The following is a 72,089-nucleotide window of genomic DNA, read 5'->3' on the forward strand; positions in this document are numbered from 1 at the left end:
TAAATCCCTTGTTTCTCCTTACCAAGAACCACTGGCCTCTTCATTGAAGGGGCATGTAAAATTGCACCAATAGAGTGAAAAATGAGTAGACAATTAACATGCTGACAAAGTTTGTGAACTGATAGAAGGTTATACTTAAAAGTAGGAACAAAAAGAACATTAATCAGACTGAGATCAGGAAGAACTTGTACATTTCCTGCCTGAGTGACCCTAACCCTTTGTAAGTTAGGAAGATTAACAAAGACTGGCTTGACTAAGGTTCTAACATTGAATAGAAGATTAAGATCGCATGTCATGTGTTCAGATGCTCCTGAGTCTAAGATCCAAATAACAGTATTAGCTATTTTTGAAAAAGAGTATTTAGGTATACCAGCACAATTTGCAGTCATATTCACTTCTGAGTTGATGTCTCCTTGTGGTGTAAACTTAGCTTGTTGAAGTACCTGATATAGATTGTGATACTGCTCTTGAGTGAGTCCTTTCTCCAAACCATAGCTTGACTGATCAGAATTAGGATCTGTTGTGGTTGCTGCATGTTCCTGAACACCTCCTTGAGACCTTTTGTTAGTAAATTTAAAATCTGCAGGAAACCCAATGATTCTGAAGCATTTCTCAACTGAATGTCCAGGCTTCTTACAATAAGAACATACCACTCTGTTTCTCTTTCCCTCAAAATTTCCTCTCTTATCTGCTTGAGCATACTTCTGACCTCCATATTGTTGTTTTGTGGCCAAGAAAGCAGAGTCAAGAGGATGCTGTGCAACCTGGATTTCTTTCTGTCTCTCTTCCTGGATCAAGAGTGAGTAAGCATGATTGATGCTAGGAAAAGGTATGGTCATGAGAATATTGCTTTTCACTCATGAATAAGTATCGTTCAGCCCCATCAGGAACTGAATAATCCTTCCATCATGCTAAGATCTCAGAGATCTACTCTTTCCTCCACAAGAGCACTCACAACTACAGTGAGTACAGGTATCAAAACTTTCCAACTCATCCCAGATTTTCTTAAACTTTGTGTAATACCCAGCAATATCAGAACTTCCCTGAACTAAATTGCTAAGTTCCTTCTGCAGCTAATAAAGCAAAGCTCCATTGCTTTGACCAAATCTATCTTCTAATTCCTTCCAGATTTCTTTAGCAGTCTTAGAATAAAGGACACTCTCAGCAATCTGCTTTGAAAGAGAGTTCAACAACCATGATATTACCATATCATTGCATCGACTCTATGCCTTAAAAGAGGGTGAATCTGCAGGTGGCTCTATGATCGTCGCATCTATGAAGCCAACCTTATTTTTAGCTGAGAGAGCTATGAGGACTGCTCTATGCTATCCTCCATATCCCTTTCCATCAAAGATGGAATTGACAAGAATCATTCCAGGTGAATCTGAAGGATGAAGGTGAAAGGGATGAGAGCTATCATTTGTGATAGTGATTTGAGGGGATTGGATTGTGGAAGGACTTCCAGCAGGCAGTGTAACAGAGGGATCGTCAGTGACCGCCATTGAAGAAGTCCAAGAGAAAACTTGAGCAAGAAGATAGGATCTAGACCTTTTGCTGTGATACCATAACCGAAACGAAAGTTGTAATGGAGAACTTTTTGTTGTCTATTTCATTCAACTGTGTACAAGTATTTATACAAAGCAAAAGGAATAAAAATCTGTTATGCTAGGTACAGGTGTCCTATCACTATTTGTCTATGTGTAACTACCTAAAAGAATCTTAAGAAAGAATATAGAGAAATTAATATGTACATATTTTAACTACACACTACACACGGTAAAAGAAGCTTCTAGATTTCTAATACTCTATTTCATTCTTTTACTCAAATGGACGGCCAAGATATGTTCTCTTTTAAAGCAAACAAACGGACGTGATTAGCTTTGGATCTCTGAAGACAAAATGATCCTGTCTTTGGACATATCGTCATTTGAGTTTAAGCCATCTCCTTTACCAAAAATTTTCTGTGGACTGAGTTTGGGAAATTCTGACGCCAATAATAAGTAACTTTTATCTTTTTACAGCTGTTCTACAGCATACTGATCTGTTATTCAGCAACTTGACAGGTGCTTTGGTGTTGTAAATTGAGTCATGAAATGATGAATTGTGCTCTGTTGATAGTATACAATGTCAAAAATCAAGACGGGAACAAGATCATCGGCGAACCAATCTTGGACTATATCATGAAGGCCAACTGTAGTCTGTGCAATTTGGAAACTTTTCTATTTGCATCTATAAGGACCGATCTACTTTTTCTGGCTGTTCCATTTCCACGCTCTTGGTCTCTGTTGCCAACCAAGAGGTTGTGAGTTCGAGTCACCCCAGGAATAAATGTGGGGAGTTCTTAGAGGGAGGGAGCCGAGGGTCTATCGGAAACAGCCTCTCTACCTCAGGGTAGCAGTAAGGTCTGCATACAAACTACCCTCTCAGACCCCACTAGTGAAATTATACTGGGTTGTTGTTGTTGTTGTCGTCTCTTGGTCTGTTGTGTTGCCTCTTCTATGGGAAGATTAGTTGGGATTACTACAAGGATGAGCCACAGCTTAATTGAGTTAACTGAAAGTGATAGGCTATGTCTACTATCTGAAGTAAGTGATGCCCTCACCAATCTTAGATGCAATCCAGTGACTATTGAAGTGTGGAACTACAACACCCGAGTAGAAAATGGGGTTACAATTGCTGACCTAGAAAGTTGTCTATGATCAACAACTTTTATGCAATGCTCTTAGAGGCAAGTATAAAATCAAGAGATGCTATGATATTGGTATATCATGTTACCACTCACACTGAAAGAAGGCTTAGTAACAGTTCTCTAAATATCCTAATTGATTCCATAACATGTAAAATAATACTATTATATTTTCTATATATCAATAGCTGTTTTGCAGGTAAAGGTAGTCCCTATTGCAGCTTGCTTTTAATATTTTATCATGTGTATGTATACATGTTTTGTTGACCTCTATACTCATGGAACAAAAGGTAATTAAAATCACAGCTTGAAGTTTTTCCTCCTTTGCATTTCTCTCAAGATTAGTAATTACAATGAATAACAACTTCGTCTCCTCTTCTGTCATCTCCAAATTGGAGAACTTCTTTTGTAGTCTTGAGTTCTCAAATTTTCTCTGGAAACTCTTGGATACAAACTGCACCTGTGTAGGAACTGTTGCTTCTAATCAATTCACCTTCCTTGAGTTAAAAGCCTGTATTATATTATATGTAATACTGATATGTGCCTATACTTTAACATTTAGAGATCCTGCTTATAGGTGCTAACATCCTCCTGATTAGTTTGAATGATATTTAAATGCACATAATGTGTTTTATGTGCGCACATGTTATCTTAGAAAATTTGATTTAGAATAAGATTGAGAAAATCATTGAAAACATGATTATAGGATACAATTATTACCTTGTCAGTTGAAATGGTTTACAGTAGCACTTCAGAACCTTATTTGATCACTTTTTGCATCATATAAAGGTTATCCAATGAAAAATGAGGATATCATTTTGATTGAGAACTTAGGTTCCTATGTTATTTTAAAATCTGGATACAATTTTATATTCTTTTAGTGTTTTCCGCAGCTTGGTACGTGCGAAATGTGGTTCGGAACTCTGATAATTCATTACCAGGTATTGATATCTTTTTGGATTGAGAATTTTAGTCTATACATGAATCTAAATTCTGAACTAAGTTTTGTACTCTTGCAACTGTTTATGCGCTTTTTTGGTGTATATTTCTGTAATTTCCGCGTACTTTTCTGCAGTTTGACTAAAATTCTGGACTAAGCTTGTTTGAGGAGTATTTCAAGTGCTATAATGGCGTTCACTTACAACTTCAACTTCCATATACTGTGTTTGAACTTCAACTATAAATCTTTTCTTTTTGTGAACTTTCACCAAATATGTGTGTACACAGTAGAGTTATGGAGATTAAAATCTAAAGATTTTGATAAAAGGAGAATAAATAACATTTGATATTACATTATAGGGTTCACATTTGTCATCTTTCTTGAGCCAAGGGTCTACCGGAAACAGCTTCTCTACCTTCCTAGAGTAGGGGTAAAATCTATGTACACACTACACTCGCTAGACCCCACGTGTGGGATTCCATTGGATTTGCTGTTGTTGTTGTTGTTATAGGGTTCGCATTTGGTTGGTTGTGTTAAAATACAACTTTATAGGAATGACTATTAAAGAACACGAGTCTTTCTGCTACCTGTCGCTCTATGAGGATGCTCGCCTATCCAAAATGGCAAAGTAAAATAGGATTAGAATTACAGGCATGAATCGCTACATTAACATTAATCTTTCAATCCTGTCATTGTTCATTCCCATTGTAAGCTGCCTTTGTGATTATGTAGTGCTAATGGCAACACTTTTTGACAATCCAAATTCCATTTTGTATGTACCTGTATAGCAAATTCCTATTTAAATGAATGTCTAAACATCATTACCTTCAATTAAATGGAGAGAGTCGTTCAAAGTTCAAACATAAAAGAAGTCATAAAGGTGAAACTCGTCGATATTGGAATTTTTGTAGATATTTATTACGTTACAAGGTGAAACATATGGTATTGGAATAGTGTTTGGATGATACTTTTAAATATTTTATGGATTAAAATTTTTATACAAGTGTTTGATCGAAACACGTGAATACCACCCTTAACCGGAGTTCTCGGGTTCAAGGTCTGGGTATAAAAAATCATGTCATGGAACTTAAATGAGCCTTACGCAGTGCGAATCCAGATCTAATCGGGCTCTAATACGGATATCGGACACCGAGTGGGTCCAAAAAAGAAAAGGAAAATAACTTTCAGTTTAAGTTATGCAAGTCTTTAAAATGCAAACATTTTTAAAAATTCAAGATAAACAAATATTGAGTAATTAGCTCATCGAACATGTATATTTCACCTACTAAATATGAATGATTAAAAGGAAAAACAGAAAGAAAAAAAAAAGATGGAAAAGTTTGGTCCTTTTTTCTTACTATCATATTTTGGGATGAAATTAGAAAAGAACGAGAACCGAGTATGAGGAATCCAGAAGAGAAGGCCAATTCAATTGGGCTATATTCAAACCCATTTAAAACTTGCATCAGACCTATAAAATAATAAAACCGTAGAAATGACACCAGTAGCCATTCTAAAAGACTATTATTTAGGAATTATGCAGTGTATTCTGAATTTTAATTTTTCAATTCAATTCAATTTTTCAGGAAAAAAATGTCCTGAGTTGTCCTCAAATTAAAATTTTTAATTTAAAATTTTAGGATAAAATAAGTAGTGGTTAATTTCTAAATAGCATCACTAAGAGTGCACTTGCCCCTAGTTTAAGATCAAGCTCAAAGATATGTGGTGTTATGGTGTATACGACAACTTTTTGATACATTATAGGTTCGTTCACATGAAATAGATGAATTTTTTCTTATCTTATTTCTTGATAATAAAACTTAGGAATTCTCAAAAATTACACAAGGTCTTGAATATTTTTAAGGTATGGTAAAACTTTTTCTCTCGAGCCTAAAAAACAAACAAAGAAATGCTTAAACCTATATGAGTTCTTTTATTAACTAAAAATAAAGAATATTATTTTAATTATATAGTATTCGAGGCTTACTAGTCCGACCATTCAGAATTTACGTAATACTCACTCCGGTCCACAATAAGTGATTTTTTGATCTTTTTTTTGTGGTCCAAAATAAGTGATTTTTCCAAATTTCAAGAATGAATTAATTGTTTTTTTCCTACATTGCCCTTGGAGTAAATAGTACTGGAGTATGTGCTAGAAGTGTTTTTGTGAAGAGATAGTAAAGGTTAATATGGTCAATTTCATTGTTAATTAATGTTAAAAAGTGAATTTTTTAATTTGTGTGAAAACAACCAAAAAAATCACTTATTTTGGACCGGAGGAGCAGAGAATGAAACCGTAACTAGAGGGACTCTTTTGTTCATTTAATACAACATTTATTTTCGTTAAATCCAAAGTTATATTCAAAATCTAGAGTAATCAGATACTTTAAATCTGCCATTAATGTGGAATAAATATCTGGCAAATTGCAATAAATTGTGTAGGCATAGTAAATGGGAAAAAGTGATTATAATTTACCTGAAAAAGAAATTCAAAACAGCGTTCAGTTCTTTCCCCAACTAGTTTTAGGATACGCGCGCGTGTACCCCATCTCAACAAATACAAAATTTTAGAAAATTACATAAAGATTATATTAGAATTTGTGTTTGAGGCATAAAATAAAAATTAACAAAAGTTTAAGTTTCTTAAAAATATTGATCAGAATTATCTAACTTCAACGAAGGAAGAAACTCTCAAGACAAAAAGACAATTGAATAATGTCTACGGTCAATAAGAAATATCATATCAATTGTTCTCAACATATTAGAAAAGACTAAATTACTATTGCAAAAGGTATTCTTTAACTGATGCATTTTGATTAATCTACTATTTCTTCATTTTGGTGTGAGCTTTCTTTCTTTGTCCAAAAACCGAATATTTTCTTTTATGGAAGTAAGAGTCTAAGATTGGAATGAAATAATTACCGTTAATGGATTCTAAAAGGACCATGTTAATCTATGAGCCAAAAATATGGAGCTTATGTTAAAAAAATCCTCTAAATTTTGCACCGAAGCTAAAATAATAAAGTACCAATTATGTATTATTTGTTATTTTTTAGATGCAAATAACTATCTAGAATAATTATGTATTTTTATTTTGGGGTCATATCAATAAAAATCGGCTAGAGCGTTATTATTTTCTTGCTTAATTAAAAAGGTACAACCAAAATAACAGAGTCGTAATTATTTTCAAAAATTCACAATATTTTTGAAATGCTACCTATTATGTTGTTTAAGTAAATAGAATAACTATTTTATATATATATATATATATATATTTCTTTGACAGGCCCATGCGTCTTGTTTCTCATTCAGAAAAAAATCTCAAAACTTGGATAACTACTTCCAAAGTATTAGCAAAAAATAGAGACTTCTAAAGTCATTTAGTTACTATTATTTTAGAAGATATCGATAAACTCAACTACTAATTCTTTTTAAAAAAAGGTAATTTAAATAAGGAAAGAATCTTATATATAATTCCTACTTAGTATTAGGAGTTTTTACCTAACTCAAATAAGGAAAGATTTAATAGTCAAACTTTAAATTAATTCGAAAAGCCTAAATGTTAGGAAAATAATTTAAATGACTATTTTGTCTAGTGTGAAACTTATTTTTCAAGGGTAAAAAAGGCGAACGACATTTCTCTAAGGGCCTTAGTGCTTTTAATATAATATGCCAAGCCTTTATTGAAAGATAAAAGTTAATCTATACAATTAGGATACATTACGTGTTTTACTATTTCAAACTGAGATGACTGCGGACTTTTCGGTAAAATTATTTAATTAAAAAAAAAATTCCGTCAAGTGCCAAATTATGAGGTTGTTTAGACTATTAAAAACTTGTTTCCAGTGTTAAATAAATTAAAACTTGCACGTGTAAATATCATAATTAGATACTATTTGTATGCCCACGAGTTGTTTACATTCGTCCCTTTCTAGGGAAAATTTCTTGTGTCTTTTTTTTTAATTTTTTTTTTTTATTGTACTCTTTGTTTTGAATTATAGATACAGCACTATGTAGAAGGTGAATTAAATCTCATTTCTTAAATAGCATAGTTTCCTTCTAACTTTTAAATGTCTATGAAATATTATCAGGGTATTTGTGTGTTCATGAATAGTTTTTGGTATGATTTGTTGCATAGTAAGTGCGAACTGCGATAAGGCGATAATGATTTGATACACATGAATTTGCTTGCAGCAACATTTAGTTTATTATATATCAATCTTGTTTATTTTTTCTTTTGGTTGCTAATAGACCAAAAGCACGTAGCAGAAACTGAGGAAATTTTAGGACCTTCGTTTTGACATGTATATTTTGATGGCTTAACATCTATATAAATTAAACTCAATTATTGCCTTCTTTTAATAGGCACTGGTCATAAGTGTAACCCTACTTGAATAACATAGAAGTGAAGAACTTGAATAATTATAAATTTTTCAATCGTCACTCATGAGAGTCGAGATATATTATTTATTATTTTTAATGACTTATACTTTTTAAATTTTTATTTTATAATTCAAATATATTATTTAATAATATTTATGTGCCTCTTTAACATTGTGTAATTATTGTTATGAGGTAGCATAATGGGATTCATTCGTAAAAATCAATTAATTTCCTCATATAAAACTTAGAAAAAGTATTAAATAATTAATTAATGAGTCCCATAGAAATATATTTTCTTTACATAACTTGATTTTACTTCGTTAGACAACTATTAGGAGTAGGAGATTTGACTTCCATAAAAATCAATTAATTTTCTTGTATAAAACTTAGAAGTATAAATTAATTAATATAAGGAAATAATAATAAAGCTTTTATAAATTAAAGATACAATGTATGTGCAAATTAGGACTCGTACAAGTTAAAGTTGGAAAATATTTAGTAGTCAATATTTTAGTTGATTTCAAACACTTAAATATTAGAAAAAGAACTAAATTACTATTTTGCCTAGTGCGAAACCTATTTTGAAAAGGTAAAAAAGACGAATGATATTTCGTTAAGGGCTTCAAGTTTTTAATATAGTATATAGATATAGATATAGATAAGTGTCAAGTTTGTACGGATGCCAAATTATTTGCTTCCGAAAAGGGTTAATTTCTTGTAAAACAAAGTTTATATTTACAGCCTAGATAGAAAGCAGAATGTTAGCCAAACTATTTTAATTATTTACACTACTACTAGAATAAGTATCGGGTAAATGTGTCCGGCAAGTTTGGACAAATAAGAAAAAACCACCTAGTGTATTTGTCCCGAACTTGAACGTGAGACTTAATTTATGATTCTCCACACGTTTCATTGACCACTGAACCATACCCTTAAGTGATTTTTTTTTTCTAAACACATTTGGTTTTAAACATGTAAGAAAAGAATTGAAGGGGAGCCTTGGAACGACAATAAAGTTGTCTCTATGTGACCTAAGGTCACGAGTTCGAGCTATGGAGACAGCTATTAATACTTGCATTATGATAGGTTGTCTATATCGCATCCGTTAATGTGTGTCCCTTTCACGGAAGGGGGCGGAGGTAGTGTACTGTTTATGAATTCGGATGAATCCAATAACTTTTGCATTAAACCCTAATATTTTATTTATACTTGAAAATTTATATATAAATATTTAATTGCGAATCCAATAACTAAAACGAATTATAAATTTTATGACTTATTCAGAACCAATAAACTTTAAATTTTGATGGACTTGCGTAAATACAAGATAATTTCTACATCGAGCTGCTTATGGATTATAAGAAAATAATAAAATTTGCTAAATAAGAAATAAAATATGAAACCCTTGTGCGACCAAACCCCACAAATTCCAATCCCATCAAAATAGAAAAGTCAGTCACCGTGCGTTTTTCATGTTGACGACTCAACATTACTTTGTGTTATCTCCTCATCGGTAAGTGTTGTGCGAAAACCAACACTACCATCTTCTTCAGAAAAGTAAGACGACAAAACCCCAGTCAATCTCTCAGGCAGAAAGTCACGCGCCTCCACGCGCCGCTAGAACTAGGGTTCCGACGAGCTACAGTAACTTTTCCGGCGCGTGTGAGCCATTCCAGCTATTTTTGACAAAACTTCTCCAGGACAACTTACAGCTAATTTGGATGATTGTTACGCATCGTTTCATAATGTATCGTATTATATTGTACTGTATCATTTGATGAATACAATGTTTGGATAGATTGTATCGTTTGTTGTTGTTTCATGATATCACACACCAGCAATATAAAGAATAAACTTGCAATATTATAAAGAAAAATTATGTTTATTATATAAAAAGGTAGGGTAAATGATAAAATTATTTAATAATAATGAAGGGTGAGATGAGAGAAAAAGACAGGATAACGATGCAACCACACCAAATCGATCGTTACATAAAGTGGCACATTTCATCGTTACATAACGACGGATTTAACAATACAATACAATAAAATTTAAGTAACAACCAAAACAAACATCGTATTTAAAGTAACAATACGATACAATACAACAGGTAACAATCATCCAAACAAGTTGTTACTCGTCCAGTGATTCCGAGCCTACCTATCAGACTGCTTTTTATTTTTATTTTTATTTTTTATATATAAGAAAATAATTTTTTTTTTCTAAATCAGTAATAAAATATTTGAGATTAGAGGAATCAAACAACTTGCCAAATTAGATAAGTGTTACATAATACTAAAATAATTCCACGAAATTTTCATTTCCTTTTAACTTATGTGTGGAGGAGACAAATCCAAAGAGAAGATACTTAGCTGGAGACAAAATATTCTAACTAATATTCAAACTCTTTTCTCAGTGCTTCACATATTACAAGGCAGTCAGGTGGACACTTCTTTCCCACTAATGGCCATTTTCATCCCCAAATAACTTTTGGCCTTTTCTTACTCACATGCAAACTCTCTTTGTCACACACTACATTTCTTTTTCCATCTAAAAGTCTGAATTAGTTGCTTTTGTACCCCCTTAACTTATGGAAATTTGCTCAATTTGTGACCTTATTGTTTTAAATCTTAGGATTGTGACTTGTACCTTGATCTTTTTAATTCCAAAACAATTACGATTGTTATCTACATATGATGTGGTGAAACGACAATGATATCTTCATCACTATGGATTCAATTGAACCAATAACTTTCGACGATAACATAAATTTATGTAAATAAAAATTTATTATAATTATAACAAACTGTAGATTAAACTCATAGCTTTACAAATATAACTATGCTTCCTTCCATGTTGCTATATATTCGTGCAACAAGATTTTCGGATTAACTTGTCCTACCAAATATTTGCTATCAAAAAGTTAAGAGCAAGGAGGAATTCATTTCATAATAAAGAGATATTCAAATGATGTGGTTATACATGGTCATATTTTATTTCTTCATTTTATGACATTATTACTATTCGAGAGTTTGAATATTTCTTATTATATGTTTTCATATATTTTTAGTCATTTTAAGTCGTAACTTATGGAGTAATGCTTTTTATGTAATAAATATGTAAAATTAATTTTAAAAATTGATGCTTGAATTAAGCTAGAAAATTAGGTAATTTAACTTTCATAGTCCGAACTCCTTTCTTTTTGCAATGATTTGCGAAAGAATAAAAGGGGTTTTACGTAACGCAAATATGATTTAATCGGGTCAATTAATTCATATTGTAAAAAAAATAGAACTAATATTGAGAAAAATTAGGGGGCTAATTAATAACAAGACAAAACGATGTGAGTCGAAGTGCAATAGTTGAATATATATAAGGGTATCAAGAACAAATAAAAAAATCAGATCTCCAAATATGCCATCTTTGTTGTACTTAAAAGACCAAGATATCGAATGACGTGTCAAACTACCAATGAAATAATGACACGTAGACACCTCGAGAGCTTGTTACGTTTAAGCATGCATGTAAGGAAGAAGGACCGTCGCAGGATCCTCCCCTTATATCGCCTACTATATATATACACAACTCCCTTTTTGTGAATCCCATTTTTTCTCAAATACCCAAAAAAAAATTAGCCTCTTCTCTTTCACTGAGAGAAAAAGAGAGAGAGAGAGAGAGTGGGGGTGGGTGAAGGCTAAAGAGGTAATTTTTTCCTCCAATTATCTCCATTGTTTTCACCTGCATTCTTTCTTCCTTTTTTAAATTTGATGATTCTTGATTTGTTATGAGTTTTTTGATTGATTTTAGCTGCATTGAGTTTTTCTTGGCCAGATCTGTAATGGGTTTCTCTTTAGTTTTCCCTTGATTTCCCATGTTTGGTACCTGCCTGGACTCTGATTAATCTGTATTCGAGCTAAATCTGGATTCCTCTAATTAATTTAGATTTGCGCTACGTAAGGCTTGTTAAAGGAGAGACTTTTGAACCCGAGACTTCTAATTAAGAGTTGAGGTTTCTTTTTAGACTTTACAGGTACAGAGTCACATATTTAAATTTGTCACAAAAGCCTTTGATTTCTGTTTTTGTGGGTGAATTTTTGCATGCATGAGCCATCTTTAGAGAATATATATATATTTTTTTAAAACCTTTTTGTGGTAGGTAATTTTCTGGGTTTATTTTAGTTTTTTTAATCCAGAACTATAGAATTTGCATGCATGATTTTTGGATGATTTGTATTTTTATGGGTTTTGTTTTTGCTTGAGAGCGGTAAGTAGAGATTTTTCTCAAATTTTGATATTTCGGAGCATGTTTAATGTGAGAATTTGAAAAGTGGTGTAAAAAGATGAATTTTTTAATCTTTTTAGGTGGCGGCTACCGGCCAAATCAATCTTTGTTTATATCAGTCTTTTTTTATTGTTGTGTTTGTCATTTTTTTTTAATTTCGATTTGATTTGTTCAAATCATTATGTGGGGCTTTCTGATTTTGACAATTCTACTTTTCCATCATGACCAAAAAAAGTGATTCTTATAACAGGAGAAAATGACTTATTTTGAAAAAAATACATTTGGAGAGGAAGTAGTTTGTGTTTCGCTATTTACTTTAAAAAAATACTTTTGAGCAATAATTTGTGTTTGACCAAGCTTTTCATAAATTGCTTTTAAGTATTAAATTACAAATAAAAACGTGAATAGATTTGCTTAATACTTAATATTATAAGTAAATAAATAGTCTTAAAAATTTGTTACTACATGCAATAATTAAATCTTTTCATTTTATTTAAGTAAAATATAAAAATAAAATTTAAAAGTACTTAATTCTTTTAATATAAGTTAAATATATTAAAAATCATTCAACAAATATAAAAGCATTCACCTCTAAAGTCACTATAATTAGAAAGCTATCTTAAAAATAATAAGAAATATTTATACATTAATATCCTAAGTATTAGGTTTAACGGTTATTTTGGTATATACTATATTTTGTTAAAGATATTTTTGGTAAGAAGAAATATCAAAACTGCTTCTGCTTTTGGAAAAAAACTATTTTTTTCTGCTTCTACTTTTCCAAAAATATTTTTTTTTTTTCAAAAAAACTTGGTCAAACACCTCAAGTTAGGGAAAAAAAGTATTTTTTTTTTCTCGTGAGAAGCTTGGCCAAACGGGCTATACTTTTGCTGACCTCACAAGTCTTTTCCTTTAAGATTTTGAATTTCTTTTTCTAAAGAGGATTGAAAAATGGTTTTGATTTTCTACTTTGGATTATCAATTTTTCTAAAAACATTACTTCCTATGTTTTAATGTAGATGACACGCTTTCCTAATTCGTCCGTTCAAAAAAAATATACATTTCTATAATTGAAAATAATTTAACTTTAAGTTCTTCATTTTACCCATTTTACCCTTAGCGTGAAGCTTTTATAGCCACACAAATGTCATGGCCTCACAAAGCTTTCAACCATTAAACTTTTAAAATCACAAGTTTCAAAAGCCCTTTTTTTTTCCCTTAAATTTCGTGTCGTGTCAAACTAACTAATTGAAATTGAAATAGAGGGAGTAACTTTTATGAAAATCATTGTTATTATTAATGCGTATAATCTGGAAAATAATTATACATTTAAAAAAAAAATTGAGAAATAAAATTGTACTTGATTAGATTCAATGTACCCATTTTCAGTAATCAGTTCACATGATTGCCTAACATAGATGTACAGCCACCCAAAGTTTTTAGAGATTCTGTACTGATCTTATATGTCAGATGGGGACATGACTATTGAGAGTAAATAGGAATTGTCAAGTACTACTCCGTTGAATAGTCAAGATCTACTATTGAGTGGTTCTCTAAGTGGGCGGTTGTACATAAGAATTGTAAAATTTTCGGAAAAAAAAAAGAACAAAAATTCCAAGTGAAAATGGTGTTTGAAAATTAGAATTGTGTTTGGACATGAATACAATTTTGAGCTGTTTTTGAATTTTTGTGAGTGAACTGAATTGAAAGTTTTGAAAAACAGTTTTTTGGAGTTTTTTTATAATTTCAAAAAATTTCAAAAATTCATCTTCAAGTGAAAAAATTAAAAATTTTATGGCCAAATACTGAATTTTTCGAAAAAAGTGAAGTGAATTTTTCGAGAAAAGTGAATTTTTTTTGTGGCCAAACGGCCCCTAAGTTGAATGGTTGGGAGATTTTTTTTGCTAGTTAGTTTTTTTTTTCCTTCACTTTTTATTCAAGGTGGGGGTTGGGTTAGCTTGCATGGACCTATACTATTCCACTTGGTACTGCTATCTCCCGGTGTCGCGGCGCAGATGCTCCGGTACAGTGTATTTTGTCTCTCCTCGGATTTGTGAGTTGGCAATTTTACATTCTCTCTTTGAAAAAGAAGAAGGAATTCTAGGCTAGATAGTACCATTTTTGGTTAATTGGTATAAAGGTATTTGTTCATTGAGCCGAGGATCTATCGAAAACAGTTTCTCAACTTTTCTAAGATAGGGGTGGGGTAAGTATATGTGCACATAGGTACTTTCCTAAGGTAGGGGTGGGATAAGGTATGTGTGCACACCGGGACTATCGGAAATAACTTCTCTACTTTCCTAAAGTAAGGGGTAAGGTCTGCGTGCACACTACACTCAAACAAACGAGAGACACGGAATAAAAATGTTAATTTTGTACTCTTTGAGATCTTCTTTGAGTAACTCTATTTCTACTTGCCACAAAAGACTTATCTATTCTCTCTCTTCAGCTCTGTAAAGGCATATACACGAGTGTATAACAACCATATGTGGCACAGATTTTAATAAAATCTTCTGTGATATGATTTACTCCTGAGCCGAGTTTCTATTGGAAACAGCCTCTCTATCGATATTACTGGATATGTTGTTTTTGTGGTGGTCTGTGATATGATTTCCTCTAGAGGTGGATGTGAGAAGTGATTTATAACTAGAAAATTAATGCTCTGCAGTAGTGCTGTACTTTTTAATTGCTGTTGCTGTCTAGTTTAATTGGCTGGTTGGCGGATGTTATTAATGGTTTACCTTTTAATTAATAGAATGAAGGTCCAATGGTCCTAGCTTAAAGTCAATAACCGTCATTATTGTTGAGTTGCACCAGCCTATTTTTTCTTCTTTAATTAGTTGTATAGTAGATGTTATCACATCACTGTTGCATTGTTTTGAATTTGAAGGAACTGGAATGAGTACAATAACGTGTAGTAATGGAAGTTACATATAGAAGTTATTTCAGAAAAAGCAAACTCTAATTGTAATTATAGAAACTTAATCAAGTTACTAAATAGTCTTAAAATAGTCGCTAGTTGTTGTATTTTGACTGGTTGAGAGATCTGAGTATGTTTTAGAAATTGCTTAATCTAATGATATGTTGAATTTGATAAAAATAGCAATTATTGGCCTACAGCTAGTGTGAAAGTTTGGTGAGATGTCAACTGAGTTTATGCATGTGTTTTTTTTTTTTTTTTTTTGGAGGAAACTCTTACTAATCTACTTCTTGTCAAGTTGTTTAGATGTGGACACTGGTCTAATATCCTTTAGGCATTAGGTACAATCTACTTCTAGTTCAAGTGATGAAAAATGAATGGTTGACTCCATCTTTTTGTTGTCAATTTTCTTGTGTATGTGTGTATATGCAAACACATTACCTAATATACAAATGATGAAACATTCCTTTCCCATGAAAAAGTTTCAATTCATTCAGGTTTTCCCCATCCGGTATAAGTGGTTTGCTGTCTGATTATCAGTTATTCAATATTTTGTTGTACCTTCGTGTTCGAGCAGTGGTGCGTCTACATCACTCCCCTTGGATCCCGCATGAATGCGGGATGACTTGTGCACCGGGCTGCCCTTTGGTTTAGGCACTCTGCACTTGGCTATAATCTACATATTTGCTGATCTTTGCAACCTTAGTTATATGGTCCATGAAAATTTGTGGTGATAATGACTTTGATTTGGGCATTTATTAGGAATAGCTGTAATGTGCTGTATTAGGATTGTGTGTCTGTGCATAATGTGACTCTTTTGATGTATTAGCCTTCTTTATATTTCTGTATTTGAGTTATAATGAGTGGCAATTTCTGGCCTCACATTTCTGTTTTGGAATTTTATGTGGACCCTAGCTGCTATAGACCTCATGTTTCTGTCAGAAGATTGAATTGTTGATTTGGTACTTCTTCTCTGCCAATGATAGTTTGATCTCTAAATTAAGACCTTTCATGTCTGATTTGGTTCTTGACTTTATTGATTGTGGGGTGGATAGATTAAGGGACCACACTTCTTTTGGTCAGTGATGTTTTAGTCTAGTTTTTTCAGATGTTTAATTATTCTTTGATTCATTTTTCTGTTTACTTATTGATTTTCTTATATCAAGATAATAGTCGACGAACTCTCAAGTGAAGCAAGAGTAATGTACATTTTTACAGGTTTGGGATTGACGAGGCAAGGAAGCGAAAATGGGAGCTGGTGGTAATATGTCTGTTGTAACCGGCAAGACTGGCGAAAAGAAGAATCCTCTTGAAAAGGTACCAACCTCAAAGCCACCTTTCACAGTTGGTGATATCAAGAAGGCCATCCCACCTCACTGCTTTCAGCGGTCTCTCGTTCGTTCATTCTCCTATGTTGTGTATGACCTTATACTGGTGTCCGTCTTCTACTACATTGCCATCACTTACTTCCACCTCCTCCCGTCCCCGTATTGCTACCTTGCATGGCCTATTTACTGGATTTGTCAGGGATGCGTTTGCACTGGTATTTGGGTCATTGCGCACGAATGTGGCCACCATGCCTTTAGTGACTACCAGTGGGTCGATGACACTGTCGGGCTTATCCTCCACTCTGCTCTGATGGTGCCTTACTTCTCTTGGAAATATAGTCATCGTCGCCACCACTCCAACACTGGCTCGCTCGAGCGTGATGAGGTCTTTGTGCCTAAGCCGAAATCACAACTCGGATGGTATTCGAAGTACTTGAACAATCCACCAGGCCGGGTTATGTCACTTACAGTCACCCTCACTCTTGGCTGGCCATTGTACTTGGCTTTCAATGTCTCTGGCCGACATTATGATCGCTTCGCATGTCATTATGACCCTTACGGCCCAATCTACAATGACCGCGAGAGGCTACAGATCTTCCTTTCTGATGCTGGAGTTCTTGGAGCAGGTTATCTGCTATATCGTATTGCTTTGGTAAAAGGGCTAGCTTGGCTTGTGTGTATGTATGGTGTACCCCTCCTAATCGTGAACGGCTTCCTTGTCTTGATCACTTACTTGCAGCACACTCACCCGTCATTGCCTCACTACGATTCATCCGAGTGGGATTGGCTAAGGGGAGCTTTGGCAACCGTCGACAGAGACTATGGCATTCTAAACAAGGTCTTCCACAACATCACCGATACTCACGTCGTGCACCATCTGTTCTCGACAATGCCACACTACAACGCGATGGAGGCAACGAAGGCAGTCAAGCCATTACTCGGAGACTACTACCAATTTGATGGAACCCCAGTTTTCAAAGCAATGTGGAGAGAAGCTAAAGAGTGTATCTATGTGGAGAAAGATGAAGCATCTCAAGGCAAAGGTGTTTTCTGGTACAAAAACAAACTCTGAACTTGAGAAAAGAACTGCTTGCTTTGAATTTGGAATTGGTCTTTGGTAATGTTTGGTCTCTGTCTAAGTAAGTATTCTGAATTTAAGTTAATATTAGCTAGTGTTTTGTACTTGTTAGTAAGGGAGGTTTATGTTTGATGAAACTGGGATAAAAAATAGAGGAACAAAATGCATCCTCCATCTCCCTTTAGTGTGTAACCTTTATGTAATGAACTACCAGTTCTAAATTATGTCTTTGTGAAGACTAAAATGAGCTGTCTAAATGGTACTGAATTTTTGTGTGTGTCTATATTTAGTAAAGTTTTTTTTTTCTTTTCTCAGTTTGAACTTTGAAACAGAATTCTGCAATTTCATATTTTACTAGTATTTCAAAATGTGCAATGGGATTATAACAGGTTGAAAAGATCTATGATCTTCCATTAGTATTTGGTTATATGACAATGCTAATAGACATTTCTAGTGGGCTTGTTTTTTTAAAAAATTGACAATATGTACAAACTGGGTAGTTTAATAAGAATGGGGCTATTTTTAAAAGTGGGCTAGCTTTTAAATTCGAATAAATGACATCAACAGTTGGATTCATGACCATATGCTTTATCAAAATGGTCATCATTCTTCTGATAGCAGCCCGCTAAATCCAAACGGTTGGGGCGGTTCGGATATGGACGGTCAAATGAGTTAACCGATGAATAATATGAGTATGATTTTATTTTTGATGTGATTACTTTTTCTATAATTTCTAGCATCTCAAATTTAAGGAATCCTATTTTGAGTTTTGCAAATGTAAAAATTAAACCAATTAATTATCCATTATGTATTAATTTATTAAGTGGATAATATGGATCCTAGCCATATTTCACCCATTTTTCAAAGTTCACTATCTAACTCATTTTTTAGTTGATAAAACTGATGGAACTTAATTTTTATCATTTTGTCACCATTAATTCTATCCATGAAGGATGGGCTTAAATTCAACTTGAATCGTCGCGATTTTGGTGCTAAATCGAAGTGAATTTAGAATTTAGAATTAGTTCAACATGCTCAGTTTGATCTTATTATTATATGTTTATGTTTTTTTTTTCATATGTAACATAGTTTAAGGCAAATGCAATATATTCAGTTGAACACAAAAACTGCTCTAAATCCGCGGCAGCTAGCACAGAGTTAGCCGATGCTTATAGTTAACTTTTACCGAAAAAAATTAATATTCAAAAAAATAAAATATAGTAAGATATATTCCAAATTTGACTGTAAATCATGATTTTTCCAAATAGAATTAGATCAACATTCTAAGGAATCAGGAAAAAATAAACAAGATTTGACGAACGGACACTACAAGATGAGAGATTTTATGTATTATAATATTTTTATCATTAGTACTAATTAGGATTTTTGACAGATATGCCAAATTATTGCTGAAACCCAAGGAAGACTTAAAACATTACATAGAGACTTTCAACATAAAGGATAATTAATAGCAAATCATCTACTAATACATGATCTGGAATTAAACATTAAAACTTTATTTTTACTTTTCCTCCTCCTCCTCCTTGGACATCTTAATCACCTGAAATTAATTAACATAATGCTGCATTAGGCACTGTATATATTCTTAAACTAAGAACTACTTCACCAATTAGAAAAATAAAAGAAAACAATGAACTGTTTGAAATGCAAAAGCTCACAATTTGTGTATGTGTTTTAGAAAACTAGTTTTTTATCCCAATTAATGTTCGAAGAAGACGTACAATCATTTATCACTCATTTATGGAAAAAGTAAGGGTAATTTAGTCAAATTCACTTCATGATTAATGCTATTAAAAATGTGTCAAAATCTTAAACGACATATAAAAATATAAAAATGATAGAAGGGTTTTTTAACTTACTTGAACACCCTTGCAAGGGCTATCAACATCACAATAAGCTTCAAGAGTGATTAACACTTGATTATCCAAATCCTCTGCATATTTATAGCAAGGGCAACTAGTTCCAAGTATGCTCTTGAATGTTGGGCAGCATTCATCAATTGAAGGTGTGTTGAACATGCACTTCTTAACCTTTGCTTTGTCACTAGCCGAGCAGCTCGAACTCGGGGCGGGAGGGGGTGGGGATGGTGGTGGAGGTGGTGGAGGAGATGGTCGTGGTCGTGGTTGTGGTGGCGGAGGAGGGCTAGGGCATGGTCGTGGCCGTGGTGGTGGAGGAGGGCTAGGGCATGGTCGTGGACGTGGACGTGGACGTGGTCGTGGAGGAGGGCATGGCCATGGCGGTGGTGGTGGCCACGGAAATGGCCATGTCAGATAACAGGGAATTTCCCATGGCCAAAGCAGTTGTAACTCATTCCTGTCATCTGCCACAACCACTTCTCTCGCCGTGGCCACTTGTTGGTGGCTACAAAACAAAATTGCAGCCACCATTAACATCATGAGCATATTGTTCATGGCTGCCATTTTTCACTGAATGGTTTGTATTATACAGTGAAGAGATATGAGCTATCTATATATAGACATTATTAGACTTGCTATGAAAGTAGGATTTGAGTAAATTAGTTAGCTGTGATATTCTGCTCCCTTTAGTTAGTAAATGAGTGACTGTATTATGACATATATCACATGAAAACAAGTTGCATCCGTTCATTTCAAAATGGGCCAGTTACCAGTACATTTGGATAATGTTTGATAGTTTTATTATTACACAAATAGCCGGTCAAATTTATTGTTTATTTTTTCTAGTCGGTATATATAAATTATATATTGATTATGCACAGTTATACATATATTATACGTGAATATATATATACATATACATCCGCTAGCTATTTTTAGTTTAACAGATTAGGTGGACGGTTATTTGGGTCCATTATATTTTTATGTTGCATTCTACTTGCATGAAGTTTGAATATATTAGAAAATATAAAAATAATAATTGAAATTTTAGTCACATTTGAATTTGTGCTCTTTAGTTGTAGAAGTTATATACAAATAAAATAATGTCAAATAGTTTAGACAAATTTGAAATGAAAAGATTTATGTATAACGTAAAATGGACACCATGAGCTAATTAAATTATCCTAACGAAGTCAGTAAAAATTAAACTAGCTCGTAAAATAAAACGGATACCATGAAAAAGTTGTTTTTCTCAACTTTTCAAACAACAAAACAACAAAATTCAAATAAGAATAAATTGCATTGTTTATTAAGTAGTATTAAAATAAATATTTAATAGTTTAATCATTATGAGGTTATAAAGAAATTTGACGTTACTATTTGCTTCACTTAAATATCTAATAATTTAAACATTCTCTGCTTCCCTATTGAGCATAACTACTTAACTAGGATACTCAACTAATCACATTCCATACGCAGATAAGTACGAGTATATTTCATTCTAATAGTTTGCATTTTTTTCACTTAGCGCCTCTAATTAATTAAATTGAACTTAAATATATAGATAGTTAAATGATTTTTTTGTTTTTGTAGTAATATAATTTATTTCTGTTTAATAAGTACTAGTATATCTTATTTTCAGTAACTAATTTTACTTATTATGAGCAATTAGTTATATCCCTTCCGTTTACTTTTACTTGTCCACTATACTAAAAATGCATTTTTACTTTTATTTGTCACTATATTAAATAAAGAGAAAGATGTTGAGCTTCTGCCATGAATGCTTCTGTGAAAGCTTCACACGACTGAGAAGAAACAGAGAAGAAAGGAGAGGAAATGAACTTTCAGTATTATGTTGAAATAATACACTGTACATGTATTTATATACTGTATAACCGACCTAACCATTTCTAATTAGTTAATTAACAACTACTTCTAACTAATCCTTCAACGGCAAGGATTCAGTTGTCACTCTACTCGCGTGACACCTTCAACACTCCCCCTCAAGCTATGTAATGTAAACAGGTTGAACATTTCCAGCTTGGATAACAAAACTTCATGTTGTGCCTTCCCTAGCCCTTTGGTTAAGATATCAGCCAGCTGCAAGTTTGTGGGCACATGTTCTGTACATATAAGGTCTTCTTGAATCTTCTCCCTAGTAAAATGACAAACAACCTCTATGTGTTTCGTTCGCTCATGGTATATAGGATTAGCAGCAATTTGAAGTGTTGCCTTGCTATCACAAAACAGTTTCACTGGCAGCTTCAGTTACATTCCCAGTTCTTCATATAGTCCAGTAAGCCATACTATTTCTATAATTGCATTTGCCATGCTCCTATATTCAGCCTCTGCAGAGCTCCTAGATACTGTGTTTTGCTTCTTCGATTACCAGAAAATCAAGAAGTCTCCTATCTTGACCATAAAACCACCTACTGATCTCCTTGTCATAGAGCAAGTTGCCCAATCTGCATCACAATAAACTGTAAGCTCTGATGATGGTTTGGATGACAATAGTATTCCCAATCCAGGTGCATTCTTCAGACACCTCACCACCCTTAGAGCCCCTTCCATATGTGACTTCTTTGGCCTGTGCATAAATTGACTCAAGTTCTATACTGTGTAGCTTATATCCGGTCGAGTCATAGTTAGATAAAGCAACTTTTCCACTAGCTATCACGACCCAAAATCTCACCCGTCGTGATGGTGCCTATCTCAATACTAGGCAAGCCGAAAATCTCAATAAACCACAATTTCTCTTAAGTTTGAAAATATAATATTTCAATAAAATCCACAAATCTTATAATTACCGATACAACCACTCCCAAAACCTGGTGTCACTGAGTACATGAGCATCTAATATGAATACAAATCTAGAAAATACGGTCCATAACAGTCTGAGACCAAATACTGTAAATAAGGAGATAAGGAAGGAGAGGCAAGATCTGTGAAATACGGCAGCTACCTCAGAATCTCCTTAAAATCAGCTGTGCGAGAGAATCAACACCCGCTATAACCGGGAATACCTGGATCTGCACACGAAGTGCAGGGTGTAGTATGAGTATGTTACACCCTGTACGTCCGAAGGTGACGTATAATGAATATGAGACTTGTTAGTCTTAATTTAAATGCGTTTAATATCATAATATGACTATATATGATGGTTGGACAAAATACATAAAGTTTGGAAAAATTGGATTAAAGTTGCAAAAAAACCGACTAAGAATTTGCCCTATAATAGAGCTTTTTGAGAAATAAATTTCGTATGCTATATGAGGTCTTTTTGGGACATATTATATACCAAATTGAAGGTCTTGGAATTTAGTTTCCAATGTTTTTAACCGTTTATTTATACGATATCCGGATAAAATGATATAAGTATCGGAAGATGGGCGAATCAGAGGGTGCCAAGCTAGCACCTTTTGACTTTTCAAAAGTTAATACATTTTCTTTAACTCAGCTCTCTCTCTCTCTCTCTCTCTCTTCATTTTTACATAGCATATGACCAGAGGACACCATAAACGGTCCTTGAGCTCTCTAATATTACTTCAAACAAGACTATCATCTGGATACGAAATCAAGAAGCAGATAACATTAAAACGATCCCTACGACGTAAGTATTGCTATATCGCCTCTTTTTTCTTTGTAGTTTGAGTTTTGAAATGTATTTAATAGTTAATTAAAATTCCTAATTTCTGTATTTAACCTTTAAAATATCAAAAAAAGTTGATAAATTCGTTTCCTAATAGTTAGACCTCACAAAACGGTGATCGGAAGCCAGAAGTTCGAGTTATTTAATTTGTAGTGGACTGTTTTGTGGGCTGTTTTGTGTTGATTTTGGGCTGTCTATTGTGTTGCTGATTTATGGAATTTGGAAGGATAAAAATGGTGTGTAGAATGCCACATGTGGTATGGTAGTAGGTTGGTCGCTCGTCGTTGTAGTTGCAAGCTAATTGATAATTTGTTGATTGGGTGTATTATAGTATATTTGGGGGTTTTGTTGTATTGAAGGTCCCGGATTGTAATTAGGTTGGTTTTGAGTTGCTGATTGTATTATGTTTGTATCTCGCCTATAGTAGTCTTGAGGGAGCAATAAAATCAGGGGAAATGCTGCCTGTTTTATTTTAGAATCGAGTTATCGTTTGAGATACGTAATATACTACCGCCATCTAAATTGTACACGTATTTCTTTGCTATAGGGTTGGCGCTCTAGTTATCATAAGCTTGTTGTTGAGTTGCATTGACGACTTGAGATATGTTATGGCTATCCTTTTTTTCTTTTGGCATGATCCAAATGATACAAACGAAACGAGCAAAATACGCAACGTTCATAAATGACTCTATTCATAGAAATACTAGAGGTGTCTATATTCTTGATCCCATATAAATTATTATTATATCCTCCATTCATGGGTCTCAGAAAAATACGTATTTGATAAAGTTCGTCCGAAAGGCATATTGATTTTATGATATTCGAGAAATCTTATTAACATATTTCTATTGCATTTCATGCATTTATACATGTACATTGACCCATGACCAGAAGGCGTTATATACGCGTATATTATATGTATATGGGATATGGAAAAAAGTTAAGGCGTTATATACGCACCACCACCTGATCAGCTGGTATATGTTGATGATTTTGCCCACAGTGGCCGAGATGATATAATGGGATGCCCTCAGAGGCTTGATGATGATATGTGCACCTATACCTATGCATGATACGACATTTACACGCACGTGCATGATATTATAAATGTTTTAGGATTCACAAAATTATTTAGACTCACAGGTAGAACTCTTCACCCCATGTTTCATCTATGTCTTTTATGTACTAATTTTCATGCTTTACATGCTCAGTACATTATTCGTACTAACGTCCCTTTTTGCCTGGGGACGCTGCCTTTCATGCCCACAGGTGCAGGTAGACAGGGTGACGGTCCCCTTCTTAGGATCCTTGATCAGCGAGAGTTGGTGTGCTTCATTTGATCCGGAGCTGCTTTGAGTTTTGGTACGATGTGTTTGCATACATATATGGGTACGACGGGGCCGAGTCTCATCCTTTATACAGTTTTACACTCTAATAGAGGTCTGTAGACAGTCATGTATAGTTATTTATACAGTTATACACTCTAATAGAGGTCTGTAGACAATCATGTATAGTTAGATAGTATGTGGCCTTGTCGGCTAGCCCTACCATATTCTATATATATATATATATATATATATATATATATATATATATATATATATATATATATATATATATGTCTTTTGGGCATTTTTCTCACGTAGATTGTTCATATGAATTAGTAGTTTATTTCTAGACTTTATGCATGACCTGCACTTATTTCATGTTTATATTTTAGACGAATGCTTAGGGGTGTTCGATAGGTAGAACTCGGGCACTCGTCACGGCCCATCGGTTTGGGTCATGACAAAAGTGGTAACGGAGCAGTTCTGTCCTAGGGTTGTCTACAGACCGTTTCTAGTAGAGTCTTGTTTATGGGTGTGTTGTGCACCACACTTATAGACAGGAGGCTACAAGATATTTAGGATGGTTACACTTCTTTCTTATCTTATATCGTGCGATATTAGAATTCATTTTCCTAACGACATATTATGTTTTCAGCGATGCCCAAGAAGGCTACAGCCGCCCAGAAGGGCAAGTCCGTAGATGATGAGACTACAAGTAGAACACCACGAGTTACCAGGTCTCGGAGAGAGTTGCATAGTGAGACTCCATCTTAGACTTCACATACCCTGCCCTTTCCAGAGGAGATCCGAGGGGCACCAGCTCCAGCACTTGCTCCAGTACCCCCAGCTCCTCATCTAGATGCACCGGGTCAGGAGATGAGAGATGTTATTCAGTTATTGACTCGGTTAGTATCCGCACAAGCTCGATGTCAGGAGGTTGGTATTGGTCATGCAGATAGGGCCATTAGTGCGAGGGTTTGTGATTTCATTAATTTGGACCCTCCGATATTCACTGTAGCAGATCCAAATGAGGGCCCTCAGGTATTTATCAATAGGATGCAGAGGACTTTGAGGGTAATGAAGGCCACTACGACTAAGTCAATTGAGCTAGCTTCCTATAGACTTCGGGATATTGCAATTAATTGGTACGAGTCTTGGGAGTTGTCCAGAGGTGAGGATGCCCTTCCAGCAGTATGATAGGATTTTACAGAGGCTTTTCTTCATCATTATTTGCCACCAGAGCTTAGACGGGCCAGAGTTGATAGGTTCTTAACCCTTCGACAGGGTAATATGAGTGTTCGGGAGTACAGCCTTCAGTTTGATTCTTTGGCGAGGTAGCTCCCACTATTGTAGCTAAGATAGAGGATCGGGTTCACCGGTTCGTGATGGGGTTGGAGCTGCACCTGCTCAATGACTGTATGTCGGTCTTACTTCATCCAGGCATTGATATTTCTCGTATTCAGGCATACGCTCAGGGTGTAGAGGAGCGTAAGCAGAAGCAGAGGGCCGATCCTGAGCATGATAGGGGCCAGAGTAAGAGAGCGAGAGCTTCAGGTCCTTTTGGTGAGTTTCGAGGTGGTCAGAGATAGCAATACCCGAGGTATCCAACTCAGCCATCAGCTAGTGCACCCCCTCAGTTTTTCGGTAGGAGATTTGATCGTTCCACATATTCAGGGCCTAGTCAGAGTTTCGGGGCCTCTCGTTCTCAGTATAGGGGTAAGTCAAGTCAGATGAGGCCATCCTTGCCACGATGTGCTCAGTGTGGTAAGCATCATGTCGGGCAGTGTCTCGTGGGGTTGGGTGTTTGTTATACTTGTGGTTATCCAGGCCATGTTATGAGAGATTGTCTGATGAGAGGTGGTGCAGGTATAGTTCAGTTACCGGGATCTATAGCTGGTTCCTCATCATCAGTACGCCCCACTGGGCAAGGATCACAGGCACCAGTCGGTCGTGGTAGAGGCAGAAGTGGAGCATCTAGCTCGAGCGGTCCTCAAAACCGCATTTATGCATTAGCGGGTCAACAAGATCAGGAGTCGTCACCTAATGTTGTTACAGGTATATTATCAGTCTCTTCATATGACGTATATGCATTGATTGATCCAGGTTCCACCTTATCGTATGTCACTCCGTTGGTTGCTAGCAAGTTTGGGATAGAACTTGATTTGATTAAACCTTTTGATGTATCTACACCTGTTGGGGATCCAGTGATAGCTAGACGGGTATATAGAGATTGTATAGTAGGAGTTCTTAGTCATTCTACAGTAGCGGGCCTGATTGAGCTAGATATGGTAGAATTTGATGTTATAATGGGTATGGATTGGTTGGCTTCTTGTTATGCTAATGTTGATTGTAGATCAAAGATGGTTCGGTTCTAGTTTCCAGGGGAGCCAGTTCTAGAGTGAAAAGGTAATACTGCATCGCTGAGAGGTAGGTTTATTCCTATCTCAAGGCAGGGAAGATGATAAGAAAGGGCTATATTTATCACTTAGTTCGGGTATAAGATGTGAAAGCAGAGTCACCGACCCTTCAATATATTCCGGTGGTTAATGAGTTTCCCGATATTTTTCCCGATGAGCTTCCAGGCCTTCCGCCAGAGCGGGATATTGAGTTTGCTATTGACACATTACCAGATACTCAGCCGATATCTATTCCTCCTTATAAAATGGCACCTGCAGAGCTGAGAGAGTTGAAAGAACAATTGAGGGATTTGCTTGAAAAAGGCTTTATCAGATCCAGTACATCATCGTGGGGAGCACCTGTGTTGTTTGTGAGAAAGAAAGATGGTTCCTTGCAGATGTGTATTGATTACAGACAGTTGCATAAGGCGACAATCAAGAATAAGTACCCACTCCCGAGGATTGATAATTTATTTGATCAGTTGCAGGGTATCAGGTGTTTCTCAAAGATAGACTTGAGGTCGGGGTATCATCAGGTAAGGGTTGAATTCTGCAGCTTTCCTTCGTCATATTATTTCGGGTGAGGGTATCCGGGTCGATACATAGAAGCTTAAGGCAGTGAAGACTTGGCCTAGACCCACGACACCGACAGAGGTTCGTAGCTTCCTGAGTTTGGCAGGTTATTATAGGAGATTTGTAGAGGGGTTATCTTCCCTTTCAGCACCATTGACAAAGTTGACTCAGAAGGCAACCAAGTTTCAATGGATTGATGCTTGTGAGCGGAGTTTCCAAGCATTGAAGGACAGATTGACTTCAGCACCGGTTCTGACACTTTCAGAAGGGACCGCTGGTTATGCTATCTATTATGACGCTTCGGACGTTGGATTGGGTTGTGTATTGATGCAGTATGGTAAGGTTATCTCTTATACTTATAGACAACTAAGAAACCACGAGAAGAATTACCCCACCCACGATTTAGAGTTAGCCGCGGTGATTCATGCATTAAAGATGTGGAGACACTATGTGTATGGCATTTATGTTGATAACTATACGGACTATAAGAGCCTTCAGTATATATTCAAGTAAAAGGAATTGAATTTACGTCAGAGGCGATGGTTGGAGCTACTAAAAGACTATGATGTTGATATTTTATACCATCCAGGAAAGGCAAATGTAGTAGCCGACGCCCTCAGCCGTAGATCTATGGGTAGCTTATCATATTTACAGCCAGAGAAGAGTGAGATAACTTATGAGATTCATCAGCTAGCTAATCTTGGAGTTCGATTATTAGATTCAGGTGGTACCGGAGTTACTATTCAGGACACGACAACATCCTCTCTAGTAACTAAAGTGAAAGAACGCTAGTATAAAGATCCTGTGCTAGCTCACTACAGATATACAACCCCTCAAAAGGAGAATACACCATTGGAGATTACAGGAGATGGAGTCCTCAGATATCGAGGTCGATTATGTATTCCTAATGTAGCAGGGTTGCGCCAGCAGGTTATGGGAGAAGCTCACTATTCTCGTTATTCCATTCATCCAGGAAAGACAAAGATGTATCATGATATCAGGGTAATATACTGGTGGGAAGGAATGAAGAAGGATATAGCAGAGTTTGTTGCTTAGTGCCTAAATTGTCAGCAGGTTAAGATTGAGCATCAGAAACCCGGTGGATTATTGCATGCTATAGAGATTCCGACTTGGAAATGGGAAGTGATTAACATGGATTTCATCATAGGCTTACCTCGTACCCAGCGTATGTTCGATTCTATATGGGTTATTATTGATAGACTTACAAAATCAGCCCATTTTCTGCCTGTCAGGACTACTTATTCAGCTGAGGATTATGCAAGGATTTACATTAAGGAGATAGTATGACTTTATGGTGTCCCTATATCTATTATCTCAGATAGAGGTGCTCAATTTATAGCTAATTTCTGGAGGTCCTTCCAAAAAGGATTGGGGACTCAAATAAGTCTTAGTACAACATTTCATCCCCAAACAGACGGTCAGGCTGAGCGTACTATTCAGACACTGGAGGATATGCTACGGGCTTGTGTGATGGACTTCAGAGGTAACTAGGATGATCATCTTCCACTTATTGAGTTCACATATAATAATAGTTATCATTCCAGCATTCAGATGGCTCTATACGAAACTCTTTACGGACAAAAGTGTAGGTCACCTATCAGATGGTTCGAGGTTAGGGAAACTAAGTTAGTAGGACCAGAGTTGGTACAATAGGCAGTTGAGAAGATTAAGCTTATACGGGAAAGGCTATTAGCAGCTTAGAGTCGTCAGAAGTCATATGCAGATAATCGACGACGAGACTTGGAGTTTCAGGTAGATGACTGGGTATTCCTAAAGGTATCACCGATAAAAGGCGTTATGAGATTCGGTAAGAAAGGAAAGCTTAGCCCTCGGTACATTGGACCTTATAAAATCATACGCAGAGTAGGCCAGGTAGCATATGAGTTAGACTTGCCCAACTTAGAGTCAGTACATCCAGTTTTTCACGTTTCTATGCTCTGCAAGTGTATTGGAGATATTTCTAGAGTCGTTCCAGTTGACGATATTCAGGTCACAGAACGTCTATCATATGAGGAAGCTTCCATTGCTATACTAGATAGATAAGTTCGGAGATTGAGAACTAAAGACGTATCTTCGGTTAAAGTACTTTGGAGGAACAATAATGTGGAGGAGATGACTTGGGAAGCTGAAGAAGACATGAAGTCTAGGTATCCTCACTTGTTTCCGCTTCCGAAGGAGGATCGGACTGAGACATCACAGCCTTAGGTACGTATATGGTACTTGATTCTTATGTTAGTTATTGTCATTAGTTGTGTGATACCATTGGTGTTATTGATGATTGTGGACTTGTGTGGCTTTGTATTGTTGGGTTTTCTGTCTGACAGGTTGGTAGCGATACCATTATAGAGGAGACTCTACCAAAATTTCTGTAAATCTCTAGGAGTTTAACAGTCGAGGACGAATGTTTCTAAGGAGGGAAGATTGTTACACTCTGTACGTCCGAAGGTGACGTATAATGAATATAAGACTTATTAATCATGATTTAAATTAGTTTAAAGTCATACTATGACTATATATGATGGTTGGACAAAACACATAAAATTGGGGAAAATCAGATTAAAGTTGCGGAAAAACCGACTAAGAATTTGCCCTATAACAGAGTTTTTTGAGAAATAAATTTTGTATGTTATATGAGGTATTTTGGGGACATATTATATACCACATTGAAGGTCTTGGAATGTAGTTTCCATCTCTCTTAACCGTTTGTTCATACGATATTCGGATAAAAAGATATAAGCATCGGAAGATGGGCGAATTAGAGGGTGCCAAGCTAGCACCTTTTGACTTTTCAAAAGTTAATATATTTTCTTTAACTCGACTCTCTCTCTCTCTCTCTCTCTCTCTCTCTCTCTCTCTCTCTCTCTCTCTCTCTCTCTCTCTCTCTCTCCAATTTTACATAGCATATGACCAGAGGACACCATAAACGGTCCTTGAGCTCTCTAATATTGCTTCAAACAAGACTATCATCTCGAATACGAAATCAAGAAGCAGATAACATTAAAACGATCCCTACGACGTAAGTATCGCTATATCGCTTCTCTTTTTCTTTATAGTTTGAGTTTTGGAATGTATTTAATAGTTAATTAAAATTCCTAATTTCTATATTTAACCTTTAAAATATCAAGAAAAGTTGATAAATTCGTTTCCTAATAGTTAGACCTCACGGGACGGTGATCGGAAGCCATAAGTTCGAGTTATTTGATTTGTAGTGGACTGTTTTGTGGGCTGTTTTGTGTTGATTTTGGGCTATCTATTATGTTGCTGATTTATGGAGTTTGGAAGGATAAAAATGGTGTATAGAAACGCTACATGTGGTATGGTAGTAGGTTGGTCGCTCGTCGTTGTAGTTACAGGCTAATTGATAATTTGTTGATTGGGTGTATTATGGTATATTTGGGGGTTTTGTTGTATTGAAGGTCCCGGATTGTAATTAGGTTGGTTTTGAGTTGCTGATTGTATTATGTTTGTATCTCGCCTATAGTAGTCTTGAGGGAGCAGTAAAATCAGGGGAAATGCTGCCCGTTTTATTTTAGAATCGAGTTATCGTTTGAGATACGTAATATACTACCGCCATCTAAATTGTGCACGTATTTCTTTGCTATAGGGTTGGCGCTCTAGTTGTCATAAGCTTGTTGTTGAGTTGCATTGATGACTTGAGGTATGTTAAGGCTATCCTTTTTTTTCTGTTTAGCATGATCCAAATGATACAAACGAAACGAGCAAAATACGCAACGTTCATAAATGAATCTATTCATAGAAATACTAGAGGTGTCTATATTCTTGATCCCATGTGAATTATTATTATATCCTCTGTTCATGGGTCTTAGAAAAATACGTATTTGATAAAGTTTATCCGAAAGGCATATTGATTTTATGATATTCGAGAAATCTTATTAACGTATTTCTATTGCATTTCATATATTTATACATGTACATTGATCCATGACCAGAAAGCGTTATATACGCATATATGGCTCCCAGCCCTTATGACTCGTTGGGCTCCCAGCCCTCATCACTCACACTCAATGGGTATCCGTGCTCACTGGGGGTGTACAGACTCCGGAGGGGCTCCTACAGTCCAAGCACTATAATCTACATGGATAACTCACATGCCATAATATAAATATCTGGATCTGCACGGCCAACTCACGTGTTGCACGGCCAACTCATGTGCTGCACGGCCAACTCACGTGCTATAGTATAATAAAAGGATCCGCACGGCTAACTCACGTGCTGCACGGCCAACTCACGTGCTATAGTATAATATAAGGATCTGCACGGCCAACTCATGTGTTGCATGGATAACTCAAGTGCTATAGTATCAATATCTCACAATCAGGCCCTCGGCCTTACTCAGTCATAAATCTCTCCAGTCTCTCGGGCTCTCAATAATCATGAAATCAGCCCAAACAATAATGATATGATGTATCAATAATAAAAACAGAGACTGAGATAAAAAGTGCAAGTAAAAACTGAGACTGAGTACATATAGAATTTAGCAAGCAATTCAACAAGTACGCGACCTCTATGGGTCCCAACAATACTATCACATAGCCTAAGCATGATTTCTAACATGATTTACAGTCAAATTTTATCAACACATAGAGAGCATATAGATAACAACAAATTATTCAGCTTTACAGTTTCTCGTGACGGACCAAGTCATAATCCCCTCGGTGCACGCTCACACGCCCGTCACCTAGCATGTGCGTCACCTCCAAAATAATCACATGATACCAAAATTCGGGGTTTCATATCCTCAGGACCAGATTTATAACTGTTACTTACCTCAAACCGTGTAATTCTTTATTCCGCTATGCCCTTACCATGAGAATTTGTTTCCAAAAGCCTCGTATCTAGCCACAATTAATTCGATTCAGTCAATATCAATTATTTTAATTAATTCCATAAAGAGATACTAATTTTTCAATAAAATCCGAAATAAACTCAAAAATTGCCCGTGGGGTCCACGTTTCGGAACCCGATAAAAGTTATAAAATATGAACGCTCATCCAACCACGAGTCCAACCATACAAATTTCACCAAATTCCGACATCAACTCGACCCTCAAATCTTCAATTAAAGTCTTTGAAGATTTCTACCATTTTCAACCCAATCTTTACCCATTTGAACTCAACAATCTTTCTATAAACCTTATTAATATGTATAAATAATACTATTACACCCAAGAATTATACTCTTAATCATCCATCTTTATCCAAACTCGAAATTGAAGACTAGGGGTTAGAACCTTACCTCTTGGGTGAAGATCTTGTAATATTTCCTCGTGGATTTCAAAGCTTGAACAAGATCTTGATGAACAAAGCACTTGAGCTTATTCCTCTCTCTAGAACACTCTCTCTTCTCTCTAAAAATGCCATATTTTTGCTCCAAAATGAGTCCGAAAGCCCATTTATCAAAATGAGATAGGGTTATGAAAATAGAAAAATTAACCCTCCGAAAGCAGGTCTGCGGTCGCATAATGGACCGCATAATGGGTATGCGGGCCATAAATTTGATCGCAAAATCGGTGCCCAAGAATTGGGCTCTTCTGGTCCATTATGTGACCAATTTGCGGTCGCAGAAGCAGTTTTGCGATCGCATAACTATTTTGCGATCGCATAATTGGTTGCAGAATTGTATTTTTTCAGTCTTTGATAATTTGGTCATAACTTCTTGTAAGAATGTCCAAATGACGAACGGTTTGAAGCGTTAGAAACTAGACTCAAAGATATTTCATTTGATAGGTAATACACCATATAAAACTTTGTATCATGAGATTTATTCCTATTTGAAATTGGGTCTTATGCTAACTCACTTGAACTTTAGTCTATTATGAACTCCAAATTCATTTTTCCAAGGAAACTCTGAAATACCTTAAAATCAAAACCGACAATTCACACAAGTCATAATACCTCGTAAGAAGTTATGCAAGATCTCAAATAGTTGAAAGGAGTGTAAATGCTCAAAATAACCGGTCGGGTCGTTACACTAGCCTTTGATATCCAGCAGGATCATGTAGCAATTCATCAGTAGTACATTCAGTCTCCCAGCCTTGATCAAATTCTATGCTGGTAAGTCTCTGATTGAGTTCCATGGGTGTGGCAGCAGGCTTGGAACCAGCCAGTCCAAAACCTGCAATGAGATCTAAGGCTAACTTTCTTTGACAAACTAAAATTCCATCTTTACTCCTGGCAATTTCAAGACCAAGGAAGTATCTCATCTCCCCCAGATCCTTGATCTTGAAATGATGATGAAGCATGAGTTTGGCCTCTTGGATCATACATGCCGAGGAACCTGTAATGAGAAGGTCATCCACATAGACTAGGATAACGACCAAATGAGAACCTGTTTTTTTTGTGAAAAGAGAATAATCATGATGACTCTGAGTGAACCCTGAAGATAGAAGAGCTTCACAAAGCTTGAGATTCTACTGGCGAGAGGCCTGTTTTAATACATATAGAGATTTCTGAAGTTTACAAACTTTGCTGCACTCCCCTTGTCCTAAAAGGCCAGATGGGGGAATCATATAAACATCTTCTATAAGTTTACCCTGAAGGAATGCATTAAAGACATCCATTTGGTGCAACCTCCAACCAAACATAGCAGCTAGTGATAAGACAGTTCTCACAGTGACCATCTTTACCATTGGGAAAAAAGTTTCCTGGTAATCTGTCTGCCTCTCCTTTGGAATTATACTTGACTTTGAACACCCACTTACACCCAATTGGCCTTTTGTCACTAGGAAGTTCAACCAGTAACCAAGTATAGTTGTCCTGTAGAGTCTGCAACTCTTGTTTTATGACTTCTACCCAGTGAGGATTGAGTAAAGCCTCATCATAAGTATCAGGTTCTCTGATAGTGGACATGTTGCATAAAACTGTACAGTAGGGATTGGAGAGTGAAGCATAAGACATATAAGCTGACAGGGGGTAAGGAGATCCCACTGCTGCATGAGATGTGGGCTTGGACACTGTCTGTATATAATCATTTAGCCACCCAGGAGGCTTAGAAGTTCTGTAGGATTTTCTTGGTCCTGTGGGCAAACTAAGACCTACAAGGTCTGAAGCAGCACCATGAGTTGTGTCTGGCACCATTATCTCATCATCTAAGGGAAAAGGTAATGTGTGTGGTAGTATCATCTTTGTCATTGGCTGTTGTACCTTCCAAAGACAAAGGAGCATGAGTGCCAGCATGATTATGGACAGTATCAGTAGGAGATGGTTGCTCTAATGAATATGTGACGACCTCTGCTTCAAGTTCAAAAGAATCATGGGAACCATCCCATCAGTCAACAGTAACATGAGTCCTCAATTGATAGTGAGATGACTTGAAAGGAAAAACATCTTCCCTAAAATACACATCTCTGCTCACAAAAAATAATTTTGTAGCCAGGTTATATAGCCTGTAGCCTTTCTGAGTACTAGAATATCCTATATGTACTACAGGGATTGTTCTACTGGCAAATTTGTCACTCTTGGCAACTATATTTGTGGCATAGCATAAACATCCCAACACCCTTAGGTATTATAAGTTGGGACTTCTTCCATAGAATGCCTTAAAAGGAGATTTACCTGCTAAAGCAGTAGATGGAGTCCTATTGATCAAGTATGCTGCATTCTGAACACATACTCCCCAGAATGTCAAAGGTATGGAAGCCTGAAATCTGATGGCCCTTGCCACTTCAAGGAGTTGTCTATGCTTTCTTTCAACAACTCCATTCTGCTGTGGAGTATGGACACAAGAGCTTTGATGTATAATGCCTGCACTACTAAACAGATCTTTGCAATATGAATTAAAGAATTATGTACCATTATCACTTCTAAAGACTTTGATTGAACCATTAAATTGGGTCTTTATTAGCTTCATAAAGTCTTTCATTACAACTGAGACATCACTCTTCAACCTTAACAGGAAAATCCAAACCATTCTACTACAATCATCAACTAGTATAAGAAAGAATCTATGACCATCATGAGTAGACACCTTGTAAGGACCCCAAACATCTCCATGAACTAGTTCAAACACTTTACCAGCTCTAGTAGTACTTTGAGGAAAGGGTAATCTAGTTTTCTTAGCTAATGGACATATTGAGCAAGTTCTATCGTCAGCTATATTGACAGCCTTACATATATCCATTTGTTGTAGTATTTTGTGAGGGACATGCCCTAGTCTCCTATTCCATAGCCCTGCTAATAGTGTCAACCTGGAAGCCAATGAGTGTGGCATTTTATTATGTACGATGTTTCTCCAGTAGTATAGGTCATTATGCATTCTACCAGTCCCCTTCACCTTCCCAGTGTGAAGGTCCTGCATCAGGAAGAAATCAGGATAGAATGACATGAAGCACTATAGCTCTCTAGTTAGTTTAGCCACTGACAACAAGTTAAATTTAAACTCAGGCACACATAGCACATCACTAATATCTTCTTGTGCTAACCTACATTTACCGACATGGCTAATTGGCAATTGTTTTCCATCTGGCAAATGTACTAGTGAACCCTGCTTAGGGTAATCATATAGATCAAACAACATTTCAGGAGTCGATATCATATGGTCTTGTGGCTTCTATGTCTACTATCCAGCTGTGACCTGTTTTACTTGTCAGGAATGAACAAATAGTACCTGCTATGTTAGCTAATATCTCTGGTACATTTTCTTTGTTGAGCATCTGTAGGATTTGATTATACTGCTCAGGAGTAAAAGTGATCCCTTTGGATCCTTGAGGTTGTGCCTCTTACATCTGCATAGAGTTGTGGGAACTTTGCCTTTGCATCTGCATATGATTGTTGCTTCCACTTGCTATCCTTGCAAGAGAAGTTCCAAAAATAGCTCCAACCATACTTGTCTGTCATGCATTACAATTTCTTCCAACCTGAGAGGAACCTCCATGATGTGCAACATTTTCCCTTTGGTGTTGATGACCACCAGTAGCTCCTTGTATTGGTTTCCTTCTACCTTTGAAGTCAGCTGGATAACCGATGAGTTGATAATAATTTTTCTTGCTATGTCCCTTCATCTTGTAAAAATCACAATATATGTTGAAGTTCCTTTTGTTCTTATGCATTGAGCCTCCTCTAGCAGCTGAACTCCATAATGTTATGATGTCGTTCCCTTCTGTTATTGAGTTCAATCCAATATGTGATGTTCATTTCTTTGACTTTCATCCTAAAAAACTAGAACATACGCCTAATTCAAGGTAGGTTCTACTGATTTCATCAAGATCTGTCTTCTAGCTTGAGTATATGAATCATTTAATCCACTTAAAAATTGTAGCAACCTCTACCACTGAAGGTGATCTGCGTACTCCTTCGAGTTTGTTGAAGGTACCATCGCATCATACTAAGCCCAGAGTTCCTTCAATTTTGTAAAATACATGGATACTGAATCTGTTCCTTGAGAAATCGTAGCAATTTCTCGATGTAGCTGAAAAATCTTCATCCTATTCACCTTATCAAACCTCTCTTTTAGATCTTCCCAGACTAAGTGAGCATTAGAAGCATACACAATTCCACTAAGTAAATCTGGTGACACTGTGTTCATGATCTACAAGAGCACAATTGCGTTACATGTTTCCCAATCTTCATGCAATTCTGGCCTAAATTGATTCTTGTTACAGGTACCAGTTACGAACCCTAGCTTCCGTTTTGCCTGAACTGTAATTCTCATCGATCTCCGCCACATCCCGTAGTTCTCAGAACCTGTGAGTTGAACTGAAACTAACACGGAGCTTGGAGCATCTGAAGGATGCACAAACAAAGGATGAGTGTGATCGATTTTCTCCGTCACCATTGTCGATTCGATATTTCCAAAGGAAGGAGACGAATGAGAAGAAGGAGACGAAGCTTCGTTTATGTGAAATCGAAAGGAAAATCAGATGAGCGTGACTGTCGTGTTAAGCTCTGATACCATGCTGGTCTTCTGCCATGAATGCTTCTGTGAAAGCTTCACACGACTGAGAAGAAACAGAGAAGAACGGAGAGGAAATGAACTTTCAGTATTATGTTGAAATAATACTCTGTACATGTATTTATACACTGTATAACCGACCTAATCACTTCTAATTAGTTAATTAATAACTACTTCTAACTAATCCTTCAACAACAAGGATCGAGTTGTCACTCCACTCACGTGACACCTTCAACAAAAGATAATTTTTTTTCATGTCTTACCTTATCATTAATTATTTATTCCCCAAATAATTTTTCAAGATTTTTGGAAATACTATTATTATGGGTAAAATTATAAAATATATATTTTATTTTTTATTTTTTAAAGAGAAGGTAAAGTAAAAAATGAATAACTAAAAATGAATGGAGGAAGTATTTTCTTTTACTTTATTTGTGATATATTAAATCTTTTTTGTTTGATTAAGTCATGTGATTTATTGGGTCAATCATGAGAGAGACACTGACATGAGCAAAAAGTTGGGAGTACTTCTCTCTCCACTCAAACTCACTTTTTACCTGTTTTTGTCGTTTTCAAAGGAAAAAAAAACGTTTGGTATTTATATTTTGTAATTTTTTGTGATATCTATTCGTAAAAGTTTAAATTTCGCACAAAATTAATCATTATTTAAATTATTTTCTTATTTTTATATACTAATATGAAAGTCATAGTAATATTTAAGATTCAAATCTAGTCAAAGATATGTACATACCATATAATTGAAGTGTTAAGTAGTTTTTACCTCACGGGGCAAGTGCACGTATAACCATTTCGAGAGATGTTATTTAGAGATTAATCAATACTTATTTTGTCATGAAATTTTAAATTAAAAATTTTAACTTCATGATAATTCAGGACTTATTTTGTCCCAAAAATTTAAACTGAAAAACTGAAATTCATGATACACTGATTAATTTTTAAATAACAATCCTTTAGAGTGGTTATCCAAGTCATTTCGACCATAATCAAAGCCGATCCAGAACCCATTTGATTTATTGGTTCTAGTCAATAACCCATTTGATTTACTGGTTCAAATTTTATTATTTATACTTATTTAATAAGTAGTACTTTAAACACATAAAAGTTCGAAACTTTGAATCATAATTATTGAGTTCGAACGAACCAATAACTTTTAACTTCATCGGCCTTCAAAGGCAACATCATTACTAAAAATTATAAATCGTACCAAAATATGCCAGGAATTTATCTTAAATTCCTTTTACCTTTTATTTTAAAAATTAACAATATTTCTATTTTCACATTACTCGAATCTCACCCGTCAAAGAAAGATTCATCCACATGTAATTTGTTCAAGACACGATCGCTTTTTTTTTTTTTTCTTTCTGTTTTTTAATCATTTCATATTCGAACTCATTCAGTCACAAAATTTAATTCACGTTAAATAAGTTTACTAAGGAGGATAAAGCATTTACATACAAAAGATCTTCATCTCATGACTCTTAATACAATATTTGCGACTCGAACTTACTTTTAGAGCTTCCCGGAATTTAGCTTTCATCTTTAACTGGTCAATTCTGCATTCTCCTAATAATATTTATCCATCTAAACATTGAAACAGTAACAAGAAAAATACCTCTCGTCAACGCATTAAACTCACTAGCTAACATTTTCATAGTTTTCGGAGATGTGAAATGTGAAATGTATAATGTGAAACTCCCTTCTATTTTCCTTCTTCTTATTCCATTTCATTACTCATTTGTCAAGAAGTCAATTTTAGTTTTACCACACGTGAAAATGTGAATCTATTTCTACTTTTTGTTACTATAAAGTAGTTACAGTACTATGTGGAACAGCAATTATTGTCCTTCTTGTCGAACTATTTTAATTATATATCACGTGAAGTAGCAATTATTGTTCTTTTGATTTATTTCGTTAAATTTATGGACCACCTATCACTAAGGTCTTTGCTTGCTTTCCCACCTACCTCACACACTTGCAAAAAGAATAAATAAATAAATAAAATAATTCTTATCAAATAAAATAATTTTTAAAAAAAGTAATTTGAAAAAAATAACTAATCTTATTAAATAAAGGAAATAGTAAAAATAAAATGTTGTGCAAAAATTCTCTCAATCAATTTTCCTACCAAAAAGTATCACAAAAGTTTCATTTAAATTATTGTTTTAGTTAAAGAAATGTTCAAACTCCACCTTAACAATAATAAATTTTAGTTAAAAAGCAGGCATATACTATACTCTTCGGTATGTTCCTCCATAAAAATTGAACAATTAAAAAGCCTTTTGATTTTATAATCTTTTATTTTCTTCCTCTTGTATCACTTTCAAAATTATCCCTATTGTCTGTGTTTAATTTATGTTGCCATCATTACAAAAAGTGATTCTCCTTTTAAACGGGAAAACAAGGGAATCCAAAACAAGAAGTAGCTTCATGTTCAATGAATTATTTATTGTATTCACGTTTATATCAAATTAATAAATGCATGTTATGTGTTTATGCTTATGCTTCTAACAATGCATGATATAATATGCATTTTCACCCTGATTAAATCTGTATTGATGTAAACACCCGATAATTTGCCCATTCAATATCGAATTAAGTTAAATTATGATCCTCTCCCCTTTGGTAGAATTAATAATCACATTATATTATTTTTTTAATTGGACCAATAATTGCCCCCAAAAATAAGAGAATACACAATCGATCTTATTAATGTTAAATTATACAGAAATGCTTCTCTTGTGCCCACACCAAATCCTTTAATGGCCGACTACTACTACACCAACAACCCATATCTCGAGCCGAAGAAATTTATATCTTTTAATGTTGTGATTTCTTGGATATTAATAAGAGTTACAATCTTACATTTACTGTGACAAATTAATGGAACTATTTTTTAGGAAAAGTACGCAACCTATTCTTTAGGGGTCGTTTGGTATATCTCAGGATATCCAGACTTCTAATGAGATTAGCTATCCCACCTTCTATGTAGAATAACTAATCTCACCATTTTAAGGTAAAATTTATCCCGAGATTAGCTAATACTTATATTAAACATCGAATTAATACAATTCTAAATTTTATTTCAGGATTATTATCCATATCTCATGCTCCCTCCGGTCTACAATAAGTGACCATTTTACCTTTTTTATTTTGGTACAAAATAAGTGTCTATTTACATAATCAAGAAGGAATTAATATTATTTTTTCAAAATTTGCCCTTATTTACATATTCCAATGTGTCAAGTTAACAATTAATTAAGGTTAATTTAGTGGATACATCTTTATTTTTTTCTCTAGGAGTTTGTATTCCTTTATGGGTGTGCCAAAGATAAAATGGACACTTACTGTGGACAGGATTATACAACAACTATAACACAAGCACACACACTCTCTCTATATATATATATTATTAATTGAAAATAATAAAAAAATACCCTTTAAAAGTTCATATAAAAATGTGTAATATTTTAGTTCTAAAATGTTTTGACAGTGTGTCAACTAAATTTTTTAATATTATTCTTTCATATTTTTAGGAAATGGAAGATTTTTATGTTTGGGCTGTTATCATTCACCATTTTTGTTTCTTTTTATCCGGGTGTCACGTTGACAATAGTGGATTGCTCTAGTGGTAAGCACCCTCCACTTCCAATCAAGAGGTTGTGAGTTCGAGTCACCCAAGAGCAAGGTGGGGAGCTCTTGGAGGGAGCCGAGGGTCTATCGGAAATAGCCTCTCTACCCCAGGGTAGGGGTAAAGTCTGCGTACAAACTACCCTCCCCAGATCCCACTAGTAAAATTATACTGGATTGTTTTTGTTGTTGTTGTTGTTGTTTATCTGCATGTCACTCTGTGTGTGTGTTTAAATACTTTGTGGTATAAAATTTGATGGGTATGTGGAAGAGGAAGGTGAGATATATAGAAGCCTTTGTATATTACAATTGCTTAGCTTAATTTCAACCAAAAACTTAAATATTCTTAGCTTAAAACTAAAAAATTTTCATATTTTAAAGAAAATGAGAGATTCTTGGTCTTTGAGCTGCTACCATTGACCATATCTCGTTTTGGAAATGTTGTTTTTTGGTGAAATAGGCAGCCCCTTGTTGTTCTGGATCCTATCAAATGAATTATTGGGACTTATTATCAAGTCCTTGTTTAGAGTTTCAATGAACTTGAACAAGTGATTTTTCTTTCTTTTTCTATATATATATATATATATATATATATATATATATATATATATATATATATATATATTAGTCTTTTTAAAGAGAGTACCGAGTAGTGCTCTACTGGATGTTATCATTTTATTTTACTCAAATGCATCACTTTTGTTTTTCGACACATTAAAATTAAGGACTATTTTGTCATTTCATAAAAAATACACAGACCCATACATAATGTAGGTTCTGAAAGGAATAGATAATATAACTTTTCTCAGCATGTGTATCACGTGAATATTACTCGTCAATAAGACATTAACTACTCCATTATTCAAATCCTACCTACCATGCACATAGTAACTCTAATAATTTATCTGTATATATAATTGGTTCAAATCTTTCATTGTATGACACAAACCATTCATTGAAAAATGGTAACCATGAAAATGCTCCTTACTTTACTGGTGGCTGCAATTTTATTTTGTAGCCACCAACAAGTGGCCACGGCGAGAGAAGTGGCCGTGGCCGTTGACGGGAATGAGTTACAGCTCTGGCCATGGAAAATTCCATGTTATTTGCGGTGGCCGTTTCCGTTTCCACGTCCATATCCATGCCCTCCTCCACGGCCACGGCCACGGCCATGTCCTCCTCCACCTCCACCACCATGCCCACCCCCACCCGCCCCGAGTTCGAGCTGCTCTGCTAGTGACCAAGCAAAGGTGAAGAAGTGCATGTTCAATACAACTTCAATTGATGAATGCTGCCCAACATTCAAGAGCATACTTGGAACTAGTTGCCCTTGCTATAAATATGCAGAGAATTTGGACAATCAAGTCTTGATCACTCTTGAAGCTTATTGTGATGTTGATAGCCCTTGCAAGGGTTTGCAAGTAAGTTTATTTGTAGTTTAAAATTTTGACACACTCACTAAGAAGGTTATTTAACAGTATCAATATTGAAGTGTATTTGATTAAATTACCCTTATGTCTCCCATAAAACGAGTAATTAATGATCGTATATGTCTTCTTAAGACTTCTTAGCACATTAAGAGTGTAATTCGGATCTTCTTAGTTTTCTATAAAACATTCATAAATTGGAAGCTTTTGCATTTGAAACAGATCATTGTTTCTTTTCTTTTTCAAATTATTTTTCTATATACAGTGCCTAATGCTGCATTATGTTAATTTATTTCAGGTGATTAAGCTCTCCAAGGAGGAGGAGTAAAAATAAAGAGACTTGATATTTAATTCCAGATCTTATATTAGATGATTTGCTGTTAATCTTTCTGTTGAAAAGTCTTTAAACTATGGTTTAGTCTACCATGTTTTTAAGACATTGTAATTTCTAGGGGTAAACTTGTAGTGTTGTGTTTCGAGCAATAACTTGGCATATCTGTCAAATTCTTAGTACTAATAACTGTTATTGTACTCATTTTGTAGCCCGATATTCTCTACTTTTCTGCATTATCTTCTTTTCTTTTTTAAATTTCTCTTTCTTATTTCAAGATAAAATTAACGACAATTTGTTAGAATAAGAAAGTAAGGTTACCACGGTGACGGAATGAAAAAGGTTACCACGGTGACGGAATGAAAAAAACATAATGAAATCTGCAATGATTATCGTATAACCTCTTTTTACTTTCTAAATTATAAATATTTTTTATCTTGATATATATTTGTTCGCCAAATCTTATTTAGTTTCATCCAAACTTGATTTTGTTTGAATCTTCAAGGAAAAAAAGAGGAAAAATGTGATGGAATAATTAAATAATTAGTTGTGATTCCTCCAACCTTAACCGTTCGAGCTTTGAAAATAAAAAAAATGTCGAATAGAAAGTGTTTCTCCCTTATTTAAATTACTTAGCGAATTCAAATTAACAATGATTTGCGAATACAATATTCATAAAGGAAAGAAAAGGAAGAAGATTTAACCTAAATAGCAAACTCACCTAATTTCTTAAACTTAAAACATGTATTCTGTATGTTCCAGTGAATCTATTTTTTTTTGTCCGTTTCAAAAAGAATGACCCTTTCTAAATTTGGAAACAATTTTATAACTTACAATTCTACCCTTAATGAGAAGCTTTTATAACCACACAAATACTCTGGGCCCTTTTTTGAATTGTTTAGGACCACAAATTTCAAAAGTCTTTATTTTTTCTTATTAAACTCCGTACCCAGTCAAACAGGTTCACATAAATTAAAACGGAGGGAGTATAATATATGTATAACTATGTATAATCTATGTATACTAATTAGAAAAAATAAATATTAAATCTGGCCGGTTATTTGTGTAATAATCCCGGAGAAGTTTGCACTAAATAATAATGCCCGAAACGACGTCGTCAAGTCAATGACTGCAGCGACTGGAATATAAAAGATTATCATGAGTTGATTGGCTGAAGTGATTAATTCACAGTTGTATGATTGGTCATATAATGTCACCTTTTTTTTTTCTTGCTAATTATATAATGTCACGTAGATATGAGCGATTCACAAATTTTGAAATTATTGTTGAATGATTGTTAGATATGAGCGATTCACAAATTTTGAAATTATTGTTGAATGATTGTACATTTTTATATCGGATACATAAATATCGAATTTATTTTTACGCGTAATAGATCTGTTTTTTACGCATAAAAAGATCAAAAAAGATTATTTTCTGAAATTAAGAATTGTAAAAGGACATGATATACAAATAACATGATATTTTCTTCTGTTATATTGGCATAATAACTTGACCTCTTGTTTTAAATAATATTGGTACTATAAATTGTGTTTTACAACATGTCTATAGGTTGTTATTTCCGTTTATGACTAATTAGTAGGCAGTATAGCCTCGTAGACATATTGTACTTGTTCGCGTTTGTCATCTTTATTCTTGTACTCAATAAAGTTTCATCACTAGAACCCAGGTAGTTAAAAATATACTACAACCCAGTATAATCTCACTAATGGAATTTGCTGAGGATAGTGTGTACGCAGACATTACCCATATCCTGGGGTAGAGAGACAGTTTCCGATAGACCCTCGGCTCCCTCCCGACAAGAACTCCCCACCTTGCTTTTGGGGTGACTCGAACTCACAACCTCTTGGTTGAAAGTGAAGGGTGCTCACCACTAGAGCAATACACTCTTGTCTTAGTTAAAAATATACTAGTACATCATTTATCAAAGAGTTTGAACAATTATTTTTGGATTATCAAATATTTGAACAATAAAAATAGATAACGAATGTATGACAAATTGGTCAGGTCATGTAGGTCAGAGACCTTGAGTTATTTAATCGTGAAAATTAAACAATTTTATAAGGATTAGACGCTTACACTTGATTTGAATGATTAATAAACTAAAATAAAAAAGGTGAAAGTAATGTTAGTATAAGCATTTAAATTTTATCGAATCTCAATCGATAAAATAATTTGGATTATATTTTAAATTCAAGATATTTTAGTCCAAACAAAATTTATTGGGCTAATATTATTGGATTAATTACATAATTCAATATATATGGATTAAATAAATAAGTACAAATTCATTGGGCTAACCCATTTAATTGGGTTATAAATGATGAGCCCATTTCTTTAGGCCCAAGATATCATCTTCCTAGAAGCCCAGTTTGATGCCACACGTGAAATGGCGTGGCATGCCAAGTCAAGCGGAAGAGCCAATAGGATCGTGCCATGTGTCAAAATGACAATGCATGCCAAGTCAAATTAAAGAGCCAGTGAAACTATGCCACATGTGCAAGTGACATATTTTGGCCAATCAAATGCGGCCTTGTCACACTTCACTTTGATTGGTCGGAAAGAGTTTGTTCTTATCATAACTCTTCCCTCCCACAACTAAAAATATGGGTCTTTATAACTCAGAGAAGACACCAGAAGTTATAACAAGAAGCAAGAAAGAGCTCGTGGATCAAACGCTGCAAATTCCTCCACAAGTTTCAAGCTTCAAGCAATCAAGCTCAAACTCAAGAACGAAGAACAAATCAAGATTCAAGGAGTATGAATTCAAATCAAAGTTCGTGCTAGTTGAATTCAAGATCATCATTCGTGACAACAAATATAGGTTCAAGATCAAGCCCAAGGCCCTTGAATTTATTTACTATTGAAAAGAAGAATCAGAGGATTCATAGAGATTGTACACTCAAATTATTTGAAATCAAATACTACAATTGTTGAAATATTTTTTGTCTCGATTATTTTTCCTGATGCAAATTTATTGTCTACAAATTCTGGCATGCCCAGTGAGACAATCTCTATCACTCATCTTAACTTTTCAATCACCAAAGTTCAAGAACATCGAAATGGCTTCGATGAAAATCAACTCTAGATCAACATCCACCAAGGCTGCTAACTCCAGGTTCTATGTTGATGTGGAAAGCATCCTCGATGTTACCTTTGGAAGCTTCAGACCAGTTACGAGGAGCAAAGCAAGCTCTTTAGGACAACAAGTACTCCAAGTGTCGTCCGCATCAACCCCTGTTTTCGGATCTTCATCCTCAAAATGAACAAGATCTTCCACAAACGCATCCGAAGAGGGAACGATATCACCAAAAGGATCGAAAAGGTTCTTGTCCAACTTAGTTTATCTAAGTCTAAGAAACCTTTCATACAAGCTTATGATGATAACTTGAGCGCTGGATCTACTTTAGTATCCATTAATGCGACCTCCAAGCTCTATCCCAATAATGATCTATTTCATTTTTCATCCTCTACGGACATCATGCAAGCAATGGTTATTGAAGTTTCTACCGTAAAAGAACAACTCGCAAATTTAACGAAAGTAGTCGAAGGCTTGTCAAAGCGCGTGCAAGATCAAGATTCTAAACTTTTCAATTTAACAAATAAGTTGGATAGCATAGTAGAAGAAGAATACATACAAACACCTTTAAATCTTCAAAGGTTACAAGAGAAATGGGACACCTCCGAAAAGCAAGCAACGACAACCAAGGAGATTCAAGTTCCCGCTGAAGGTCTGATTCCTATTGAGAAATTAAAAGACTTCATCATGGAGACCATTAAAGATAAGCCCGAGTCGTCCAAATTATCTCTCACATATGCAAAGTCGTACACCCAAATAATTGATAACTTGAAGATGCATGTTGGTTATCAACCTCCTAAGTTGCAACAATTCGATGGCAAAGGAAACAACATATAGCACACTTTGTAGAAACTTTCAACAATACTGGAATGTATGGCGATTATCTTGTCAAACAGTTTGTGCGATCTCTCTAAAGTAATGCATTCGATTGGTACACAAATCTCGAATCTGGTTCCATCGATAGTTGGGAGCAGTTGGAGAAAGAGTTTCTCAATCATTTCTATAGCACAAGATGCATCGTAAGCATGATCGAACTTACAAACTCTCATCAACGAAAGGATGAGCCAGATATTGACTTTATCAACCGCTGGAGGAGCTTAAGCCTCAATTGCAAAGATCACCTTAACGAAACTTCTAACATCGAAATATGCATTCAAGGCATACGTTGGGGTCTTCGCTATATCTTACAAGGCATAAAGACCAAAACATTTGAAAAACTATCAACTCGTGCTCATGATATGGAACTAAGTATGGCGACAAGTGAAAACCAAGAGCTACCTGTCTTTGAGCCTTATAATGAAGAGGAATGACGAAAAAGTGCAAGTTTTTGTAAAAAAAAAAGGGGGGGTGGGGGGGGGATTCAAAATTTCCAGCGTAGTATAGATCCGTATAAATGATTTATATGTGCTCTATATGCTATTATCTCGAGATACTTCAAGTCTAGTCTCGAAGATTTGATGACTTTATACCCGACAAGCCCTGAAGCAGGGGGCATTTGTAAGCATTTAAATTTTATCGAATCTAAATCGATAAAATAATTTGGATTATATTTTAAATTCAAGATATTTTAGTCCAAACAAAATTTAAGAATTTGTAGACAATAAATTTGCGTCAAGAAAAATAATCGAGACTGAAAATATTGCAACAATCGTAGTATTTGATTTCAAATAATTTGAGTGTACAATCTCTATGAATCCTCTGATTCTTCTTTTCAATAGTAAATAAATTCAAGGGCCTTTGAGCTTGATCTTGAACCTATATTTGTTGTCACGAATGATGATCTTGAATTCAACTAGAACGAACTTTGATTTGAACTTGTACTCCTTGAATCTTGATTTGTTCGTCGTTCTTGAGCTTGAGCTTGATTGTTTGAACTTGAACTTGATTTGTTCTTCGTTCTTGAGCTTGAACTTGATTGGTTCTTCGTTCTTGAGCTTGAACTTGAACTTGATTGCTTGAAACTTGAAACTTGTGGAGGAATTTGCAGCGTTTGATCCACGAGCTCTTTCTTGCTACTTGTTATAACCTTTGGTGTCTTTTCTGAGTTATAAAGACCCATATTTTTAGTCGTGGGAGGGAAGAGTTATGACAAGAACAAACTCTTTCCGACCAATCAAAGTGAAGTGTGACAAGGCCGCATTTGATTGGCCAGAACATGTCACTTGCACACGTGGCGCAGTTTCACTGGCCCTTTAATCTGACTTGGCATGCCTTGTCATTTTGACACATGGCACGATCCTATTGGCTCTTCCGCTTGACTTGGCATGCCACGCCATTTCACGTGTGGCACCAAACTGGGCCTCTAGAAAGATGATATCTTGGGCCTAAAGAAATAGGCTCATCATTTGTAGCCCAATTAAATGGGTTAGCCCAATGAATTTAGACTTATTTATTTAATCCATATATATTGAATTATGTAATTAATCCAATTATATTAGCCCAATAAATTTTGTTTGGACTAAAATATCTTGAATTTAAAATATAATCCAAATTATTTTATCGATTTAGATTCGATAAAATTTAAATGCTTACGGTTAGTTACCAACTACTTTTACTATGACTAATTTAATGATGTGAGCCCAAGAAATTTATAGTACATCATTTTAATGTTTGTACGTTTAATCTAATGGAAACTATTTTTTAAGGAAGCATAACCTAATTATAATATTCTTTTAGGCAGAGTTTCCCCAATTAGAAAGAGCAAAATCTTGTATAACATCAAATGAATGAGTACTACAAAAATATCACAAATAGATTTAAAACCTTGAAAATTCAAGAAAATAGGAGGTATGGTCTAGGTTTTTTATCCAGTCAATTTTTATTTTTGAATTATCCAATAATACTTATCACTTGGCCATTTTTAAAAGACTTGATTGTTTAACTTCTTTTGCATGTGATACACGTGATACATCATATACTTAAAATATCAAATCCTACCTATCATAGCAACTCTAATAATTTATCTATATATAGATGAATCATATATATCATCACCTACTTAATTGTAGCACAAAACTATTCAGTGAAAAAATGACAACCATGAAAACTATGCTCATGTTAATGGTGGCTGTAATTTTATTTTGCAGCCACCAATTGGCCGTGGCCAGAGAAATGGCCGTAGCCAATGACAAGACCGAGTTACAGCTCTGGCCATGGGACATTCCATGTTATTTACCATGGCCATTTCCGTGGCCACGACCATATCCATATCCTCCTCCACGGCCACGACCATGTCCGCCTCCACCTCCACCACCATGCTCGCCTCCACCACCACCACCAAGCCCGCCCCCGCCCACACCCACACCGAGTTCGAGCTGCTCGGCTAGTGACAAAGCAAAGATTGACACGTGCATGGTCAACACAACTAAAATTGCTCCATGCTGCCCAACATTCAAGAGCATACTTGGTACTAGTTGCCCTTGCTATGAATATGCAGAGGATGTGTACGAACTTGAATTGATGGCTCTTCAATATACTACTTGTCCTATTAATAGCCCTTGCAAGGGTGTGCAAGTAAGTTAGGCATAACTTCCTTCGGTCATTTTTATCTGACGTTTAAAAAGAATAGAAAAATCAATTTAAATAGAAACCCCCCCCCCCCCCCCCAAACCTTTTAAACTAAAAGTTGCTGACAGATGTAGAATATATGTATAATTCATATAGAATATGTATATAATCGCGTATAATTAGTATATAATCTATATATACTGGGTAGAAAAAGTAAACAGTAAATCCGTCCGGTTATAAAGGGATCTTTACATAAATAGCTGAGCAAATTTACTGTTTACTTTTTCTAGCAAGTATAACTAGATTATACACATATTACACATGAATTATGAATATATTATATATTCGCTGACTATATTTTATTTAAGCGATTGGATTGACGTATATTTAGATTAATTCATGTTTTCTATTATAGTAGCAAGTTTTAAATTCTACATGTATAAAATTTGAAAATTCTTTCGGTTGAAGTGTATCTTATAATATCTCTTTTTGAACTTTTAATTACTTGGACAAAAAGTAGTTCGACACTCACAAAACATAAAACAATAAAAATTACTTTTTCTAATTGGTGAAGTTTTTCTTTCTTTTCTGAATACTGTAGTGCCTAATGCTGCATTATGTTAATAATTTCAGGTGATTAAGCTGTCCAAGGAGGAGGAGTAAAAATAAAGACGCAATGCTTAATTCCAAATCTTGTATTATATTTTCTCTATGTACAATGTTGTGTTTCAGCAATAATTTGGCACATCTGTCAAAATTGTAATTCTATATTATAGTACTCATTTCGTGCTCCAATTTCCTCTACTTTTCAGTATTTTATTCTTCTCTCTTATTATTTCAAGATAAAATGAAAGTTTGTTGAAATAAGAAAGATTGTAATTTTTTTAATCAAGAAGTGTGGTGGACTGATTGTGTGACTCCTTCACCCTTTCGAGCCTTAAAAATAAAGAACTTTACACCATACAAATTTAATTTAATCGAATAAATGAATTTCAAATATAAAATACAAGATATTTTTCTTCATAAATTGAAATTTGTAGTGGTAATAGCAAAGAAAATTATATTCAAAGGGACTTGAAACATGCTACAGAAAGATCATATTAGTGTCTAATAATATGCAAAATACATCAAAGAATTATCAAAGGAAGTAAGGAAAGCAGTAACATTATAAAAGGAAAGCAGTAACATTATTCACCCGGGGTTCGGGGAAAGGCCGCATCCCTAGTAGTGTTATTTCATAACAAAGAAGTAACATTGTGATTTCAGGAAATGAAGTACCATCACTGTAGGTGGCTAATAGCATATTTCGCCAAGTTTCTCCGATCCTAGAAGCACTTTTTCTTCAAAAAAGTATTTTTTCCCAAAGTTGAAGTGTTTGGCCAAGCTTTTGGAAGGAAAAAAAATGCTTTTGAAGAGAAGCAGAAGCAATTTTGGAGAATCAGAAAAAAATAAATTCTATCCAAAAACACTTTTTTGAAAAGTACTTTTGAGAAAAATACACTTAGAAGCAGTTTTTAATTGGCCAAATACTAATTGCTGCTAAGAAGTGTTTTTCAAATTAATTAGCCAAATAGAAACTGCTTCTCACCAAAAATACTTTTGAGAAAAATACTTTTGAGGAAAAGCACTTCTCAAAATAAGCTGATTTTTCCATCTTGGCCAAACAGGCTATAAAAATACTAGCAAACAAGAAATAGAAAGAGTTGAAAAGCAAGTCGACAAAAAGTCATTAATTTTGTTTATTCACATGATTTACAATTAACCACCCAAACTTTCTCCTTTTTTTTAAAGAAGAAATGGATAACGGACAACCTGGTGCACTAAGTTCAGGCTATGCATGGGATCCCGGAAGGACCAGACCACATTGGATCTTATGTACACAGTCTTACCTTACATTTTTTGAGAACAACAATAACAAACCTAGTGAATTCTCACCAGCAGGGTCTGGGAGGGTAAGATGTACGTAGCCTTATCCTTACCTGGGAAGGCAGAGAAGTTGTTTCCAATAGACCCCCGACTAGCATTTCTTTAGAAGAAACAGATAAATAAAGGAAAAAGATTTTACAACCAAAATGTTATTATACAAATCAAAGCATCATTTTTTCACAGCAAATTGAGTATTCTTTTGTCCTCAGTTTTCACCTCTAGCTGCAGAAAATTATAGCATAAAGTTCTTTTGCTGTCCATGTAATTTCGACAAGGGTTTCTAGAGGAGCAGCAATATCCTCTGCTATCATCATCAGTAAGACCCTACATTCTAGGGGCAAAACCTTAGAATTAAATAGCCAAATAAAAATAGATAGAAATCAAATAATCAACAAATGTGAGGTTGAAACCATTTTTAGGAATCACATATTCTCTTATCTACTAACAAGTAAAATCTGAGAGCATTATCCCCACACTAGCAGTGCTTATCCTTTTTTTTTGTTCATGTATACCAACCCCCTTGAGGAAAGTGATGACATAGATGTTCTCTTCTAAGTTCCGACGGGTAAATTGCACATTCAGTCACTGAACCTTATCCACTATAACAGTAAAGTCACAAAATTATTTTTTGTCATATTACAGTAACTAAACTTTACCACTATAAAAGCAATGTCACAAAACTTTGTTTTGTTTGAAATGGAAGTCTCAATACTATTTCAGAAGGTTAGGGGTAAGGTCTGCGTACACACTCTCTTCCGACCCCACCTGCGGGATTTCACTGGGTATGTTGTTGTTGTTGTTACTTGTAGCAATAAAATGCCAGAAAAATTACTTGCTATAATAGTAAAATCACCTTGATAGGTAAGTTTTGTCTTTAGAATGGATAAAATTTAGTAACTTTACCGCTATAATGAGTAAAGTTCAGTTACTTTAATGTGATAAAAGATAGTTCTATGACATTAGAGTTAAAGTTTAGTGACATTAGAGTACTTTAGTGGATAAAGTTTAGTGACATTAGAGTTAAACAACAACAACAAACCCAGTGTAATCCCATAAAGTGGGGTCTGGGGAGAGTAGAGTGTACGCAGATCTTACCCCTGCCTTACGAAAGTAGAGAGGCTGTTTCCAATAGACCCCCGGCTCAAGAGAAAAAAAACTAAAAAAGAAGCAGAAACAACAAGTAGTAACCATAGGAAGCAAAGGTGATAGTGACATTAGAGTTAGAGAGCAAAAACTGTCACTTGGAATACTTGGTAAAAACCTCCTGTATATGGTTTCTCAGTAGTCTACAAACTCCAATTTCAGTCTCTTTAACTACTAAACTATCTAGAAACTGAAAAATGTATAACCAAAACAACATTTTGCTGCTATTTAAAGGTCTTAACAGAAGCTAAAGGACTAACCTGAAACTTTGCTGAAATTGAGGAGAGACACTGAAGCTAAAACCTTATGTTCAACCAAATCACCATGTTGTAAGCATTCTATCAGCTGAGTGATAATAGCCAAAAAGGCAGATAGTTCAAACTCCGATACGGTCAGTGAAGCTAGTGCTGAGCTTAACCATGCAACTGTGGTTAGACAAATCCTGACCAATTCTGAGTTTCCAGAACCTAACCACTTTGAAAGAGACTCTACAAATGACTTCTTTCCACTACCAATGAGTAATGCGGATGCATTTACCAACCACTTTTCCCTGGCCTCTTCTTCTTCATCCTCCATCTGACAATTTTGTTCAGTACACTTTACAATCACGGGAAAACAATATTTTTTGCTTCACCATATAAAGTTCACAATGCTCAGAGAATGAGGAGAATGTAAATGAATCACTTTACGGGGCAATTATAAATACCATAAAAGGATGGTACAAAGATAGGGTATAGAAATTTTTGGCTGGTCCTAAGTTCAATTAGTCCGAAGTGGTATTGTTGTAACTACTGGTGTAAGTCCATTTAATTTTGTATTTCGATGAAAATATTTCTTAGATGAATTCAGTCAGAGAAAAAGAAGAAAACTTACCGTCATAACAGTTGCATCAACCAGTGCATTATTCTCTTCCTCATCAGGATATTCCACGTCAAAACCTTCAAGAAATCCAGCTTGCTTTAAGATCCAATCTTCTGTCATAATCTTCCCCGAGAAAGAAAAATGCCCTCCCAAAATAAGGAGTGCTTTGCAACATATTTCTCTGCTCCTTTCATCCGATAAGCTGCTTTCTAAGGCCATAGTCATAGCATCAACAGCACCATCTCTGTATATGTTGGCCATTTCTGTGTCTACCTATAAGAATCAAATACAAAATTAGTTTCTAGACTCGAAATAACATTGACCTTAAAAATTATGCATGTCTTTTAAACAAGTGACAATAACTACAACGACAATTCCTCAATCACAGACTAGATGGGATTGGCTATTGTGAATATTGATTCATATACAAAGATTCTGCTTTATTCTAACACATTTCTTTTCATTCCAGTGCTGGTTATAATTTATTTTTTAAGGAAAAATTAGAAGTCTTCTAAAACTAGAACTTCTCCAAATCTCAGACTTCTCCCCGTCCGAGCCTAATCAATCTTTAATAACAAGAGGTCATGATCTCAACTACTTGCCTATATACATCATTAAATTCCATTGTGTTATGGTTTTGGCTAAGTCCAAATTTATTTTGAGATATTGTAGGTCTTTCGAAACATAACCTAGCAACCCGATTAGTATTAACATGCAGTTTAGGGGGGAATATCCAATAAAGAAAAACATTCCAAATTGCTGGATGTCTAGAAGAGCAGAGCCTAATCTGCTGACTGAGCTTGACATGCAATCTACGAGCTCAAGCGGAAAAAAAACTGCGGTTCAGCAAAGAAACAAGAATCGGAAATGACATATGTATATAAGAGAATTGAGAAACAAGAGAAGGTGTTTCACTAAGTGCCTTTGATATTCACTTAATAAATTATCCAAGATCAAAACTCCTGCAGTAACAAGCTCAGAGAAACTGAATTGGACATAAGCAGTATCGTAGAAGAGTATGACAACATTCATGAACTTTGTTTAGAGAGATCTTTAAATTTGAACCTACTAGAAGATCAAAGTGCAAGAGCAGCAAAGCAACCATGGATCTCTGTTCACATGGACAATCCTGGAGATATGTCAGCAAATCTTGCATTGCTTTGACTATGTTATCTTTGTGAATGCCTTTTATGAAGAACTTTGCATCTTTTCTCCTGAAATATGGGAGCGCGGCACAGAGTTAACTAAAGCAATGCATTATCAATTTATCATTACCCACTAAGACTGCATCTTAATCCAGCAAATATAGAGTATTTCAGACATCTTAAATGCAAAACAAGTTTCATTTAAATATATGTTTTGGAACAATCTAATCTCTTCAGAGATTCTTGTAGGAAAATGTTTGAAAAACCAAGTACCTGTTAAGGCAAATGAGTTCAGTCAGGAGTGAAAAGGCATTTCTTCTCAATTCCAACTCTTCATTCTGAAGAAGATTGAGCAGACACATCTTGTCAACATTTCTGGCAACTACATTTCTACATTTATTGTCAACTTCAATGCAAGAGCAAAGAATTCCGGAAACACATATCTTCTCCCTTGCCTTTCCATAATTAAATCTCTGGATCAGAAACTGTAAGCTTCCGAGGGATATAAGCTGCTCTAGAGTTTCTCTTCTTTCATCCTGATGTAAAACAATAAGAAGTTGTTGCAATACGGAAACAACTATTTCATTCTTTAACCAACGGTGTTTCCCTGAATTGCCTGCTTCTTTAGAGAAATAGGTCAGAAGACGCCTCCAATGTTCGGACTTCCAATTGGTGATAACATGCTTCAAAAAGAAGTTAGCACGGGGTACACTTTGGCATTCTAACAATCTTTGCGTTACTGGACATGCTCTATTTCCTTTAGAAAACCAGCTTGTAATAGATGCTCTCTCAAAGGTTTGGCCAGTCTCAAGGGTAGCTGGATCTTCAAAAAGAAGTCCAGTCAAAGGGCAGATAAATTCCTGTGGTATGTTTGCGGAGGATCTTCCAACATAATCTTCATAATCGACTCCTAAATATTTTCAAAGCATCATCATAAGCAATTAATCAATTACGAATGTAAAGGGAACACTCTCAAAGATGATTTTCACCTACCTTGAGCAGGAAGCAGTACCTCAGTTGGCTGCATTTTCAAAGTAAAATGGTGAGATTATAATGAAAAAGTAAAAAGTATAGCTCCTCTTTTAATAATTGAGGAGAGCAAAGAGTTCAGAATGTTACCGTGCAATCAAGAGCCAAAGCAACTTCCGAGAATAGAAGAAGAGGAGGAGCAGCATGGATGATAGAATCCTCAGTCTCCTTTTGCTCAAAAGCTGTTTTCGCTATCCTGTTGAATATGAACTCGGTCAGATTTGCAGGTGCAAATGATTCTGGCATGTTCGACTTCAACGGAGTTGTTTCCTTTAGATCAGAGTTTCCAAATATTTCCATGAAAATTTTTTCTTCTGGAGAATTCATTCCGAAAACCCCCTCTGCATCCCGAGCTCTTGATGCACCATACTACACAAAAGAACGCCACAGAGTGTAACTTGTATTATGTAATATAAAATCTGAAAGGGGAAATAATATTGTTCGGCAAGCATAGATCCTAACTCACTATATCTAGAAATGCACAGAAAATTACTAAGCTGATCTGACAGCTTTCACATTTACTTTCCTAATCATAGACACTATTTAACAAGAACAAAATTGAACTGCATATCTTAATTTGGTAAGACCAACGACAAAAGAAAAGGCATGCATGCTTACATTTATATATCTTATCATCCATTTCAAGTTTATAGAACTGTCATTGAGAATTGGAAAGAGATAAAATCATGAGCTACATCCACACCTAAATGAAGCATTTAAAAATAGCATCAAAGACTGAAGGAACAACTATTTACAAGTGACTGAAACTGCTTCAAAAGTATAGCTTTACAAAGAAGATTTAGAAGAAACCAAGTTTATGTTGGATTACAGGAGCAAAGAAGTCTACATCATTATTTCAAAAACAAACATCCCAAAAATTACAACCATAACCTAAAAATTGTATCGTGTCAAATGGACCATAGAGTAATTTATTCGCTTCAAATCTCACCGGCCAAATGTGGGAAGGAACTTAGCCAGGATTTAACCAACAAAATGTACACATATTTTCACATTTTTGTCTAATCACGATCTATGTTTCTTTTGAAGTTATGTATTCAACACTTACTGAATCAACTATAGCACCGGGCTCAACATCATGATCTATGCACTTAATCACTTCAGCAGAGTATTTCAATGCTACCAGGTTTTCGGCAGCAAAACTAGAAGACCTCCTCACACTAACTTCGTAGCTTTCTTCCCGGTGCTCCTCTGATTCATTTTCTAGTTTATGTGAATGACGGAACACTTCATCATACAACCTTTTGCTGACCACTGGCTGAGGTGAGAAACCACCAACAGTACTACTTAAGTGGGAAGAGTTACTAAAGGAACCTTCATACTGAACAGATACAGAAGGAATTTCAATAGAAGGAAGTAACGGGATCTCAGCCCCTTCAGTTAGCCATTCCTTGTAGTAAAGTGCAAACTGATAAGTACCGTTGTCCAGATTTTCATTGTACATTTTTTCAAGAAACTTCAGCTTCCTTGACTTATTATGTAGACCACCAAGAAAATTAGCTTCTGAATCAAACCAGGCCTTCAAATTTGAAAAATGACGAAGAAATATGTGATCCCACAAATCAGGCAACAAATTAGTCCTTGCCTGAAAAGGTGAATCACAGAACACTTGCAGTAGGTGCTTTGCAGCTATACGATCCTTCTTCTGTATCTTATATGTGACACCGAGATACAGATGAGCACAAGCTGCCAATTTAGAATTGGGAATACCAGAAGTAAATCCATCTCGTAAATCGTTCGAATTCAAGCCTGTAATTACACTAAGCTGAAGTGAGGCTTTCTTAAGTTCTTTTTCGTTCGCACAATCCTCTGCAGCTCTTTCTACTGTTTCAATAGCTTGTTCAAGAGTGGCTAGGACCTTGCTTTCAGTATTGAGGCCTTCTTCTAGTCCAACAAAGTTTAGGGAAGCGAAACTATTGTGACGAAGTGATGTCCTAAAATCCTCATCTACGAGAAAACGTTTTATGTATCCACTCAAGATAGAGATTACAGCCTGAACAGCAACTTCATCAAGAGCAGGAATAACTGCAGCGTGCTCAATGCCAGCTTTTTTTAGGCTTCTAATTGCATCATAACTTTTGTTGGTTAGCGAACTTCTAGTTGATCTGCTGTAGGAGGTCTCAGGCTGTTCAATACGTTTCTGATAATCATCTCTAAAGCTTCGATGTCCTGAAAGAAGTTTACCAGAATTATTGAGACATTTTGTTGTTGCTTTTGTATCTTTTCCGAAGGATTGTCGCTTTCCTTCTTCTTCCTCACTTCTGCTAGAAGGCCTGCCTTCACCACTCCCATTTCTGTAAGTTTGATTTGAGCATATATGATTGTATCTCGAACCATTTCGCTCTCCAACCTCAACTATCTCATTGCTTTGAGAAGCATCAGCAGCTAGCAATTCATCAAAAGAACTAATGCTTATTCTCTTAACATCCGATGATAGATCACGCGAGCCCATTCTGTGCTTAGTTTCCTTCTTTTGCCTCCTGTCTGCAAAATTGACTCTTGGGGTCTTATCTTTCAAGTCATGCCACGGGATAGCAGATTTTGTCCTCTCGGTTTTTCTTGTGCTTGATGAAGACACAGGTTTATGAGGTTCTTGAAGTGGGTAAATAGGTCCACGTCTTGCCTTTGTTCCGGATGAAGCTCTAGGCACTGTTTTTGACATCTTCCTATCGAATCCTTCCTTAGCGAGGAGGTCCTCGAGTGACATGGCCATCTTCACTCAGATTAGAATATCAAACCACCTAAATGAGAGCAAACAAAAGAGATAGTTCAATTCCAATTAATGTGATGATTCTACCACAGGAAATCCTTAAAATAAAAACTCAAGTTTCAAATACCTTATTGTGTTGCTTTAAATATAGTCATTTCCTCAACAGATGTCTGCAATCACACAAATAAAACAAATATAGAAAACATCAAAACTCTGAATTGCACAGGTCACGTACTTCACACCAAAAGAACATCTCTAGATACTTAAACCGCATTTCATCAGAAGGGGAAAAGAACGAAACTAGTATTGAACGCCTTAGTATCTGCTCCAGCAAAAGAGATCAAAACAAGGCAAAACTAAATAAATTAAATAAATAAACCTGTTAACATTAGAACTTTACAAATATCAACTTTATTCTTCTTCTAATCAAAACTCAGTTCTAAAGTTACTCTAACTAAACATGAACAAGTCATACACAAGAATTCGGAAAAGTATTAAAATGTCAATTCCATATCTCTTCTAACCAACAACAACAACAACCCAGTGGAATCCCACAAGTGGGGTCTGGGGAGGTTAGTGTGTACGCAGACCTTACCCCTACCTATGAAGGTAGATAGGTTGTTTCCGAATATAACTTCTAACCAAAACCCAATATTCCAAAGTCAATACTCCAACTTTGCAACATACCCTCCAAGAACAAAAAGGGCATAATCAAGAAACATATATATGAGCAAACCTTAAAAGTACAAGTGTGAAAAAGGAAGTACCTTTCAGCTTGTATTATCTTCCATCAAAAGACCCCATAAACCAAACAAGAAAAACACATAAAACCCACCAAGACCCAGTGATTTCCTTTTAATTTTCTTGGTTGGAAATTTGGATTAGGAAAACTATAAAAATGTCAATTCCATCTTTCTAACCAAAACCAAACATTCCAAAGTGTATCTTAACTATGCAACATACCCTACAACAACAACAACTACTACTACGTCTCGATTGTATGAATCCTCCCTGACAATGTTTCTCCATTTAAGCTATGTTATAAACTATGAAACTTACCCTAAAACAACAACTACGTCTCGACTACATGAATTCTCACTGACCATGTTTCTCCATGTAAGCTCATGTTATAAACTATGCAACTTACCCTACAACAACTACTACGTCTCGACTATATGAATCCTTACTGACCATGTTTCCCCGTTTAAGCTCATGTTATAAACTATGCAAAATACCCTCCAAGCAAAAATTATGGAAACAATCAAGAAACACAAATTATGAGCAAAAGGAAGTACCTTTCAGCTTGTATTATGTTCCATTACGAGACCCCATAAACCAAACAATAAAAACACATAAAACCCACCAAAACCAGTGAATTTCCTTTGATATTTCTTGATTGGAAATTTGGATTGAGTAAAACAAACAAAAGGGGTATAAAATCTTCCCAGAAAAACTGAGATGCTTATGAAAGGGAAACTCAAAGGCCATTGAGTGGATAAACAAATGAATGAAAACAGAGGAAACAACAAAAACAGAGGAAATTGCTCAAAGGTTACACTAGGCAGCAATGGAGAGAAAGGAGAGGAAAAAGACAAAGAAAAACTGACAAAATTAGAAAATGCGCCAAGTACACTGGGAATTTCTAGTAACAACAGTCACTTTCAGTGTACAAGGTACAACTATGTCGGCTCTTAGTACAAGACCCATGATGCATATGTTTATCTGGCTGAAGCTTTCAACTGCCGTCCCCTCCGTCGCTTAAAACAAATAATAGTAATTTCTTTTACTTAGAAATAAAAATAAATACATTTGCAGACCCAAATTACATAGGCGAATATTTTTTGGGATTAATGGACCGAATAAATTATAATTAGACTCCTTATTTTTTGGCAAATTTGGTCCAATCTATTAAATGCTATTGAAACTAACCTAATATTTAAATTATTATCAAATTAGTCTTTTTTAAAATCGCATAAGTATTACGAGATAAAATAAGAGTATAAACACCTAAAATTAATAAATAAAATCATTAAGCACAATATAAATCTAATTAGAATACGTATCAATAATTTTGATAATAACAATAGAAACTCAAAACTTTATGAATTTAAGTGAGAATGAAGATTGAAGGTTCAGCAAGTGGGGGGTTTTTGTGGGTAAACTTTACGTTTCAAATTAGTGTTTCGAAGTTATATTATTAACCTTGTTTTGTTGATCTTCTCCTAATGTTAGGTCGCCTTCTTTTTCCTTTTTTTTTTTTTTTTTTTTGCTTGGGATTTTTCATATTTGTTTAGTTTCCTAATCTTCGCTTTTTCTTAATCTCTATACTTTTTCTTCCGGTCAAACACATCGCGATACAAAGTTTTATGTAACGCTAGTTATCTGTTTTGTCGTTCAACTTCTTTTATAATGAAGGAGAGAGGGGGCGTAAATCGCACTAGGCAAGCCCAGACGATGAGCTCTCACTGAGTAGGTTGCTGGTGAGTGGAATCGAGCTCATGTCTCTCATGTGGGAAAGCGTTTACCCAACCAACTCAATAAACCCTTACCGGCAACCATATAGTTATATATAAAAGATTTCAAAATTAACAATGTTTTAAATTTGGTAGAGATAAGATTGAGTGAAATAATACGATAAAATTTTCTTTTATTAAATTAAATAATATATTTACCTTTTCGTCAATTCTATTTTTCTTCCTATATGTATAGTCTTTTTTCATGTTTCTCGCGAATTTACTTTCTAGTATGAACTCAGATTCTCTAAATTAGCTATTCATTTTTGTCACACTTAATTGATCCATAAACAAGAAAGTAAGTTCTTTTGCGTCTCATCTTTTTAACTAAGAAATATCTGAGTCAAGTGTCGCAAGGTATAAAACTCAATGAATAATGGGCTTACCCTTTTACCATTTTTACTTAATATCATATTTTTGTATATGGAATACTTCAATACCATGACATGCGCATAACTCACGTATCATGTGTTGCGTTCCCACTGCTAGATCAAAGTCATGTAGGTGTCTTATTATTATATGGATTTTATGCAAGAAGTTTAAGGGTCTTTTAATATATTTTGGTGTTAAACCACTAATTCTATTGAATTTCACGAACATGATGTTCAACTAACTTCATTCACATTTGGTATTTGAATGACATATTCACTACATGTAATATTCTTTGTCATTATTGTCATATCTTAATTGAAACTCAATAAAATTTGTCTGAGAATCTCACGGGAGGCTAATAGAGCCTTGATTTAGGCCCTCAAAATTTTGAGGTATGAGAAATGTTAATAGTGAATTTTACGAGATTACTTTATTTCAGACAACTAGTTTCCCGGCACGTGCGTTGCATGTATATGCCGAATCATGTAGTACATAATTATATAAAATAAATCAATATTATCCAATAAGGATTTGAAAAAAAAAATTACACATTAAAGATAAGTGCTATAATTGTTGATGATCGATGTGGCTCGTTATATGATAATGATTTGTTTCTCGAGGCCAAGATAATTTAATATCGTCTGTACCTATAAAGACGAACGACCAAAATCTTAATTAGATTTATGTGATTTTCAGCAAAATCACCCCATAAAGTAACAATTGATTATCCTACCTAATTTTTTTTAAAATAATAATAGTAATATGGATTATAGTAATTTATTTATATTGTATATCAAATGAATATTTTTCATAAACTTGTGTAATTTTAACTAACCTTTCATTTGTATATATTATAACTCTTGCTCAGTCTTTCTCCAATAAAAGGTTTCAATATTACTAATATGTAAATTACATATGAAAAGTATAGAATAAAATTAGTAATAAATATCAAGTGATGATGTAAAAAAATAACGGAAAAGGTCCGAATATGCCCTTGTACTATACGAAATTGAGAACATTTGTCTTTCGTTAATACTTTAGCTCAAATATGCCCTTACCGTTACATAGTTGGTCCATATATGCCTTTAGACTTATACATTTGGCCCCATATATGCCCTTTTTGAAATGGAATCTACTCAAACTAATTAGCTCTTTCGTTAATTGTATTAAAGTGTATTACAAACACTATTTCCTTTTTATTAGTACTTTTTTTTTTCTTTACCTTTCTCTTTTCTTTCTTCTTTTTTCTTTTCTTCTCTTTTTTTTTCCCTTTTCTTTCTCCCTTATCCGATTTCCTCCATTACTGATGTGTTCTCCATTTTCGTCACCAATTTTACTTGACAAAACTCATTAATTCCAATTACTAAGAAAATTCTCCCATAAGAATATTTTTATAGATCATATGTTTGTCAATTTTTTAATTTTTACTGAACATATATTTAGTTCTAAAAAATTTAATAAAGTAAGATTGAAATAATATTTATGTAATAAAAAACCCAAAAAATCCAACAAAACCGAACAATGCAAACCAAATAATTGGTTTGATTTGGTTTTGATAAAAACCGAACCAACCCGTTCCATGTACACCCCTAATTTACAGTTAATAAAAAAAATAGAAAATGTCCAGCTGAAAAAAGATGAAAAAAGACTAGCAACTCAAATTTATAACACTACAACTTGAACTCTAGGCTTTTAATCATTAAATTATCTTTCTGGAAACAATTTAAATATTTTGATCTTTTGAGTATTGTTAAAGGATGAGATATTTTTATTATTTTAAAGTTTAAACCATAATTTTTGGAATAATTTAATTTCGTTTATTTAGAGGGCCAGTGAAATTGGAACTTGATTACCTTATGGGAGAATTTTTTTAGTAATTGGAATTTATGAGTTTTGTCAAGTGAAATTGGTGACGAAATTGGAGAAGACATCAGTAATGGAGGAAACAGATAAGAGAGAAAGAAAAAGGAAAAAAAGAGAAGAAAAGAAAAAGAAAAAAGAAAAGAGAAAGGTAAAGAAAAAAATACTAATAAAAAGAAAATAGTGTTTGTAATACACTTTAATACAATTAACGAAAGAGCTAATTAGTTTGGGTGAATTCCGTTTCGAAAATGACATATATGGGTCAACTGTGTAACTCTAAGGGCATATATGGACCAACTATGTGACGGTAAGGGCATATTTGAGTTAAAGTATTGTGACTTGATCCGTCCCGTGAAACTGTAAAGTTGAATAACTTGTTGTTAGCTATATGTTCTCTATGTATTGAAGAAATTTGATTGTAAATCATGCTTAGGCTATGTGATAGTATTGTTGGGATCCGCAGAGGTCGCGTACTTATTGAATTATTTGCTAATTGCTGTCTTGTACTCAGTCATGATTTTACTTGCATATCATACCTCAGTGTTTCTTGATTTTGTTGATACACTATGTTATCTTTGTTTGGGATGATCTTTGTGATTTCTGAGAGCCCGAGAGACCAGAGAGGTTGATGACTGAGTGAGGCCGAGGGCCTGTTGGTGAGGTATGGATACTGTAACACGTGAGTTGTCCGTGCAGCACATGAGTTGTTCGTGTAACACGTGAGTTATCCGTGCGGATTATAGAGCTTGGGTTGTAGGATTCCCTCCAGTGTCTGTACACCCCCAGTGAGCGCGGGTACCCATTGAGTGTGAGTGCTGAGGGCTGAGAGCCGAGTGGTTGAGCTGTTGTGACGAGTTGAGTGATTGTTGCCCTGAGAGGCTGTACTTGCTTTTCATTTGTTGTTGCACTTAGTTGCTATCTGTCATTATTGTGTAATTTTCTGAAAGATTTTATATCCGAATTACATGAACTTGAATTGTATAAAACTGTTTTGACTTAAACTGCCGGATTTGTAAGCATGTCTACTCTCTGTTGGAATTACTGAAAATGAACTGTAATTGTGTAGCTTGTCACTATCTTCAGTTCCTTATTTATTATTGTTACTTGCTGAGTTGGTTATACTCATACTATACCCTGCACTTCGTGTGCAGATCCAGGTGTTCCCAGGCATAACGGGTGTTGATTCTTTCGCACATTTTATTTTTTGGAGATTCTGAGGTAGCTGCCGTATTTCGCAGACCTTGCCTCTCCTTCCCTATCTCCTTATTTACTATATTTGGTCTTAGACTCTTATGGACCGTATTTTTCAAACTTGTATTCATATTAGATGTTCATGTACTCAGTGACACCAGGTTTTGGGAGTGTTTGTATCTGAAATTGCGAGGCCTTTTATTAAACTCAAATTATTATGTTTTTTTTAAAATTTAAGGAAATGTGGTTTTATTAAGGTTGTCGGCTTGCCTAGTATCGAGATAGGCGCCATCACGACATGTGAGATTTTAGGTCGTGACAAGTTGGTATAAGATCCTAGGTTGCATAGATCTCATGAGTCATGAGCAGGTTGAGTAGAGTCTTGCGGATCGGTACAAAGACGTCTGTACTTATCTTTGAGAGGCTGCAGAACCCTTAGGAAAATTTCACTTTCTTGTATTCTGTCGTGCGAATTTGTTGATTCCGGAAATTAAATTTCTGTTATTCTATTCTCTCACAGATGGTGAGAACTCGCACTACCGGATCAGACGGTCAGCCACCAGTGCCACTAGTTAGGGCCGCGAGGTCGGGGTCGTGGTAGAGGCCTGGGCCGAGTTAGGGGTCGAGGTATAGCTCGTGCAGCAGTTGGAGCAGCACCTGTAGTACCACCAGTTGCTCCAGCTCAGGAGCAGATTCTAGATATAGCTGAGCCAACAGGACCAGCTCAGGCACCAGTTGTGCCCATTGAGATTCCAGGCCTTCAGGAGACTTTGGACCAGATGTTGACAATTTGCACTGGTCTTGCTCAGGTGGTTTCGGCTCAGGCCGTACTTGCCACTTCTCAGGCCGGGAGAGGTACTCATACCCCTGTTGCCCGTACTCCAGACCAGGCAGTACAAGGACTTTATATACCGAGGGCACTACCAGCCCAGCCGGTTGCAACTGCTCAGGCCTCGGTAGTTCCTGTTATGGCTCATGATGAGCAGAGGAGACTTGAGAGATTTGAGAGGCTTCGACCTCCACCATTTAGCGGTGCTGAGTCAGAGGATGCTCAAGGTATTCTGGATAAGTGTCAACGGATGCTTTAGACAGCGGATATTCTGGAGACCAGTGGGGTCTCGTTCACTACTTTTCAGTTTTCTGGGGCTGCCTTCAGATGGTGGGAGGCTTACAAGAGGCGTAGGCCGGTCGGCGCAGCACCCCTTACCTGGCAGCAGTTCTCCGGTCTATTCCTGGAGAAGTTCGTACCTTAGTCCTGTAGAGAGGAGCTGCGCAGACAGTTCGAGCAGCTTTGTCAGGGTGATATGTCCGTGACACAGTATGAGATGAAATTTTTAGAGTTGGCCCGTCATGCTATCTGGTTGATTCCCACAGACAGGGAGAGGATCAGGAGGTTCATAGATGGCCTCACTTTTCAGCTGCAATTACTCATGACTAGAGATAATGTCTGGTGCTACTTTCTACGAGGTTGTCGATATTGCTCGTTAGATTGAGATGGTTCACAACCAGGAGCGGGTTGAGAGGGAGGATAAGAGGCCTCGTGGTTCAGGTGATTTCAACAATGTTCCTTCAGGGGGTCAGTTTTACTGCGGTAGGGGTCGTTCTTTCAGACACGCTCAGGCGACTCGTCCAGCTCATCATGGAGCATCAGCTAGCCACAATGAGCTACTCAGTTATTTGATCATTCAGTGCATCATTCAGTGGCTCATCGTGGTGCATCAGCACTCCTATATTATTTGACCCTGGTTTCACTTATTCATATGTATCATTGTATTTTGCTCATTATCTGGATATTCCCTATGAGTCCTTAGTTTCACCTATTTGTGTATCTACACCGGTGGGGTGATATTAGTACTATGTACCATATGTATCGGTCGTGTGTGGTAACTATTGGGTAACTGGAGACTAAAGTTGATCTCTTATTACTCGGTATGGTTGATTTTGATGTAATCCTGGGTATGGATTGGTTGTCTCCATGTCATGCTATTTTGGACTGTCACGCAAAAATCGTGACGTTGACGATGCCGGGGTTGACAAAGGTTGAATGGAGAGGTTCTCTAGATTTTGTTCCTAGCAGGGTAATTTCTTATTTGAAGGCCCAACGTATGGTTAGAAAGGGATGTTTGTCATATTTGGCTTTTTATGTGAGACGTTGATGCAGATACTCCTATTATTGATTCAGTACCGGTCGTGCGAGACTTTCCGGATGTATTTCTTGCAGACCTACCGGGTATGCCACCTGACAAGGATATTGATTTCGGTATTGACTTGGTGTAGGGCACTCAACCCATTTCTATTCCTCCGTATCGTATAGCACCAGCTGAGTTAAAATAATTGAAAGAGAAACTTCAGGAACTCCTTGAAAAGAGGTTTATTAGGCCTAGTGTGTCACCTTGGGGTGCACCGATTCTGTTTGTGAAAAAGAAAGATGGTATTATGCGGATGAGCATCGATTATAGGCAGTTGAACAAAGTTACAATCAAGAATAAATATCCATTTCCGCGTATTGATGACTTATTTGACCAGCTTCAGGGAGAGAGGGTGTTCTCCAAAATTGATTTGAGATCTGGGTATCACTAGTTGAAAATTTGAAATTCGGATATTCTAAATACGACATTCAAAACTCGTTATGGCCACTATGAATTTCTTGTGATGTCTTTTGGGCTAACCAATGCCCCAGCAGCATTTATGCATTTGATGAATAATGTATTCCATCCATATCTTGATTTATTTATCGTAGTATTTATTGATGCTATCTTGGTGTACTCACGTAGCTAGGAGGAGCATGCACAATACTTGGGTATTGTATTACAGAGGATGAGAGAGGAGAGACTTTATGCCAAATTCTCTAAGTGTGAGTTCTGACTTAATTCGGTGGCATTCTTGGGACATATAGTGTCCAGTGAAGGAATTAAGGTGGATCCGAAGAAAATAGAGGTAGTTCAGAGTTGGCCTAGACCATCTTCAATTATTGAGATTCGGAGTTTTCTCGGCTTGGCTGGTTATTATCGTCGCTTCATGGAGGGTTTCTCGTCTATTGCATCGCCTATGACTAAATTGACCCTGAAAGGTGCTCCGTTCAGGTGGTCGGATGAGTGTGAAGAGAGCTTTTAGAAACTCAAGACAGCTTTGACTACAGCTCCAGTATTGGTATTGCCTACAGGTTCAGAGTCTTATACTGTGTATTATGACGCATCATGTATTGGTCTCGGCGCAGTGCTTATGCAAGACGGTAGGGTGATTGCCTATGCATCCAGACAGTTAAAGGTACATGAGAAGAATTACCCGGTCCATGATCTTGAGTTAGCAGTTATTGTTCATGCCTTGAAACTTTGGCGGCATTACTTGTACGGTGTCCAGTGTGAGGTATATATCGATCATTAGAGTCTACAACATTTGTTTAACCAGAAGGATCTTAATTTGCGGCAGCGAAGGTGGTTGGAGTTGCTTAAGGATTATGACATTACCATTCTCTATCATCCCGGAAAGGCCAATGTAGTGGCCGATGCCTTGAGTCGTAAGGCAGAGAGTTTGGGCAGCTTAGCATACTTACTGGTAACAGAGAGGCCTTTAGCCTTGGATGTTCAGGCCTTGGCCAACCAGTTTGTTAGATTGGATGTTTCCGAGCCGAATCAAGTTTTGGCTTGTGTGGTTTCTCGATCTTCTTTATATGATTGCATCAGAGAGCGCCAGTATGATGATCCACATATGTTTATCTTTAAGGACACGGTTCAGCACGGTGATGCCAAGGAAGTCACTCTTAGAGATGACGGTGTATTAGGGATGCAGGGCAGGCTGTATGTGCCTAATGTAGATGGTTTGTGTGAGTTGATTCTCCAGGAAGCTCACAGTTCGCGATGCTCCATTCATCCAGGTGCCGCGAAGATGTATCAGGATTTGAGGCAGCACTATTGGTAGAGGCGAATGAAGAAAGATATAGTTGGGTTTGTAGCTCGGTGTTTAAATTGTCAACATGTAAAATACGAGCATCAGAGACCGGGAGGATTACTTTAGAGACTTGAAATTCCAGAGTGGAAATGGGAGCGTATTACCATGGACTTCGTAGTTGGGCTTCCACGGACTTTGAGGAAGTTTGATGCGATTTGGGTGATTATAGATCGGTTGACTAAGTCTGTGCATTTTATTCCAGTTGGTACCAATTATTCTTCGGAGCGGTTGGATGAGATTTATATCCGTGAGATTGTTCGCCTACACAGTGTGCCAGTGTCCATCATTTCAGATCGGGGCACGCAGTTTACATCACAGTTTTGGAGAGCAGTGCAACAAGAATTGGGCACACAGGTTCAGTTGAGTACAACATTTCACCCTCAGACGGACGGACAGTCCGAGCGCACTATTCAGATATTGGAAGATATGCTACGTGCTTGTGCCATTGATTTTGGGGGTTCTTGGGATCAATTTTTGCCACTCGCGGAGTTTGCTTACAATAACAGCTACCAGTCGAGTATTCAGATAGCTCCGTATGAGGCTTTGTATGGGAGACGGTGCCGATCTCCGGTGGGTTAGTTTAAGCCGGGTGAGGCTAGGCTATTGGGTACTGACATGGTTCAGGATGCTTTAAAGAAGGTCAAAGTGATTCAGGAATGGCTTCGCACGACACAATCTAGACAGAAGAGTTATGCCGACAGGAAGGTTCGTGATGTCGTTTACATGGTTGGGGAGGTTCGGGAAGAAGGGCAAGTTGAGCCCTCGGTATATTGGGCCTTTTGAGATACTTAAGAAGATTGGAGAGATGGCTTATGAACTTGCTTTGCCACCTAGTCTATCAGGCGTTCATCCAGTGTTCCATGTATCCATGCTCCGAAAGTATGTCGGGGATCCGTTTCATATTCTGGATTTCAGTACAGTACAACTGGACGGTAATTTGACTTATGATGTGGAGCCAGTGACTATTTTAGACCGATAGGTTTAAAAGCTTAGGTCAAAGAATATATCATCAGTGAAGGTACAGTGGAGAGGCCAGCCAGTCGGAGAATCTACTTGGGAGATTGAGCAGGATATGCGGAGCAAATATCCACACATATTTGAGACTCCAGGTATGATTCTAAACCCGTTCGAGGACGAACGTTTGTTTAAGAGGGGGAGAAAACCCGTTTTTAGTATTATAACGTTGTTCCTCCATTTACTACTCAATTTATGCTTTACAACTGTTTTATGACTTACTAGGTTAGTTGGTTCGGGTCCGGAAGGAATTCGGAGTGAAACAAGACACTTATTCTCATAATTGACAATTTAAGTTAGAAAAGTGGATCGGATGTGGACTTATATGTAAACGACCTCGGATTTAAATTTTGATGATTTTAATAGCTCCGTATGGTGATTTTGTACTTAGGAGTGTATCCGGAAAATTATTTAGAAGCCCGTAGCTAAATTAGGCTTGAAATGGCTAAAATAAAAAGTTAAGTTTGGAAGTTTGACCGAGGAGTTGACTTTTTGATATCGGGGCCGGAATCCGATTCTGAAAATTGGAATACCTCCATTATGTCATTTATGACTTGTGTGCAAAATTTGAGGTTAATCGGACTTGATTTGATAGGTTTCGACATTGAAGGTAGAAGTTGGAAATTGTTAGTTTTTTATTAGGCTTGAATTGGGTGTATGATTCATGGTTTTAGTATTGTTTGAGGTGATTTGAGGGTTCGACTAAGTTCGTATGATGTTTTAGGATTTGTTGGTGCATTTGGTTGAGATCCCGGGGGCCTCGAGTGAGTTTTGAGGTGAGTTTTGAGCGAGTCCGGGCATTTCAACACTCTAATGTTGTTCTGGAACTTTAGAGGAAAAGTACGGACGGCAGAGAACAAGTGCGGACTGCATAATTTTGTGTGCAGCCGCACTCCAGAGGAAAAGTACAGACCGCACAATTTTGTGTGCGGCCGCACATCAAGGGTTCTGCAGGTTCGTCGGTCCGACTTCGGAGGCTTTAGTGCTATTATTGGTAAATGGGCCAAAAGAGTGTCATGAAATAACTAGAATGAAACTTAAGGGAACACTCGTCGTAGGACGACCCAACATGTAATACAAACTTATACATATGACATATGGTATAAGGCCAAAATGATCACTCGTATACTGAATATAGGGCGTCAAGTCCATATAATATATCACGTACATCTTTTAATCCACAACGAATTTGGAAATGATTCAAAAATGAAAATTGTAGCCCTTTGAAAGTTATGGGCATTTTGCTGAAACCTGGTAGTGTAGAGTGTTGAAGTGCGGCCGCAGAATTTGGAGTGCGACCGCAGAACCTGGAATGTGCGGACCGCGCAAACATTGTGCGGTCAGCACAATGAGGGGTCAGATTGTGTATTATAAAACCGAGGGTTTGGGTATTATTTCACATTTAGACTTTGGGAGCTCGGCTTGTGACGATTTTCCGTGGAATTTTTAAAAAATTCATTGGGGCAAGTGATTCTAACTCAGATTTGGTTAACATACATGAATATATCATTGTTTTCATCATCCAATTAGTATTTTGAGATGGAAATTTAGGAAAAATTATAGAAATTTCATAAAATGAATTTTTGGGATTTGAATGTCGATTCAAAGTCGGATTTGAGTGAAACTAGTATGGTTGGACTCGTAATTGAATGGATTGTCAGATTTTGTGAGTTCCGTCGGATTTCGAGACTTTCAGATTTTGTTGGAAAATTAGTATTTTCTTATAGAATTAATTCCAATAAATGTGATTGACTGGATCAACTTATTTGTGGCTAGATTCGAGGCGTTTGGAGGCCAATTCACGAGGCAAAGGCATAGCGAACTAAAGAATTACACGGTTTGAGGTAAGTAACAATTATAAATCTGGTCCTGAGGGTATGAAATCCCGGATTTTGTATCATGTGATTATTTTGGAGGTAACGTACATGCTAGATGACGGGCGTGTGGGCGTGCACCGAGGGGATTGTGACTTGATCCGCCCCGTGAAACTGTAAAGTTGAATTACTTGTTGTTAGCTATATGCTCTCTATGTATTGAAAAAATTTGATTGTAAATCATGCTTAGGCTATGTGATAGTACTGTTGGGACCCGCAGAGGTCGCGTACTTGTTGAATTATTTGCTAATTCCTGTCTTGTACTCAATCATGATTTTACTTGCGTATCATACCTATGTTTTTCTTAATTTTGTTGATACACTATGTTATCTTTGTTTGAGCTGATCTTTTTGATTTCTGAGAGCCCGAGAGACCAGAGAGGTTGATGACTGAGTGAGGCCGAGGGCCTATTGGTGAGGTGTGGATACTATATGTTACACCACATGTTTTCGTACGTAAAAGTACGCCATAAGTAAATTAATGAAAACTCGGAAATGAGATATTATATCCCGCATTTTTGTACGTTAAAGTTTTGTCGTAAGTTAATCGACGTAAGCTCGGGAATGAAATTAACCTGAGGTTATAAGCATTTGTGCTATTTATAACAGGCGATAAGTAAATTTGTGAAGGTGAGAGAATAAGCGAATAACAGAAAGTGAGTTTCGTCGAAGTTTGTCAATTTGGGATAGAATACGATTCGAGCTAAAATACCCGGTATTTGTAGACTAGTGCCATACAAGGTACCATATGACCATGATAGTAAGGTATATAAAGAGTGTTAAAAGTGATTAGTATTTTTAGTAATTTGGGATAATTTTTTAATTATGTAAATAATTGGTTAATTAGTGATTTGAGTGGGAAGTTAACAAATTAATTAGAAGTTTGTGGATAATTATTTAAGTGAGATTTTGGATAATCATTAGGGGACAACACATCCACGTGGGACTATAGGAATTTGGCAACAAATTGCCAACTATTCATGTGCTAAGTAGGTGCTGACTGATTTTGGTCATTCTTTTCATTATTATAAACAGTTGTGCCTCAAAATTGCAAGCTTAAAGGAGGTCGAAGTCGAGGAGTTGAGACAGGAAATGAGATA

General features: G+C 35.8%; 6 protein-coding genes across 31 annotated transcripts in view; 4 read left to right on the forward strand and 2 right to left on the reverse strand.

The window, feature by feature from the left end:
- The window catches only part of LOC107823059 (callose synthase 3-like), a 12,009-nt gene extending 8,032 nt beyond the window's left edge, over positions 1–3,977 (forward strand). The window contains exons 5-7 of one of the 21 annotated variants that reach the window (XR_012695085.1): positions 736–829; positions 917–972; positions 1,139–1,275. Coding sequence is in view for 9 of the 21 variants with exons in the window: in XM_075222231.1 (XP_075078332.1) it covers positions 2,064–2,306 (243 nt within the window). In the remaining 12 variants the exon portion in view is untranslated. Of the gene's footprint in view, positions 1–735; positions 1,669–2,063; positions 2,447–3,567; positions 3,628–3,761 lie in introns of those variants that run through there. The other 20 variants (XR_012695088.1, XR_012695080.1, XR_012695082.1 and 17 more) reach the window with 20 other exon arrangements.
- Positions 3,978–11,688: 7,711 nt separating this feature from the next.
- LOC107823061 (delta(12)-acyl-lipid-desaturase-like) lies at positions 11,689–17,861 on the forward strand. The gene is given in 2 exon segments (NM_001326113.1): positions 11,689–11,711; positions 16,430–17,861. A coding segment is annotated over 1 exon segment (1,152 nt). The 5' UTR covers positions 11,689–11,711; positions 16,430–16,459; the 3' UTR covers positions 17,612–17,861.
- Positions 17,862–18,958: 1,097 nt separating this feature from the next.
- Positions 18,959–20,182, reverse strand: LOC107823062 (uncharacterized). Its single transcript, XM_016649659.2, has 2 exons — positions 19,498–20,182; positions 18,959–19,178 (listed from the first exon to the last, which is right to left on the reverse strand). Exons 1-2 carry the CDS (start codon positions 20,056–20,058, stop codon positions 19,140–19,142), a joined length of 600 nt encoding a protein of 199 aa, XP_016505145.2. The 5' UTR covers positions 20,059–20,182; the 3' UTR covers positions 18,959–19,139.
- A 21,761-nt stretch (positions 20,183–41,943) lies between these two features.
- On the forward strand, positions 41,944–42,980 carry LOC107783192 (uncharacterized). Its single transcript, XM_075222241.1, has 2 exons — positions 41,944–42,439; positions 42,744–42,980. Exons 1-2 carry the CDS (start codon positions 41,981–41,983, stop codon positions 42,771–42,773), a joined length of 489 nt encoding a protein of 162 aa, XP_075078342.1. The 5' UTR covers positions 41,944–41,980; the 3' UTR covers positions 42,774–42,980.
- A 5,874-nt stretch (positions 42,981–48,854) lies between these two features.
- On the forward strand, positions 48,855–50,178 carry LOC107812305 (uncharacterized). The gene is made up of 2 exons (XM_016637364.2): positions 48,855–49,389; positions 50,017–50,178. The coding sequence occupies exons 1-2, from the start codon at positions 48,907–48,909 to the stop codon at positions 50,044–50,046; spliced, it is 513 nt and encodes a 170-aa protein (XP_016492850.1). The 5' UTR covers positions 48,855–48,906; the 3' UTR covers positions 50,047–50,178.
- Positions 50,179–51,380: 1,202 nt separating this feature from the next.
- On the reverse strand, positions 51,381–59,828 carry LOC107812306 (putative E3 ubiquitin-protein ligase LIN). 6 transcript variants are annotated; one of them, XM_016637365.2, is made up of 10 exons: positions 59,511–59,828; positions 58,343–58,385; positions 56,554–58,246; positions 55,578–55,856; positions 55,452–55,479; positions 54,732–55,368; positions 54,383–54,527; positions 53,326–53,586; positions 52,713–53,028; positions 51,381–51,640 (listed from the first exon to the last, which is right to left on the reverse strand). In XM_016637365.2, the coding sequence occupies exons 3-10, from the start codon at positions 58,216–58,218 to the stop codon at positions 51,528–51,530; spliced, it is 3,444 nt and encodes a 1,147-aa protein (XP_016492851.2). In that variant the 5' UTR covers positions 58,219–58,246; positions 58,343–58,385; positions 59,511–59,828; the 3' UTR covers positions 51,381–51,527. The 6 variants fall into 6 exon arrangements, 5 of the variants coding, with proteins under 5 accessions (XP_016492851.2, XP_075078330.1, XP_075078331.1 ...); XM_075222229.1 differs by lacking the exon at positions 59,511–59,828 and adding an exon at positions 58,983–59,120; XR_012695076.1 differs by having other exon boundaries at positions 51,426–52,046; positions 52,405–53,028.
- Positions 59,829–72,089: the final 12,261 nt, after the last annotated feature.

This window comes from Nicotiana tabacum, chromosome 9 (assembly GCF_000715075.1).
Source record: "Nicotiana tabacum cultivar K326 chromosome 9, ASM71507v2, whole genome shotgun sequence".
Lineage (NCBI taxonomy): Eukaryota > Viridiplantae > Streptophyta > Magnoliopsida > Solanales > Solanaceae > Nicotiana > Nicotiana tabacum.

Excerpts from the sequence above, each read along its gene's own strand:
- LOC107823062 (XM_016649659.2), bottom strand. The coding sequence starts at position 20,058 with ATGGCAGCCATGAACAATATGCTCATGATGTTAATGGTGGCTGCAATT. Across the intron at positions 19,179-19,497 it reads GCCCTTGCAAGGGTGTTCAA|GTGATTAAGATGTCCAAGGA; the intron begins GTAAGTTAAAAA and ends AATTAATTTCAG.
- LOC107783192 (XM_075222241.1), top strand. The coding sequence starts at position 41,981 with ATGGTAACCATGAAAATGCTCCTTACTTTACTGGTGGCTGCAATTTTA. Across the intron at positions 42,440-42,743 it reads GCCCTTGCAAGGGTTTGCAA|GTGATTAAGCTCTCCAAGGA; the intron begins GTAAGTTTATTT and ends AATTTATTTCAG.
- LOC107812305 (XM_016637364.2), top strand. The coding sequence starts at position 48,907 with ATGACAACCATGAAAACTATGCTCATGTTAATGGTGGCTGTAATTTTA. Across the intron at positions 49,390-50,016 it reads GCCCTTGCAAGGGTGTGCAA|GTGATTAAGCTGTCCAAGGA; the intron begins GTAAGTTAGGCA and ends TAATAATTTCAG.
- LOC107812306 (XM_016637365.2), bottom strand. The coding sequence starts at position 58,218 with ATGGCCATGTCACTCGAGGACCTCCTCGCTAAGGAAGGATTCGATAGG. Across the intron at positions 55,857-56,553 it reads CCGGTGCTATAGTTGATTCA|TATGGTGCATCAAGAGCTCG; the intron begins GTAAGTGTTGAA and ends TCTTTTGTGTAG. Across the intron at positions 54,528-54,731 it reads GAACTCATTTGCCTTAACAG|GAGAAAAGATGCAAAGTTCT; the intron begins GTACTTGGTTTT and ends CCCATATTTCAG.